Below are 72,089 nucleotides of genomic sequence, written 5' to 3' on the forward strand. Positions count from 1 at the left end.
TTCTCACCGGACACTTTAAAAAGATCTGAAAATTCTCCTATTTTTCATTCACAATCCTGTCTGCTCTCTTATCTACCCTTGCTTGTCCAGTAAACAGTTTCATTTGGATTAATTCTTGCTTTAGCAGTTTTCTGTCTTGCTACAGGTTTGCTTTTTACTCTACCCTTTTCTCTGCAGTCTCTCTCTCGCTCTCTCTCTCTCTCTCTCTCTCCCTCTCTCTCTTTCATTCTTTCTCTCTCTCTCTCTCTCTCTCTCTCTCTCTCTCTTTAGCTCCCTCTCCTACACTCTCTTTGTCCACATCTGGTTTAGATAAGATTGGGCTTTACAATACATGTCTGGCGCATCATGCTTCTTTGATCTGGCACCGACAGACCCGTCTTTTACATTTCTGGACATAAGACAGATAATAGACAGAAAACGTTTGCTTTAGCTGTCTTTCTTTTCTTTGGAATGCATCGGCTTGCTTTTTTTCATAAATCTCTTCCTTTCTCAGTGTTATTGCATATGTTATTTCTAAATCTGTGGTGAAATGGTGTTCATTTTAGTTTAGAGTCCAATTTATAGGTTTCTAATATTAACACTAAACAAGAACATATGGGACAGATAAGTGGTGCTTCTGATTTGGATTAAATTGATGCCCAAACATCGATTAATGAGAGAGTCTTTGTTGCACATCTGTAACAATGGCCTGTTCAGAGAGTCCGAGAGACAGCCCTCGAGAAGGCAAGAAGAACAAAAGACGACAGAGTGAGAAAATCCAGTAAAGCATGGGCATTCTTGAGAGTACTTTGTCTAAGAATTCACCAGTATTATTTTTCACTTTAAACAGCAGACTATATAAAAATTATCCACTCACACGAGCCATAGTGTCAGTCTGCGTGTTTGTGTTCATGAAGGGTGTAGCCGTACATTCCAAGGGGTCTGCACTCCTTCTTGCCCTTTCTTTCTCTGTCTGTCACTCTCTCCCTCCCTCTTCCCCACTGATGTGTTTAAACGTGTGTGTGTGTATGTGTGTGTCAGAGAGAGAGAGAGAGAGAGAGAGAGAGAGGACACTTTGAGTGAGAATAGAAGCAGAACAGAGGAAATGAAAAAAATTCTGACAAAAAGATCTCTAAAGACCCACTAGTGGTCTTTTTGTCTGTGCATGAACCGTGTGTGTATTATGCTTAAATGTGTGTGTTGGTTCCATAGCTGGTATGGGGGAATAGATATGAAGTCCAGAACTGCCACTGAGGAAAAGTATGAAAAGCCTTAAGGGGGATTTCCTCTGTTAGAGAAAGCTTTTCTCCTCCCCCTTTCTCTTTTTTTCTCTCCCTCCCTCTCTCCCTCCCTCCTTCCATCTCTGAAAAAATAGTCAGGAAACAAGAGTACCAAACTAAGCAACAGGCTCTCTGGCACAGAGCAACTTTTTGTGCTGCTGTGCTATGTAATGGCAGTGAGTGTCCGTCCAAACCGGACAGCAATGCAGACATGTCCTCTCGGGATGTAAGTCTATCTGCAAAACAAAATCAGCTTCTGCATGGATAAACAAAGATGACATCTGGATAACGTGGATTATTTCTTTCAAAATGGTATGACTGTTGGTCCTGCTGTTATGTATTGTCTACACTACAGTTCTGATATATAGTGTATTGATTATGTACTCAGCAGTAAGTAGACTGGCACAAGATGTTTCTGTTTTTAATTAGGAATTAGACATACAATTCTAAAACAGACAGCATTTAGAGGCTTAGCTGGACATAAACTTGTGCATGGACAACCTGTCACTTTCAGCCTAAAGTGCAGTGAGTTTGATTTAATGCAAGTGGTATTTTTTATTCGGTCACCCCACCTTGTGTGATTCTGACAAAAATGTCAACCATGATACAAAAAAACACTGAGTTCCACACAACGTTTTGATTAAAAGCTTTTATTTAAAGTTTTTAATGCATTGCATAGATCATACTTATTTTTACACATACTTTTGTGTGTGTGTGTGTGTGTGTACATGTGTGTGCATGCGCCTTTTGTTGTCTGACTCCTGTACAATACGTAGGGGAGATTTTATTAACACCTATTAGTTATGCCACAGTTATTAGTCATGCTTCAGGTTAACAGAACAGGTTTCATACAAAGTCACATTAGAGTTCAAAATTTATAAAGGACAGAACAGGAATATTTCCTATTATATATAATGCTACATTAATGATTAAATTGCAGAAAGTCTGGATTCATGACCATGTTCAAGTTTTAATTAGGGCCGTCAAAATTAAGGCGTTAATAAAGCGTTAACGCAAATGTAATACAAATTCGTTTTGGCACTAATTGTATTAGCACGTTATTAATCCAACGCTCATTTCTGTTTAACAATTTTTATTCAAAATATAAATAAATAAATATAAAAGAGGTGCAATTAAAACCTTCAATGCAACAAACATTTATTCACAATGCCCTTTCTTTTCTCAAATATAAAAATTAATAAACTCCACTAAAAAATCATTTTTAATCACTAAATGTTTGTTTCCCCAATGCGCCAAGTCTCAAATGAAGCACCAAAATCTGCTATGATGCACATATATGGCAATTAAAACCGTCTGTTTGGAAACATAGCAAACGTTTGTTTGGTGTTCTGATGATTTACGTAATTTAAAACACCATAATTATTTTAAAACATTTACAAGCATATTTTGTCTTCATGCTCTAGGATGAGTATGGTTTCACTAATATTAAACATATATTTGCATAAAGCATCCATATTTGTCCAAGTCCATGTTGATTAGAGTATTAAAAACTTAAAAAGTATTAATTTGAGGACAGATAAAAATGTGCTATTAAGTTGTGATTAAATATTTTAATTGATTGGCAGCCCTAGTTTAAATCACATACATTGTGAGATATTAGGATTATAATGCAGTGTTGGTTTCTTGGTCTGTATCTATTTACTGCTTCAGACATCTGTATCAGGATTTGTGACCTAAAAAGGTGAAATGAGGTGTTAAATTAGGCTTGCAGCACTACAATCATGACCAGACAGTAACTAAGGACTGAACGATGTATATTCATATTATTTGTGGTCTTTGTTTGTCCCATAAGTTTTATATCTGACTTCTGGTTGTGTCTCGTGGCATATCAGTCTGGATGTAAACCTTTAACCTAAACCAGCTTGGGAACTATTTTGAAAAATCCTACAAGTAAATAATACACCAATTATTTATAAATATTATCTGTTTAGAACACATTGCCATCTAATTTTGAATAATGCATTTGTATTTGGTTACATCCTTACTAAGCTCTAAGATCTATGCTAGGAAGTAGTTAGGTCAGGTGTCTATGGTAATAGGTTATTGTTATGATGAGCAGCATGGTCATAAATTCTAACTGAAGGAGGGTGCATTTTTTCCCTAATAAATGGTTAAATGCCTTTCCTGTATTAAGGTGTTTTGGGGATGGTTGGAATCACCATTGCTTATTAGAATTTCATTTACAACTGTCTGAATTTCTGATTACTACTATAGACAGACTAAGATAGCCACCCTCTAACACTTAATCTTTCAAACTTATGTAGCACTACAAAAAGTGTACAAACAATATAAAGTACATGCTGAACAATGAACCTATTCTGAAGCACGATTCTGCTTTGCTTTATCATCTGTTTTCAGCATTTCCTATTTCTTTCTACAGTAATGCAATTGAAGCATACATGTTCTTTTGCCAATGTAATTACTAAGTGGGGCTGGCTTCTCTCAGAAAGCAATGAGCTTCCATTTAAGTTTGGTAATGAAGGTCTTATAAAAATGTGGCTGAGAATGTGAGTGAAATATAGAAGGAAAACACTTCCCAAACAGTGCTATTTTTGATAATGGAAACTGGTCCAAAATTGGAAGGAGCTGGGTTACCTCTATTTAATGACCAGCTTTTGATTTGCTACATCCAAAAACATTTAGTTGCCGGGCCAATCTAGTTTTCAACATTGTTTTACATATTGGATTTATTTGATCAGTATGATGTTAACAACAGTAGAACAATGGAATCTCCATTGTTTGAAACATTCCGCAAAATCGTCTATTATTGGCATTTCCCCTGTTGGCCGTCAACTGTGAGCGACATCACTTCACAATGCAAACACGCCCAATAATATAGGCCCACCCCGGACACTTGATTGACAGCTTTCAGTGCAAGGCATTGGAAATGCCAATACAAACTGTGCAAGGCTTCGAAAATTCAAATGCCTTAGGAATTTTGATTCCTTTTGAATTTTGGCAGGCTACATATGTGATGCAAAGAAAGTGAAAATGCAAATGGGCTAATTAATATTGCTATTTAAATATGACATGGTCATAACTCGTAAGACACAGGAAATACTGTTGCAAATGGTTTTTGCTCTTCCATTTTAAATGTGGCAGTCACTGTGCGTTTGCATAAGTGAAAACGCTAATGCAAGATTTGTCCGGAATATCCTTGGATCATCTAGCTTGATTATTTACCTTGGAATTTTCAGTGTTGCAGTCGGGGAGAGCTGGTTTTATTCCACCTCCAACTGTCATTTCATGTCCTCTGTTTATAAAAGCAACAATAGCTTACCTCGTACAGTGTCATGTGATATTAGATGCTGGTATCGGAGGATTTTTTTTCAAGTATGAGTACAGGAGCCTGGAATTATTGTTATACTTGATATGATATTTGATGTACAGCCAACAGTGGTTTCATTAATCATCAGTGAAATGTTTCTAGCGGCAAATTTACCGAATTGGGTGTAACTTGTAAAGTCAAATTTCTGTCTCCATAAAGTAACACCATGTACGGATCCAAGTATAGAGACATAATTGAGAAGTCAAAACATGAACTTGATATTTCTGGAGAGAAATATTTGATCTGGAAGATTACACAGAATGCTGCTAAAGCCAACAAAAAAAATCCTGATGTTTTATGTAAATATTGACTTTTGACTTATATATAAATGTAGATGTACATACATTGTTCTTCTGCCACATGATTAGTTAATTGGATAATTGAATGAATAAGCAGGTGTGTAGTTGTTTATTTTTGAAATGTTAAAATAAATGAATAGATTTCTATAATATTATTCCTTGTTTTGGCTTCTGTGTTTACCTCTAAACACAAACCTAACTACCAAATATTTCAGATATTTCCAGTTTTATGGTTTCTGATTTCCAGAGACTGAAGTGCTGTGTGTCATCTTCTGCTTAGGGGCAGGCCTCTGCACACTTGTTTTTGCTTGCAGAAGCCAGCATGTCTGTTTGGCAGCAGTGGTCGATGGAAAATAACAGCTTCTAGCCAATCTCTCCTGACACAAACAAACAGCTCACACTGTTTTGGTGTGGCCTCTATGGATTTATGCAACCAACTAAAAATAGTCAATAAGCATACACAAAACTATATTTTACACACATTGATAAATATCCAGCCATAAAGACAAAAAAGCTGATTCAAAGCATCAAACAGTTAGTATCACTAAATCCACTGTAGTAAAAGATTCAAAGGCAAACACTTACTGGAATGATATAAGAATGATGAATTGGTATTTAAATGAGCAGGCCTGGATACAAGCAGCCACTCTGCTAGAATATCTGCTATGCATGGCAAAAAACTTAAAAAATGCAATCAAACACAACAAGTAAATTTTTATTCATTCTCTGACAAATGGAAAACTGGGCCAGATTCACCTGATAACGCTAATGTGTTTTGCCCGAGGGCCTGAGCTGGAAGGAGAAGGCATTGGTCCAAGCATAGGTTTTTTTTGTCATGGTAATGGAGTTGGTGCAATACCAACTAAGAAGAAAAGTAAAGGGGTATGATGTTGACAAAAGGAAATAAAAAGAAAGCCTCTTTTCTGTCATGACAGCTGCTAAGTTAGGACTGGAAAGTGCTGTGCGCTAGAAAAACTATAGTAATGGCAGAAAGTGTGCGGAGTGTCAAAAAATTGCCTGCACGTAACCTAATACCTAATCTATGTTTTAATTAATAAAATGAATTTGTATTGATCACATTTTGATTATTATTTTGGTACAGTAAATACCTATTTGTAAACATTTAGAGTAAATTTTACATGGTCCGAAAAAGAGATTTGTATAAGGATTATGTTATGTTTAGGATGTTATTGTAATTTGCAATTTCTTGATATTAAGGCAAGGCAAAATATGGCAATAATGGAAAGGTGACAAATTAACCTTTAGACAAATGCGGTGCAAGATTTAAACATTAGGCTGTTGTTATTATTATTATTATTATTATTATTATTATTATTATTATTATTATTATTATTATTTTATAATTTGCTCTATTTTTGTTATCAACTGATTTGTGCCAGACACTTTTTTATTTTTTTTCTAAGGAAATATTTAAGAAATTCACATTGTCTCAGGCATTTCAGTAAGAGATGAAATAAACATGATGTAAATATAGATGTTCAGACTGATCAGATGGATGCTGATAGTGATGGATAGTGAGACAACATTATCAAACTGATCATGGATCGCTTTCTTCCAAGATACAAATGACACATCAATGGTTTAAACATTATAAAAGGCAATGTCTTAAAATATACCTAATGTCAAGGCAGTTGAACACTGATAGGAAATTTTCTGCTGATGTGTTAGCACTCTCCATCACCAACATCAAAACATCAATTGCCAAATGTCTTGTGGAAAAAAAGTTCACCCGGAGAATAATTCCAGAGAATCTACTCCAGTGCACATCAAAGTTGTTTTCATAGTTTATGGTTATTCTTTCTGCTCTAAAGCATTCATCTTATTAGTGGAAAAATGTCTCTAAACTAACATGGTGGTAATGTAAATGTGTAATTTGGTGGTATTGTGACTGTCCCTGATATAACCAATTCATGTCTTAGACCACTTTTAACTGGTTGAATGTTGTTTTCTAAACCATTGTGTTGCCTTTGCAGGATTTATTATTTTTCTCAGTCAGAAGTGACAATATGCAACATGTGCTACAAATTAATTCATGTGTGTTTTGACCCTGTGAATAACCAGCAGAGTCACACAGCATGCAAACTATAGAGTTATAGCCCTAGCCAGGTGTTAAACCACTGACACCTAACAGAAAACAACACCCGGTGTTTCTATATCAGTTTTTTTTTTTTTTTTTTTTAACAAAAATATAGTTTTAATTGATTTTCTTATTGTTTGATAAAGCAGGTAGACAGCAGACAGGTGGAGCAATGATTGAGGCTTGGAGTTTGCATGTTAAAGCAGCGGTAAAGTCTTGCAAATTCTCATTCTGTTTCTGCATCTCAGTCCTCACCAGAGCTGGTACTGAGTTTTGCATTTTTATTCCAAATTGGCTTTTGGGCAAACAGCACAGCTGAATATGATTGTTGATCGTCATACATTTTCTGTTTCTCATGTCCAACTTTTGATGGAAAGTCAAACATGGCATTTTAATCTTACTTTTAACTTTATGAATCCTAGATTCATAGATAAAGTATATTTAAATTTCTCTGTACTAAAAGTCTAATTCAAAAGTCCCTCAGATCTTTTAAACATAGCTTTCAGAAACATTAGGAGAGAAATGCTGTATATCAAACAGCGGAAGAAGGATTTAAGTAGCAAAAGGGTTGAAAGCTAATTAGAAATATCTGTGTTGGTCAGATAGTAAGACGGTTAAACAGATTTTTTGGATGTGCAAGCTTTTTATTGTTTGATTGCAATATAAAGATCTAAAGAAAAAAAATAAAGGTGCTACAGGTCCCTCTGTTTGGAATGAAATAAGAATGGCAAAAAAACAAAGACAACACTGTCCCGTTAAAAGATCGAGGGGAGGGACAGGAAGAAAGAAGGGAGATACCTGCTGAGAAAAGTGAAATTTGACAGCTGAAAGTTCAAGACATTTTCTGGTAAAGAATGAAGGCATGGTAGATTAGCGTCTGTTGGAATTTGGACCTTGTATATATTTAGGCTTGCAGTAGCTCAGTTATGTCTCATTTCCTTGGAGCAGTTTGATGCTTATTAAGTTTACAAATAGGCTTTAGGGCTTTAGGTGTTGCATTATCTTTCCCTGCCAAGTAAATGAATTTGCTGTTTTTTTATTTATTGATTGCTACGATCAAAAGCGACCAGTCCAGAAATGTCAGTGTTGCACAAAGCCTGATTTATTGTGGTTGCCATGTAACACAAGTAAAGGCAGATACAAACGTGTAGCAAAATTTTAATTACTGCGCTGATCTTCAATATAAAGAAACAAAACCAAGAAAAAAAAAGCATAAAGAACAAAATCTTACTCTGACTATGAGCACAATAACCAACTACCAAAAGAAAGTCATGTGACCTCTGACATTGCAGCGGGTTGGAAGAATGTAATCCCTGCCCAAGCCTTATAGTGCTGAAGGAAACAACCTATTAAATCTTTAGAAATAAAATATTTAATGAAAATGTTTCTTCACATACGTGTGAGAGTGAGAGAGTGCTTAGAAAAGTGCAGCACTTCTATTTGAATACATGATTTGACAAGTATATTGTGGAGGAACTCGACTGGCCTGAGTTGACCTAAACCCCATTGAGGGATAAAATGGAAAGCCAACTGTACACCAGGCCTCCTCACCTACATCATCAGTGTCTGACTTCACTAATGCTCTTGTATGTGAATGGGAAATTCCACACAGCCACACTTAAAATATAACATAAAGCTTTCCCAGAGGAGGGTTCTGGAATATGATTTTAATGGTTAGGTGTCCACATATGTTAAAATCCTTCAAGGAAAAAATGTTTGAGAGTTCTTTCTTCTTTTTGTGTCATTCTGTCAGTGTTCCCCCATTAAAGAGTCAGCACATGGTTAATACCTCTGTGATTAAAGTATGTTTGAAGCATGTGTTACTTTGTGTTACAACACATTGAGTGTTCAACTATTATTGGTAATCATAGTGTGCAGACTCTCAATGGTGGGCTATTGCAAGTTTCAGTTTCCTATAAACCCTTGATGGAAATACATAAATGTGCTTCATACCAGAAGTGTGTAAACAGGCCTTGACATGTATAACTACAAAATGTAATATTGTGTTATACTGTATGTATAGTGCTGTGCATCAGCTACCCTTAATGGAACTGTTGATTGATTGGGTTAGCTGTGCACATAACCCTGTATTGTTAAAATAGTCTTTCTTCTGTGGGTTTTATCAGGTGTTTCAGAGTAGTAGCGTAACAAAAATAGAATCATTTCATCGGAGAGCAAGCGTAATATTATTCCATTATAATGATTGCAAAGCATCTGAAAGTTGCTGATGTGCAACAAGGTAGCAAGACAAGCATGTAAAGCATGTTTGCACTAGCTATAAAAACATATCTGATAGATTCAGAAGTTGTGTGGATAATTTTCTAAAGTTGTTCTTTGATGGAGAAAAAATATTATATGAAAAAGGGAATATAATGAACATGTCCAGTTTGAATTTAAAATTGATTAAACATGGATTCTATTTTAAATAATTTTTACAGTCTAAGTTGTAAATGTACTTTGGATTATTTTTCTTGTATTTTACATAGCGATGCCTGGAATAATCAGGATTACAATTAGAAATCATTATGTGCAATTATTAAGTAGTGTTTTAGTTGATGTTATTTAGCTAGCTAAAGTGTTATAGTAGTTATATTTTATCTACTAAATGTTTTAATTTAGCTGCCTTTTAGTAATACATTTTAGCTTATTTTTTTGTTAAGTAGTAGGGTCTTATTCTCATTATGTGCAAGTATATTTGTGTATTCCTCCATGACAATACGCAAAGGATGCCCTCACTTGTATTCAAATAAAAAAATGCAGAAGTAAACACAAGACCTGAAGAGAGGCAAGATGGCAAGGCAGAAAATGTTTACTTAGAGAGAGAGAGAGAGAGAGAGAGAGAAAGAGAGAAAGAGAAAGAGAAAGAGAAAGAGGTCAGCCAAAGGCTCCTGGAGCCTGCAGAGAACAAAAAAAGACCACCCTGAACTAGATGTGCGAGCCAGAGAAATCAACTGGAAACTGTATTTATTCATGCAAAAAAAAGGTTCACTAGCGAACATTTTATATCGCATCAAACAATATGGTATTTCAAATTACTTTCAGTCATACAGAGGTTTCAGTTGTTATGAAACACTTTGTTGTTTATGCTTATCATTAGATTAAAAGTTGTTGAGTTGAGCATAATAATAATAACTTGCTTCCCTCTCCAGACTTAGACATACCTTTAATATTTAATTATAAGAACATGCTTTTTTATAATAACAAGATTAAAACCATGCTGCTTCATTAAAGTTCTGGAAGAAGAAACCCAGATCTTGATGAAAAGGCAAACAGAAGATCCCATCTCCTAGGCTACAGCTGCAGTATATTACAGTCTTAAACACAGTCAGTGAATTCCACATCATCACAGCTCAATGATTCTCTAGCAGATAAATTCATTATGGGTAGAAACAAGCTTAGGAGAAATTCCCATGCAAGCATTCCTCTGAGGTGAGGGCACAACCTCACATGTACCACTGTCTGTTTTACTGTATGACTAATAGAATACACTGGACACTCATTTCTTTGGCTGAGGATGGAGGCTTTTTTTTGAGGACAAACTTAGACTGTTCATCATCTCCCTGCTTTCTATTGTAGCAACCCACAAAATGCAAGCTAGAATTATTTCACACTAATTATTAGTAGTATATAAGACTAATGTCTTATATACTACTAATAATTAATTACTAATTACTAATTAATACTGCTCAAATGTTTTAAGCTTTAGGAACATGAGAAATGCTGTTATTTGTACCAGACACATATATTTTTTAGACCGAAATGCAACTTTCTTTCTTTATAAATACATATAATGCAATACTTAGAAATGTGTTATAACATTGCTTGTGCATTTTTTGTGTTTTAGTGTTTGCTAGTGCAATTTGATGGTGTGTGGTTCAAATATGCCCATACCAATAAGATGTAAGATGACATCACAGGCCCTGACTCACAAAACATAGCTAATGGACACTGTTATTTCTGGAAAAAAACATTCTTGAAATAGAATATCACTTTGGTTTAAACTGAGACATAACTAAAAAAAATCAGTTCTCTAGAGATTTGTACACACTAGTGTCCTTCTGCTTCCATAGGGAGGCATCATGAAAAAACAATTAATGGAGGTGTTACGTGATGTGGTATGTTTTCTGCTTCTGAGCTGTGCTTTATTTTAAAACCAACTCCGGGGACAAAGTGGGGCACCCCCTTGCTAAAATGACATAAAGCAGTAAATAAAATTGAGGACCCAAAGCATGACACACATACTGTACTTATTCACACAGATAAACTTACACAAATGTGTAATCATGCAAAATAAATGACATGCATGTGATTCATGAATCATGAGCATGCTTTATCATTACTTTCTCTATTCTAATCTGGTCTGCCTTCGTAGCTGAAAAAGAAGACTGGAAAAAAAAAATATTCAAAATAGACTCCATGCTTGGTTGTATGTATGTCACTTTTAAAATGGTATGTTACATAGTGCTCTTCAGTGCTTTTGTGCAATATTTTTAATTATCTCTCTCCCGAACTCTCAGAATTCCTCCTCTCTGGACTGGTCCATTCAGGGTGCACTGTCATCTCTTTACCCCCCATTTGAGGCCACCGCTCCAACGGTCCTGAGCCAGCTCTTCCGTACCATCGAGGCACGTTACCAGGGAGACGCGCTGCAGTGCTTTTTGGATTACCTCATTCCAGCCAAACACATCCTAGAGAGTGTGCAGCAGGCTGCCTGTGTGAGTACAACACATTAATCAAACAACTAATGAAGTGATTTAAATTACTTGACTTCTACATCCTCATTGGACATTTTCAAATTAAAAGCAAACATTGGAGGGATTATTTAGCACAACACAGGCTTCAAGATGACTGTATTTGTAAGGCAAATGTATACTTTCCGGTTTAATCATTTCAGTAAACATAGGGTTACTGACTGTATTCCTTGTGGAGTTTTCTGGACAAGATCCAAGAAGTTTCCACTAATTTTGTTTTATTTTTCAAAAGAAGCAAAAGCCCTCTAAGGCAAAAGCTTAGAATTAAGATTTTTTGTGCACACAAAAAAAAAGTGTTTTTTTTAAATAAGAATAAATGTAAATATTTACAAAATCATTTGTCCTTAAAGTTAATAGAACACTAATATATGTTTTCAATAATTAACTTTTTCTCTTTTCTTTTCTCCCTAGGCTGAGTATTCTGATGTTTTGTTCCAGTGTGAAGGTTGGCCTCTCTGTTTAAGAGACCGTGTGGTGGTTCAACTAGCTCCCATTAACCCCTTATTATTACGTCCTGGAGACTTCTATTTACAAGTGGAACCATTTGGGGAACAGTCAGCTCGTATAGTCCTCAAGAGCCTCCTTGTGCAGGATGATCTTTTGGCACAGGAAGATCTGTTGTTACTAGCAGGTTTTAGGGCACAAGAAGGCCCTGCTGTGGAGGAGACTCCCATCCCAGAGACTTCCTATTCTTGCATTTTTACTGAAGCTTGGTTAAAGGAAATCAATGAGGGTCGTCTTGGTAATCAGCTGCATCAATGTGTGCTTTCTTCTGATCAGGGAATTGTGAAGGTGCCCTGGGCAGAAGTGATCAACCCTGAATTTCTGGACAGGCCAAAAGCTAAAACAACATGCATAAGTGCAGGTTTAATACAGGATAATTCTCAGGAAGAGGCCAACTCACAGTTTCATGTAAACATGTCATTTTCCAAAACACCTGTTGAACCAAAAACTATGGCCCTTCCAACTAAGAATGGTGTTGCAGTTTCACATCATTTAGTGAAGCGGGGCAACAAATTTGTTCTAATGGAACAACGGAAACCTGTGAGCAATCCTGTAGGCAAACCTGTTGGCTGGGTTTCCCCAAATACGTGGGACAGCAGGCCCAATAAAGAACTGGAGGGGGAGTATGTCGATCTACTGGATTTAGCCAAAGAAAAGGATCCTTTAAACTTTAAAATAACCGTTATACCTTCAGTTCCAATATCTTTTAGACCTCATTCCCCTCTTTCAAAGGAAGACAGCCCCCCATGTGTTCAAACATCAAGGCTGGTTGATGAGCTACATGTTCCAAAAAGTTTAAAAAATAATCAGGTTTCTAAAGATCAACAGAAAGCTACAGAATCCAAGGGTAGGCATCGACAGTCTTACCTAGCAGCTATAAAAAACCCAGTGAGCTTTGAGAAGGCAGGCACAACATTACCCCTGGATGAAACATGGCCAGGCTTAGGAGAAACAGAACCAGCATATGAGGCACAAAGTGTTGACCTTGGGATTGAGTCTTTAAGCAGTTCACCAATGCAGGGTTTAAACCAAAACCTATTACAATCCTGTCCAGAGTCAGTTGAACATGATCAAAACTTAGTTCAAAGTAGTATGAACACAATGCACCTTTCCACAGCACTACCAAGTCTTAACGAAGCTGAACAGCCATTGCACTTGCTTAATAAAAAATCTCCAGAGAGTCTTCAGAAAACTTTACTGGAACATACTGGAGCAATTAATGTCAACAGGCAAGAACCGCATCAGATTTGGACCAATTTGCATAAGCATCACAAAACCCAACATTTGCCTAAAATGGGACTAAGGGCTTTGCCAGATCTTAGAAATCAGAGACAAGAGACTGGTGTCTACAAATGTCAAGGTGCAGGCATGGGAAGGAAAATGGATCAGTTTGTGTATGGCCTAGCACCTCCTCATAAATCACTTCAACAATCTACCGGACAGAAACCTTATATATTTTCTCAACCACAGAACAATCTGAACATGCTTCAAGAAGAAAAAGGTCAAATTGAACAAAACAAGCAATGTGGTGAAATTGCTGTGAAGGCAATGAAAGTTTTAGGGAAAAGCAGGCCTAAAGCACGTTCAACTTCCTTAGTATCCGAGTCATCCAGGGAGTGTTCACAGGAGGATAGGCCAGCCAACAGGAGTCGCAGTGATGTCTATCCAGAGATCATTCCAATGGTTCCTGGAGTTCAAGTCCAACGAAGCAAGAAATGCACATCCTTTGGGCTTGTGTCCCCAAAACTAGACAGATGGAAAGCAGCAAAAAATGGTATGAAGCAACAAAAAATTCATTACATACTACAAAGTTACATCTTAACATACTGTTGTTATTGGATCTGATGGTTTTTTTCATCCAATGATGATTATGTTTAGAACAATGTGGATTTAATTTGAAACAAATGAATCATATTATATACAAACCTTTCTCTTTTTTTCAAATGTATATACCTCGCTCACTTATATGTATGTTTTGGGACCTCGAATATACATAAACATATGCATGCGTGATCGATATGAGTGATTGTTGAAGAGAAAACACATCTGCTTTGAAGACTATGCTCTAGCGGTGTATATGTCTGGTCAACATCCTGCAAGAGGGTCAGAATAATGTCATGTTACATGCTTATAACAAAACTGGTCCCTCAGAAGTGCTCTAATCAACAGATGACATTGACTAATTTTCTTCACAAAGAGTGGAATGTGCTGTCCTGACAGTCTGTCTCGACAAAAGGTCATCCAAAAGAGTACATAATGACATGGGGCCAAGTGTCAGAGGTTATAGTTTGTACAGAATTCAGTATGGAATTTTCCTCGCCTCCGTCTCATCCCCCACTCCAGCAGAAAGAGGCCATTTATGTTGGACAAAATTCCTGTATGAAGAGCCAGAAATAACCACTTCCCAACTCTACTCTGCAGGAAGAGTCTGTTTGATGTCTTTTTTTAAATAGAAGACAAGAAGGACTTCGTTGTAGTTAACAGTGTTTGTTAATCAGTGGGGAAGAAAGAGATCAAGAGACAGAGAGGTTGAGCGTCAGAGAAAAAGAGTGAGAGACAGCCCAACTGCACCACATAGTGTAGGTGAATGGTCATAACAGCATTGTTTAAATTAATCATTAAAGTTCTGTCTGTTAAATCCAATGATTTTGGAAGACATTTTTAATATTTATAATTGGTTTATGCAGCATAAACAGTCTCTCTGTGAAGATTATCTTCTTCATGTGCATAGATTTTGGAGTATGATTTTGGAGATTTGTGCTTATTGTGCTCAGTCACAAGGGCATTAGTAAAGTCAGATACTGATGTAAATTGAGGAGGCCTGAGGCAGTCAGGTTAGCATTCCAATTCAGCCCAAGGGTGTTCAATAGCATTGAAATCAGAGCCTAATATCAGGCCACTCAAGCCCTTTCACTCCAATCCATGTAAACCATAGCCTGCTTTGTGCACAGGGTCACTGTCATACTGAAACATGTATAAGTCTCCTAGTTGAGGTTAAGGGAAGATTTAATGCTACCGCATCCAAAGACGTCCTATACAATTGTGTGCATCCAACTTTGTAGTAACAGTTTGATGAAGAACCATGTATGGCTGGAAAAGTCAGTTGTCCCAATCCTTTTTTTACTATACAGTATAAATTCAAACTACATATGTGCTAGAATATCAATTATTCCTTTTTAATGAAACATTTACAAACATGTCTATATAGATGTGATATTATAGTTTACATACCTCTGTTAATATTGCATGTTTTTTGTTTATCAAAATTTCACCTTTAATGTGAGAGAGCAAGCAAATGTGCACATTTTTTTTATAATGGGGCCTGTGATAGGGTTTAGAATTAGCATTTAAACGAATGTTTAAATTTGATTATCATACACCTATTAATCAATGATTCTGCTTATCTCAAAATAAAGATAAGGATTTTCTATAAAGAACACAGGATGTTTAAGAGTGTTTTATAGGGTTAGGACAATACACAAAGAAATCAATCCCTTATTTATGTAATAAAGCATACATCTGATTATAGGCTGAACTCATGCTTTCAAAATGATCATTTTAATGCTAATTTCCTGTTGCATTTTTAGGCATGTCTGCTACTGGGTCAGCTGAACAGATTACCACAGTCCAAAATGGGGCAGTGCTCCAGAACTCCTCAGACCAGTTACAAAGCCTCTCTCCTGAACATGGAAGCCAGCTTACTGCCCTTTCACATGACCCCAGCATCAAGAATGTTCTCCAACTGGGCATCATCTGTCTGCCAGGTGCAATATGTTTATTTACAATACTTATGAATATTTAGTTAGATACAGTGGTGGACAAAGTACACAAATCATGTACTTAAGTAAAAGTAGAGATAGGTAGGTAAAATATTGCTCTAGTAAAAGTGAAAGTGCTCTGTTTAAACGTTACCTTTTTTTGTTAAGAATTTGCCTTTAAATGTACTTAAGTATTCAAGTACTATGATTTACTCAGTTAATGCAAAAAGACTCTAATGTTCACCCCACCTCTCCTTTCTGAGTGTATGAGTGAGGGGATTTCTCCAGGCCGTGGGTGCGACCAGTTTTATTAACCATGACATGATATAATAATTGAAGCGACCGTGCAAATGAGCGGAAAACCAGTGAAACAAAATAGTGTTTGTGGCAAATATTGTCTTTCTTCTGTCCCCATAGGCAGTCGTGACAGAGCTGGAAGAGCTGTGCTTGAAATCCATGGAGGAAAGAAAGGCTGGGCATCCCCTCTGCTCTCTCCTTTGGTACTTAGCAAAGCGATCCTTTTCCTTCACTCCATTCCAAGGTACCACAATTGCACAAAAAAGTACACTGCTACAATCATAGAGCTGCTGGGTTTTAGCAGTAAATATACACACATGTTTGTTTTATTTATTATTATTCTTAAAATTAAATAATAACCTGTATTTTACAAGAGAAGACATGAAAACATATGAGTATAGGCATTAGGGTGGTTGATTATTTTAGTTGTTTGAATGCAGAGACTTACTGTATATGGAATAGATTTTATGCTAAACATACATTTTGCATGCATGTGTAACATCATATCTTGACCACTGGATGGCAGAATGAGACAGGTCATTAAGGCAAGATCCACCAAGAAGTTTTTTTAATGGGCATTTGACATGTCTGATCTGTTCTGTCTTATTTTTTTTTAGATTGAAGACAGATGTTAAGCTATGTTGGACCATGTCCAGTTTAAATGCCACGCATAATATATTTTTCTTTTTACAGCCTGCTGTATGTGTGTATGAAAATACTCATGCAGAATGAAAAAGTTGTCAGCATTAGAAATGTGTTTAATTCATCAAATGCTTTAATTAATTGCTTCTAAATTAGAATAATGTAAATGTAAAATAAAGTAAAATGCAATGGCTGTATTTTTCCTACATATTTTTCCTACATAAAAAAGTCACTGAAAGCATTATCTTTTTACTTGTTTCACTGAGTATGTGTTTTGTCAACTAATATATCTTAAGAATTTTAGATTTTGTTTTATACAATTTTTTTTATTAGTACTTAATAGGTATTTCCACGTTTACACAAAATGTGACCCTTTTCTACTTACTGTGGTGATCTAAAAATCTTTTAATTGGGTCATATTTTTCTGTTGTGAAGAGCAGATTTTTGTAAACGAACACCTTAACATGTCATTTTTCATTTGGTGTCCTTAAAGTTTGCACAGTTTTTGCTATTATTTGTGTCGTGTCAAGAAATGCATTCAGGAGCGTTTAAGCTCATTTTTGGTTCACAATTGTAGATTCATATAGGAGTAGGACCAATTTTAACACTTATTACATTTAACCAAACTTCTGTTTAACCTATTGTAGGAAACAAGTGAGAGATCTGGGATTGACAGTCATAATCAACAGCCAGATTGTTCAAATTCCCTCAGTGCTCTATAAAGCATTGCTAATGGTACAGGTAAGTTTTGCAGTTGCATACTACTCATATTGATCAAGTTAATGATAGAAAAAAGAGACAACCATGTAAATCCTACAGGAAAACATAAAGCACAAAACATTTTATATGACTGTTCTGTCTTGGCAGTGTTAAATAAACCACTGACAGATAGCTAACAAAACATAAAACTCGATCACACGTTCTTCTTTGTATTGATGTGATGTACACTACAAAAGTTACAAAGCGATTCACCATGTATTTGACATTTTTTACATTCATGAACATTTAATTACACATCAAACATTTACAAATAAGCACCCAATATATATTAAGAATGTGTGCTTGCATAAAATAAATTAGACATCTAGAATCTATTACAGTGTTAACCGTGGGCTTGTGCCAGTTTTCACATTGATTGATAAACACTTTGATTAAACTAACACAAGAAAATATTACAATTGGTTTTTCATATGAAATGTATATCTTACGGTCATATCTATTCTAAGGATAAGACAGCAAACAATGATGTGTATCCAAAACACAGAAAACTAATTCACTAAAAATTATTTAATCTACTACTTTACAGGCTTCCAGTTGCATTCTATCAAGCAGCGTCATAATACTTTTTTTTCAGGACTAGACATTACACACAAACTTCTTAAATCTATTAAAAAACAGCTTACAAAAATAAACCAAACACTGTATGCAACACTCCCTGGCCAGTATAACTTGTGTTATATGACTATACATAATGTTTACTTGACAAAAGTAAAATTATATTAAATACTAGTCTTGAAATTGCTCTAGCAATACCCTACTTGGCAGTCTTCACCATAACCTTGCAAAATTTTTTCTTTAGATAAAGGTATAGGTTCTGTTAATAACCCCACTGGCCACTTGCTGCACTTTGATTCCCCATCTTCCAGCAGAAAAATGCAGCTGTCCTAACTCAATGTTTCCTTTGCATAGCTTGCACTTTATTGCTTGGGAGTTCACTTTTTCCAGAGTGGAATAAAAGTGGTCCCACCCAGTGGTACACCTCTATGTCCACAGATAAGACAGTTTTATCATCCTCAGGGGTTCTGAGTATTACGATCTATCTTAAGCCTTTTGTATAACTCTGATTAGATTTTGGGAATTAGGCAGAACATGGAGGGTAAGAGCACTAAAAATGCCAAGGAAGAGCACTACAGATGCAATACTTGCTTTGAGAATGTTGAAGAAGTATAGTGAAGGTCAGAAGGAGTTGCATTGTGTGTTTGTGGATTTAGAGAAAGTAAGTGCTGCAGGGAGTGTGGCACAGAGACGCAGCGTCTCGTTCCCTTCGGGAACTAGGATTACAGTCGTAACCTAGAGACGTTCCCCTTCGGGAACTCGAGCTGTGTCGAAACGCTTTGGGAACGAGTGTCCAATCACGCCACACTAACCAGACCCTGCCTAGACCCTGCCTAGACCCTGACAACAGAGAAGGGCATAATGCCTGCAACACGACAGGTCGTGTGGGAGCCGAAGGCACCTTAGGTACATACCCAGGATTCAGATAGAGAAACACTCTGGCCATGCCAGGGGTAAACTCCAGGCAAGACGGGGCCATGGACAGAGCCTGCAGATCCCTATCCTCTTCAGGGAGGAAATCACCAAGAGGAAGGTGGTCTTAATAGACAGAAGGGAGAAGGGTCTCTACTACCTCTGTAGAGAGACCAGCCGCTATGAACTGTGCCCCCTCAGGGGCCACAGCCACAACCTCCACAACTCCGGGTGGGAGTGAACTAGGGTTCCGCCCGCCTGTGAGAGAAGATCCCTCCTGGGAGGAATCTCCCAAGGAGGGCCCTCGAGTAGGGACACCAGAGTCGCAAACCATGATTTGCCCGGCCACCGAGGTGCCACCAGGAGGAGACGGACTCCATCCCGGCGAACTCTCTCCAGAACTCCAGGGAGCAGCACGATCGGGCACGACTGTACCATGGCATCCAGACCTAACGGGGCTGCGTGATAGAGAGAGAACCAGAGGTATCAGTGCAAAGTCTCCCGGGTCACAAAAAGATCCACCTGGGCTCTGTAGAACCTCCGCCATATAAGCTCCACCACCTCGGGGTGGAGTCGCCATTCCCCAGGCCTCGGCCCCTGTCTCGACAGGGCGTCTGCTCTGACATTCAACTGCCCCGGGATGTAAGCGGCTCTTCTCGGGGCAGGGGCTGCCGCCCAGCAGCCCCACGAGATCGGCAAGGGAGGTACTAATGAAACGCAGCCGACTGCTTTTTAGACTCCTGGAACTCACTACCGCTATCACTGTTTTCTCTAAAGGCAGGATTTGGTGTTGGAATCTCAGATCTATTGTTTAGTTTTGTATTACACTCTATTAAGGGGGAGAGCAACATTGCAGTCATATACTGTAACCTGGGTGAATAGCTGAATTGTGTCACGGTCACATTCTTTGTATTTAATAGTCTATTTGTGGTCACCTGTAACATTGTTGATAGAATTGTAACACCTAAAACAGATTTGTTTTCCTTTAAGTTAGCTTTTTGTTTGTCCATGTGTTTGCCCTAAAAATGTGCAACATTTAATAAGTGGACGAGGTTTATTATGTATGGTGCAAACTTTGTGGTTTTTGGGTGTATGTGCTTGTCTGAATTTCTGTTTTAGTTTGGTCATGCAGCTACTACTTCAGGTTTCTCAACAAAGACAGAAGTTCTGTTGTTTGACCTCACAGCTTCTTCGAGTTTTGATGAATGAACTGTCAGTTGAAATTCCTGCTTGTCTACAAACACACTCCACAAAGAATCTAAATGGATAGAAGTATACCATATGGTTTTTCTTTATACCTGAATAATTGAATTTGTTCTGGAGACTGAACGGTAGTTTTTCTACAACAGGGTCACTCCCCTCACTGTGTCAAGGTAAATGAATCCAGGTAACAGGCCACTCTCTTTTGCAGACTGCAGTTCAAGCAACAAGTCTCAAACATCTCTTAGTTGCCAGGTATCTTTGTTTGTGATACAAGGAAAAGCTTCAAGTCTTTGTACCATTTTCTGTGCAAAGATTTCTGGACTTTCATAGAACTCTTCAAGATGACACCATATTTTTTTGTGAACCTAATGCAACATTATCCACGACATGACTGTTTAAACACTTCGTGTTGCATAAAATCAGGGGCAAGCCATAAAACTAGAAGGTCGATTTCCTCTCTACCGGTTAGACTAAGTTCTCCCGTTATAGTTAGAAAAGATGATTTCTATGCCCAGTAATTTTCTGGACGGGAGTCAAAAAGGAACTGTCTTGTGTGTTTGACTCCTTGCTAACTGTTGGAGGGAGTGAGCCTACAGCATTGCTCCACGTCACATAACTTAGATTCCTTCTTGCTTGTTTTGATTTGAAAGTCTGCTCTAGAGCGCTGTATAGCTGTGCATGTTTCTGCACATACTCAGTTCGACTCTGCTTGAGCTGCATGGTTCCTTTTTGAGGCTGACACTTAATTCATATTCTTTAAAAACTACGGCTTCAATAGTGGCTTCTTTCTGCAGTAGAAAAAAATATATAACATAAAAATCAGCCTCAACGTGCTGCTTTTGATTGTGCTGTTTCATCCAGCATTTCTGTTGCTGTTTCCTAACTTCTGCTTTTCCTTGTATTGTTTCAGCTAGCATTTTTTTGCTGCTGTTCCTCAATTCGACCTTTCTCTCTCATCATGATTGCTTCCTTCTCCACATCACTTGAGCAATATGATCTGCTTCACCATAATTTCGTTTTTAGCAATTGTCCATATTCTTTGCAAGGCTGACTCATCCATCTTGAGGATGTAGTTATAACTGTCTGTTGGATGATGCTAAATTGTCACACAGTCGTCCTTTTCCTGTTTATTCCCAGCAGTGTTCTGAATAAAGCACTGATAGATAGCTAACAGAAATAAAGCTCCATCGAACTTTCTTATATAACTTGCTTGTATTATGTATGTGATGAACACTTTACATGACTGAATTTGTAAAACCTACAAATAAAATAAAAAATACACAGAAAAGTTTGCACAAAGTGATTTATGCTACTATTGCTGCCACTGTAATAGTAAAGACTGTGATGGTCATACTGAACATACTTTTCAGATTAATCCCAGTGACAGATGCCACCCAAAAGAGGAAAGGCTCTGTCAATGGTTTCTTTCCTGATTTCTTTATGTGACCTCAGTGAGAATTTCATTGTCACTGTATTCTTAAAGTTGAATAAATTGCAAAGAACCTCTGTAAAGCTGCTTTGTGTCAATATATTTTGCTAAAAGTGCTATAAAAAAAAATGGAATTAAAATAGAATATGGAAACACACACATAAAATGGCCTGTTGACTTTTTAGGAGCAGGTCCTCCGTGCTGTGCACAGTGTTTTGTTGTTAGTGGAAAAAGACCAAAGTCCTCGTGCAGACAGACCACCAGGATTACAGGTACCAGTTGTTGTAGTGGTACACTTTTTTATGTATATCAGCATAAACAAGTTTGCAGAATTGTCTTAACTCATGGTTTATTTTAAACAAACCTTTGTCTCTTTCAAATTCAGATGGAAATTATTACCTCACTAAAAGCTCTTCTTAAGAGTGTTGATGGACAGCAGCTGACAAGTGAACTTGGAGGATCTTTCCCTTACAATCACACTGAATGGATTCAGTTTTACCAAGTAAGAAAATACATGGTTATTTTAAGCAGCTGACTAAAATCTTTAAGGTTTTAATCCAGGGAAAAGCAGCTGAATTATTTTAAATTTCTGTGTGAGCTGAATAATCAAGTTTTTGTCTTTTTTGCTTTTCCACAGGTTACAGCATATTACTGTATAAATGGATCATATTTCCAGTAATAGTGCATGTACTACGTATTTCAGCTCCCATTTATTCCACAGAATAGTGTTGAGATGTTGTAAATGTAAACTAAACTAGATGACTTAGATTCAGGAGTAGCTCAGTGGTTGAGCTCTTGGACTTTCTTACCACATTATCATGAATATTAGTTCAAATATTAGCTCTTCCAAGCTGCCCCTGTTGAGCCTTTGAATAAATCCCCTAACACTCAATAGCTCAGTTGTAGAAATTAAATAGTTTGAAGTTGTCCTAGATTATCATGCTGTGCCAAACACCATAAATGTAAAATGCACTGAAAGGACTTTACACACTGTTGCACTGAGTGTGCTTAATGTGTGTGTTTTTTTTTCTGCTTTAAATTGGCCTTAATGCTTCCTCATAAACAGCTCTCAGGTCTATCCTTTTCAACAACTAATGCACAAACCAAGCCTACAGCTACGAATCTATTAATTAACAGTCATGCCAACAGAAACACCTCCTGTCAGTCACATTCACATATATTGATTTTAAAAAGATTCTTTAATTGCATAGACAAAAGAACAAACTGCCCCATTTCAAATACTATTATCTTTTATTCGTCTTTCTTTTTCTAAGGCTGGAGCAAAACCAATGAATATTTGAAATGCTTGATGATTGAACGGCTGCAGTCAAGCATTTGTTGCTTGGGCCCCAGAAGTCCAAAAGTGTAGATGATTTTTTTTTTTTACTGAATGAATGTTTCTCCAATTCGTTCTGCCATAACAAAACCTGAAAGAGCGTAAAATAATGCACGGTCGAAGTGTTTTGCCACTGGAACGGAGAAATCTTTCATTCCAATGGCATTAAGGTGCTTAGCAAAACAATCCACAAACCACAAGTATTCCTGTGGTTTCTCCAATGTATATTGTATTACATCTCTTAAAGTAATAGCAATTTCTGCAGTGAAACACAAGGTGTGATAGTAGTAAAATTATCTTTTGGGTTGGATTATAGTGGCTACAGTATGTTAATAAATTTGCTTACAAGAGTGGCACAAATTCAATTAACCAGATTATTTAATTAATTTCTGTATTGTCATTAAGTCTCATTAGCTATGATTATGGGATGGAATATTTTGCAGTGCTTTGGATGTAAGTATGCCAGAGAATGAGAGTTGGTCAGTTTGAAATGGATGGTTTTTGAAGTGAATATATTGACTTCAATGTCTATAAACAGTATGCTCAAGCCAGAGAGCGCAGTACTCCATGTATATTCCAGAAGAAAATAGAATGCTGGAAATTCTCATCTGTGCAGCTTGTACAACAAATGAATCTTTAAATTACTTAAACAATAGTGTGGATAAATGCCCTGAATATTGTTCAAAGAACTTTTGAGGGTAGCATAGGAGGATCCCATTTTAGTGCCAATAATGAACATCTCTTACTTGGAAGTGATAACTTGAAGCTGACACAGATAAGTGTCAAGACACGTTCTGATAATCTGAAAAGTATTTCAGTGGGTGGGTCTTTTATCAGTCACACATGCAACTGTAAAATGTTTTAGGGCTCTTAATCCATCTCCATTGGGAAATATGATAGATAATTTGCTTATTCCTCTCTTTTTCTTTCTTTCTTTATTTTTATTGAATTTGTCCAAGAATTATATGTTATACTTCTTCAGCCTGATTTCTCTATTCTTTCTTTTTTATTTTGACTTAGCGGCTTAAGGGTCTAGAAAAACTCAAAGACAGTTCTACCATCGTCATAGGCATGAACTGCACACACATTTTAGTAATGAGACATCCAGAAAGACAATTAAAGCACATATGTAATGCAAATATTAGAATTGTCCCTGCATAATTATTGTTAATAATTATAAATCTTGAGCTTTTAATTTTTTAACAATTCTGTTTTTTACTTCACAACTGTGTCCTAACCAGGACTTTAGCTTGAATGGGAAAGTATGACAGGCATGCACTTAGTAGTAGACTTTTGACATCCGAATACTGCATTCTTATTCTTTGTCTTGGGGTACTAGTATCAGATCAGATGTCATTTTGTGTGTGTGTGTGTGTGTGTGTGTGTGTGCCACAGAAACTCTTCATCTTTGAGAGGGACCTTCATGGAGCAGCCCTGTTGTTACAGAATGCTATACAAAAATTGGACAGTAACAAGAAGACTGACACTGCAGAGGTACCAATGGAATCTTAAGATATATATAGCATATATCCTAGGCTAGGAAAAAAAACTCTACAATAAGAATTATTTAAATATTAATATAACACAGGATGTGAGGAGATGTAGCCAAGAACAGAAGAGTGCCATGAAGCAGGTACTTGAGGATACACACATGGTCACTCTTCAAAGGGATGGTGGTGCTATACTAGCCAGAATGAGGAAAGAAGAATGTAGATTTTCTCAGTCTGAAGACTACAGGTAATTGTTTGTCATGTAGTTATAGCAATGTTGTTGTTGTTGTTGTTGTTTTCAAAAGATGGCTTCCACATATATTTTACAAAAATGAAATACAAATGTTTTAATTTGTAATGCATTTGTTCTTACATTTTACAGTGACTCAATGGAGGCTGTGATGTGTTTATATAATCAGGTGGAAGAAGGAGTTCACACATTAGTTATGAGGTCCAATCAATCACTGCAGCATCTAGATCATGTGCTGCTGCTGAGGGAAACAGAGGAACAACTTAACACAGTGAGACAACAACACTGTAGAGCTAATTTATAATTATTTTGCAGATGATATAGTCTGTGTTTGTTTTTGAGCATGAAAATGATTTAGCACCTACATAATGTGGACAAAAGAAAAATATATTTTCAATTCTAGAATTAATATAATTCACAGACCAGAGAGTGGTGTGAAGAGGAGGCTAGGAAATGGCAGAGGGACCTTGACCCAGCAGAAGAACCAAGGGAGATACTGGAGCAAAGACTTGCAGATGTTAATGATGTCCTTACTCAGGCAAAGGTAGCATAAATGTATTTAAATAGTTCTTTATACATGAATACAAACATAAACACTGAATGTAAAATTCACCATGTAGTGGCTTGTCATATACTGGATTATCAATTTGTATTATGAATTAGCGCTCTAGATCAGGGTGTCCAATCTTTTCCACAAAGAGCCAGTGGGGGTGCAGGTTTTCATTCAAATCAAGTAAATCTACACCAACTTCTACCTATTTAATTCAAATGATTTTTATTTCAATAACTATCAGGTGTGGCCCTTGGTTGTTTGGAATAAAAACCTGCACACACACCGGCCCTTTGTGGAAACAATTGGACACACATGCTCTAGATGAAAAATAGTCTGTCTCTAGTGGTGGGCTGTACATTTGGTACCTGGGCCTTCAGTGAGGACTTACCCAACTTAATCCACCTCTTAATACCACCACTATCACGTCGCGATTATAGAAACCATCAATACTGTACAAAAACACAATATAACAATGCGTGGCATTACAGATGCCACGCATTGTATTTCACATATGCAGGGGAAATACCATTTTACTAAAAAGAAAGAAACCCAGTTTCCAACTCCAAACCTCTACACTACCACCGCAACTGTGCACCTACATCATCTGGAGCAGTTCAGAATCAATATTTGTATGATAAAATCCAACCTACTCACCAGAGATGCATCCTCATAATTTGCACTGCTCCTCAGAGGCTGTAATCCAGTGGTACCGCTCGTATTCACTGGTCTGGAAGTGGTAAACAAACCCTTTTTCTGGGCTGAGACAAGCTAACTAGCTTCGGGATTAGCCGACCTCCTCTCGATGTTTAGCTTTTCTTTAAAATGAGACCAAATAAATTTCTTTTCCACCACAGGCATAAAAAAGTCTAACTCAAATGCATTCATGTGTGCAACACGCTACACAGGTGTTTTGCCAGTCGAACTTGGCTGTAACAGTTTCTCTCTGACCAACCAATCAGAGGAGGGCAAAATGCTGAAGCTATTCTGGGCCAGCTAGCGAGGCGAATTTAAAAATCTGATTGGTTAAAGGAACAGACCCATTCATAATATTCTCTATGGTAAAAGAGCCAGCAGTACAGACTTTGCAGGCCCTGGGCAGATTAGATTGACATGGCAGCACATAAAGATAAAAAATCTAACTACATACAAGTACTGGAAGCAGTGCAGGCAAGAGAAACGCTAAATAAATTAATACAATTTCATGGAACAAATATTAGAATTTAGGTTGTAAATGTATGTCAGTGCTTCTGATAGTGTTTAGGCCAGCAGAGAAGGCCTTGCTGGCCCTGATCCCCTGCCACTGTCTGTCTCAAATAGTAAAATATGACTTTAGATTAGATTATGTGGAATTTTTTGTTTAATTTGACTTTACCCCTTTCTAATGGAAAATGTTTTGCTTTTTTCTCTTTAAAGGATAGCAAAAACAAAGCAATTGCATTGATGAACGATGTGGAGAGAAAAATCCAGGGAACATGTTATCCTGAGACTAACATTTTCCATATTCACATGACAAAGTTCAAATCCGACTTGGCAGCTTTCATGGTGCAAGCTGAGCAGCGTAAATTTAACCTGGAGGCATTCATTCGTCTGCTTCACTTCTGTGAACAGGTTAGCACAACCCAATTAAGCTGTAATTGCTTAATGCTCTAAAATAGGAGACATTCTCTGATATAGTTAGTTACTTTATGTTGAATTTTATGCCAAGCAGAAAGTCAGATTAATCAAATTAATTCAATTTGTCTTTTTTTATCAGGCTTTCGCTCTTACTAAAGAATGCAGTCATTTCTTGGAACACATGGAGATGGGCTGCTACACAGAGACTTCCAACATCAGCAAGCTGAAATCTTTTCAGGAGAGATTTAAAGCCTTTTTGCCTGAGCACTTTGAGGAGGAGAAGAGTAACGCCATGACCGAGAAGCATCATGGAGTGGTTCGTGTGTGGAGTGAAGCTTGTTCAGTGTGCCAAGAGGTTAGGCAGATACTGGATGAGAAGCTGCTAGAGTTGGATAGAAAGCTAAAGCTTCAAAGTTTTCCACAGAGGGATGAAACCATGGTGAAGAATGATAAAGCCTCTCCGCACACTCCTACTTCCCGCAAAACAAGTTACTCCCTGGCTCATGTTGAGGTCCAATCTCAGCAGTGTGAAGCTTATAGACAGATTCAGAATGCTCAGTGTGAATCTGTACATATACACAAACAATCAACATTGGAAAACACCTTAACGGATAAATTAGTAAAGTTTCCTCGTGAGCACTATAGTGAGGCTGATCTCAGAAATGATGACTTTGTTGGTAGGAGTGAGAGAAATCGAGCATTAGGCAGATCCCATAGCGAGGGCTCTTGTGTAAGAAGCTTTAGTCCTATGTTAACTGGGTCTTCATTGTCTGTGCACCAGAAAACATCTATGAGCAAACCCAGTATATTTCTACCTGACCGAGAATGTGTTGCAAATCATAAAGACAGCTTCTGCTCAGACTTTTCTGATATGAAACTAGAATGGATCCAAAAGGATAGCAGAGGTAAACCCAGCGTCACTGTGGATGACCAAGATTCTCAAATATCTCGGCAAGAGAGCTTTTGCTCTAGTGTTTCCAGCCCGGGATTATGCTGGATGAAAAAGGAGAACTGCAGCAGGGTCTACCTGCATGATAAAAATGCAGGCTACCCCTCTAGAGACTCTATAACAGCAGACAGGCTAGAGGATACCTCAGACTGCAACTCCACCATAGAAATGGAGAACAGCAATAATTTACTGTGAGTAAACAAGAGAAGAAATTCTGCACAAGTTACAAGAGCAACATCTGCACACACTTGAAGCAAGCTCCCATTTGTTTTCAATATGTGATCGGTGACTGTGCTCTGTTCTCATTTATTTTAAGTATGACGTCAAGTACCGGTATGCATCTTTATGTTGTTTATTATCAAACATATGCTGGTGATTAAATGTGGAGCATAATTAATAAGAATAGGAGCTTGTTTTTTGTTATACTGCTATATTGTACTATTCATTTGGGAATCAGTTTTTTTTTTTTGAATAACTGTTACCCCAAAAAAGATTATGCAGTGAATAATGCAAACGAATCTTTTGAAAGTCTGAATGTCTTGACTCTTCATGTCACTGTGTTGTCTGGGCAGTAAACTGCAGCATATCATGGAAGAGTTGTTGCAGACAGAAAAGGAATATGTGAAAGCACTGGGATATGTTATGGAACACTACTTCCCAGAACTTGAGCGACAAGATGTGCCACAAGATCTGAGAGGACAAAGAGGAAGCATCTTTGGAAACCTGGAAAAACTTAGAGAGTTCCATCAACATAATTTCCTGAACGAGCTAGAACTTTGCCTAAGACACCCTTTCCGTGTAGGACGATGTTTTCTACGACATGTAAGTACGTTTTTAGGATATGATCTGCTTTAGACACAGAGTCCTAAGAATTGCTTTACAGTAAACATTCATTCCAAGCCACCATTATACTGTATTAATGTCTATCTCTGCACTTTGAGACTAACCCACATCTTTCCCAAATCCAGAAAGAGAGTTTTGGTCTCTATGCTCTCTATAGCAAAAATAAACCACGCTCAGACCACCTGCTAATCAATCATGGAAAAGAGTTCTTTAAGGTAAGAGGTAAAAACTATGTTCTAACAAGGTAATGATACAATACACGTGAATGACACAAAGGAACAAATTAGATAGAAGTGGTTTGATCCAGAACTATAATACTGAATCCATGTGATACATTGAGGCAATTAAAGGTTTAAAGAATATAAAAACAAAGAATTTTATGGCCATTTTTATCAGTAGATCTCAACTCAATCAAACATTTATGGTATTTGGCAGATGTCCCTATCCAGAGCTACATTAGATTTATCGCATTCATACAGCTGAGCAGCTGTGGAGTTAAGGGCCTTGTTAAGGTGCCTAGGAGTGGCAGCTTGGTATGACCGCGGTTTGAACTCATGACCTTTGGAGCCAAAGTCCAATGCCTTAACCGCAATGCTATCACCTGCCCCAAACAATTTGGAAAATATTTGTGGGACGTCTTTCCCCCAACTTCATGAACATTCCATGTGGGAGACATGTCTTTTGTAAGAATGGTGTTCATTCCTTCAGTACACTTCAAAACAAATCAAACCTGCCAAATCCAACTTACTACAGTCTCATAACTTAATAAATCATATTCTTTTTCTTTTGTTGTCATCTGGTTTCAAATAAAAGTCCTTGCTAAACTTGAAATTGCATAAAACTTAACCTTCTTTGCATGATAACTTATTTCTAAGTAGAAGGAAAGCCTTAATTTGTTGCTTTCCCTAACTAATCATTAGTAAAGCCACACAAATTTTTTCTTCTGCAGCAAAAACAGCAGCTGCTGGGAGACAAAATGGACCTGTCATCATACCTGCTGAAGCCAGTGCAGCGCATAAGTAAATATGGTCTGCTTCTGCAGGACATGCTACAGGAGTGTGATGCAACGTCACACAAAGCTCCTGAGCGAGCAGAGTTACAGGCTGCATTAGAGGTCATCCAGTTCCAGCTTCGTCATGGCAACAACCTCCTTGCTATGGATGACATCCAGGAATGCGATGTAAGTGGGGTGGAGGGGAACGAATAGTGTGTTGAGTGTTAAACAATATCATTATTACTACAAAAAACAGGTGAAAGGTTACTACCCTGAATATTTTTGGACTTGTGCAGGTCAATTTGAAGGAACAAGGACAACTGATTCGCCAAGATGAGTTCCTGATGACCTTTAGGAAAAAGAAGTATTACAGGCACATTTTTCTTTTCCAGGAACTTATACTTTTTAGCAAGACCAAGAAAACAGAGGTTGGGAATGACATATATATCTACAAACAGTCATTTAAGGTAACCACCCAGTACATTCATATATAAATATTTCTTATATTGGAACAAAATACAAAACTCTGTCCAAATTTAAATAATTTATTTTCTTTATTAATTTCCTTTTCCTGTATCTACAGACCTCTGACATTGGGATGACACATAACTGTGGTGATAGTGGACTGTGCTTTGAAATCTGGTTTCGGAGGAGGAAGTCACAGGACACATACACACTACAGGCACGCAGTTATGAAGTGAAGAAAGACTGGACCAAAGACCTGGAGAGGATTTTGTGGGAGCAGGCTATACACAACAGGGGTCAGCAGACATGCCTTATTTAATGTGTCTCATTAATTACATAGTGCATTAGCATAGAGTAGCATTTTGTTTCCATGATGACATTCCCAGTTGAAGCCATGTATAAATATGTTGTTATTTTAAATTAAAATGGGCACAGCGGGTGGCATTGCCACTTCACAGCTTAAGGGTCCCTGGGTTTTCTTCTGGAGCTCTGCTCTCTTTACTGCATGTGTGGGGTTTCTCATAACTTCCCTGTGTCCAAATGGGTATCCTCTGGAGTTTCTGGTTTCTTCCAATCTCCTAAAAACATGTCAGTAGGTGAATTGGGTACTCAAATATCATATTAGGTTTAGATGAGTGTGTGAATGTGTGTGATCATTCTTTCCTGCAAAGGACTGGTGTCCCATTAAATGTATTTTCACACCTTCACACAGAGATTCGTATGCAAGAGAGAGTCTTCATGGGAATTGGATGCAAGCCTTTTATGGACATTAAGCCTAGTGAAGCTGCCATTTGCGACCGTGCCATTAAGTGTGCTCTAACAGGACGAGGTGAAGAGCTGCATATGCCTTATGTATTAACAATAATAATGGATGATAAATTGGAGGATTATTTACAGTACGGTAAAACATCTAAATAAATAATATGGTGTAATTATTGATATAATTATTTTTTCTCAGACTGTAAGGCACCTGTTTTTTCTGGGCTGTCTGATATCGAACAAGGGTATCCTGCCCAGAGGCCAAATTCTACTGGTTCGGCCAGCTATGTGTCAACTTGCAGCCACTCATCCTCCTCCTCGTCCTCAGGGAGAGGATCTGTCTCACCTGTCGGTTACCACATTGACCTTAGTAGAAGAGCTGTTTCTGTGTCTGACCCTGGAGGTTTCTCTAATCTTGGAGAGCATGACTTAGACCAGGAAAACATCAGGCAAAATCAGCTTGGTGAGATATAACAGAGCATGGTCTTTGACTGCATTCTGTCATATACATTTTACACTTTTGTCAGAATATCTGTACACTGGATAATTTTAGGATATTGGTTCAGTGCCTTATTTATTGATCTTATTTCAGCAGACAGTTCTGTATCTTCAGGTGAGAGTGTCAGTGGCTTTAGCGGTTCTGGCTACAGTTTGCAGTCAGTGATTGGTGGAGAACATGAGGTACCTCAGGTGTCTGACATTGGTCTAGGAAAACCATTCCCCCACAAAATTGATGACCAAAAGCAACACAAAGACAAACCATCTAAACTACAAAACCAAAAGCAAGACAAACCGCTTAAGGTGGGTTTTTTTCAATGCATACAGAATAAATATTTATTGTATGTGGAAATTATTTATTCATTTATTTATTTATTTATTTATTTATTTATTTATTTATTTATTTATTTATTTTTTACAATGCAGGTTCAAGGTAATAATCAAATGGGAAAATCAACTGAAGTTTGAAGATATTGAACCATAGATTTTAACCATGGAGAATTTGCAACTCTTGGATCAACTTGTAAACTTTGTAAAATGCATGCTGGTCCTCTTAATATGACCAGAGGAAGCTCTCCTTCACCAGGATAGTCATATCCTGTGAAGAAGAGTGAGAGTATACAACATACTATTTATTATTGTTTTTTAGAATCTGCTTACTTATTAGCAATACATAATTTTTTTTACTCTGTTTGATATCCAAAATGTTTATTATCCAAAGTTATAGTTGCTTTTGGTTTGTTTATGCATTTTGTCTTTCCTTTTCTGTATGAACTGATTGGTTATTTTCTTATAAATATGTATATGCAGTATTGCATAAAAGAGTGAAAAATACTGATTTTCTGCATATTCGCACCGGTATATGTCTGACCACAAACCAAAATTTGAAATCTCTTTCTACCTGCCTAAAAAATTGGTAAGTGCAATAAACAAAGGGACACTAAAGCTAAAATGTAGGAAAGACTGTAAGAAAGGGAGACTTGGACTAGATTTTTTTTGCAGATAAGATCAGTCATCCTTGTCTCAGACATTCAGAATATGGTACTATCACATTGGGTTTTTATATACATTTTTATTTAATTATTTTAATAAAAACTTCTGCACTTTTGTATATGGACAGTTTCAGTAATTATCATAAGACAATATTAAACAGTGTAAGATTAGCATTGGGTCTCATTTATTAATGATGCATTGTTTTGTTCCTAAACATTTTTTGTGCATAGAATGGGATTTATCTTATTGTTCTACTGTATGAGTATTTTTTACACATACTCCTGGTTTGTCAATAATATCAGCAAAAGTGTCTTTGAAGTGAAAAGTGACTGAAAGCATAATTGGCATGTTTGTGGTGGTATTAAAATGATGCAGACAAGTTAAATACTGTATGAAACATAAAGTAAACCTGAATAATAATGTCACATACAAACAGGGATAATGTCTTCCTTGAAGATTTGGCAATTGCATCCTTGCACTGTGGAGAAATTTCTAGAAATTTATGGACAGAAATTAAAGTCTGTTAAAGCAGTCTGATTCAACAATACATAAAAACAAAGTGTCTTAGAATGCATTGTGATTCTGAGACCCTACAGCACAATGCAACATCACAAAAAAATAAATTCTACTTCTGAACTTAAGCATCAGTATAGACTCCCATTTTCTTTCTGCAAGACATGCTGTGGTAGGTGATGTGTTTTATTCCTGTATTGAGTTAAAGTACATTAACCTGCTTTAATAATCCTCCCATTGAACACTTTTTTTATATTTCATTTATAAGAGTAAAAATACAGATCTATAAATTGTTATTATATGTTATTATAATTGATGCAAATCACTGTTATATTCTTTGGCACATCATTCCTTTTTAAGGAGAGTTTTCAATTGCTACCAACACACTCTGAGGATCGTAATGCCACAAATACTCCTGCGAGAAGCAAAGGTTCACAACAGGTTCTCATTTAACAATAAACTAGATAGATAGATAGATAGATAGATAGATAGATAGATAGATAGATAGATAGATAGATAGATAGATAGATAGATAGATAGATAGATAGATAGATAGATAGATAGATAGATAGATAGATAGATAGATAGATACTTATAGCGAGGACTGTCATATTTTTTATGTGTAATATTACATAGTAAAATGCAGTGAAGGTAAAAACAAATCCCCAATTTATTAAACTTTAATAAAGTAAGAAAAATGTGTGTTGGTACAGTAAAGAACTAAAAACACAGGGTATTGATAGTGCATTGTAGTATTATATACAGCTGCACCACATCTGCTTCTAAAGAACCTTAATTTTAAACATCTGTGCATGAGTAATGTCTACTCAGGGCAAAAAGAGAGAAAGACAGAATTTCAAACTACATTATGTCTAGTGAAGTTTTTGGAAGACTCTCGCAATACATACAGAGAAATAATCACCCGACGTCACACAGGATACGTTCAGTAAACCTACCAAGTACAAGAGCGAGATACAGTAGCTTTCTACTGAAATTAAAGTGAACTTTCATTAGATGGATTCGATGGATTTGATTAGACCACTAAATATAATTGTGACAAATAACAACATATGCATGTGAACATAACTGATGATATAGAATATAAGATATAAGTTGTATTTTCTGATATCTAGTTTTGGGAATGCTTACAATAGATTAGATTTTTTTTTAGATTTGTTTAATTTTGGCAATTGAATGTTCACAACCTCTTCTGGGAACAACCCACCCTGGAGTTGTGTAGGCATGTGAGGAAGATCTACCACCAGATAATCACAGGTGTCAAATCCAGACAATATAATCATTGTTTTTTACTTATTGGCATAAGTTTTGATTTTGTTTTATTTTTTGCAGAAAACAATCTTGTCATATGTATCACCATGACTTCCAACCTACATGTGCTATTGTTTTGCAGCCTGGTATGTACAATTGATATATGAAATCTGAAATAGATCATTTATTGTTTGATTTATTGTTTGGCCAGAAGTTACTGACCAAGCACAAAATAGTACAGACTGTATTTGTATGGTGTAGAATTGCAGTTTTCCCTAAACGTAATTAACAAGCCTCAAACTTGTTCCATCATGGCAGTGCCCCATGCAAAAACAAGAAGTTAGAGAAATTGAACACTTAAAGTTCTACACTACATTTTCTTAACTAATCATTCAAAAATTACGTTTTTACAATGAAGAAAATGGGGACGAATACCTTAATGTCAATGCAAACTTAAATGATTAGACTTCTGCAGAACACAAAAGAAAATATATTGTACAATGCATTTTCAAATAAAAGTCGCATGACAAACAATCAAGGATCAAGAAAGTGAAGTCTCTGACCTTGGAGAACTCATTAATTCATTATAATTGACTCCTATGAGTCCTGAAAAGTACAAAATGTTTTTCTAGGCTTTGTAGTCTGCTGATGGGAGCAGTTACATTTGAATATGGGCCTCTATTTTTACATTTTTTATTTAATTTTTTAAAGATCACTGTACTTACAAAGCTAGTTAATTGCAGTTTCACAGTTTTGTAAGCGTTCATTTACAAAGTTCGAAAAAGTAAAAAAAAAATTTGTGGAAATAAACACAGTTACCTTGGACAGTTTGTTTAGATTTTCTACATCTTTGCCCAGGAATGTAATGAGGCTACTCTCAACACTCTCAGTGTTCAATGTGCCTCCTTATGTCGGTCAATTATACCATTGCTCTTACAATAGAAAAACTATATCAAATATTCAACATACAAAAAAGTTTCGAGTTCTAGAGATCTATATAGGTGTAATATTTGCATGAATTTAGATTACAGCCTGATTGTTCTAATCCTTAGGAATTCTTCCTCAATCTTCCTCAATCTTTAATAATAAAAACAAAACAAATTGAGCACAGTTTATGGGGCAAAGATTTACACCATCAAACTTTAAAACAGTAAACTTACCTGTGAGGGGTGAAACAAAGCTGGTCATCTGGTATTAAGATTAATCACAAGAAAGCTTTGTAATATATCTTAAGTAAGAGATAATAAATGATCATACCTTTTCAGTATATTCATGAAGCATGTAAGTCAACAAATACCGCAGGTTCCAGTCAAATCTTTTTAGAAAATAATTACATTTATCAGTACAGTACAGTTATGTGATGATTATTAGATAACACAAAATCATAAACTGTACAGAGAATTCATTGAGCACATATTTTTTACCCAACTAAACAGCAACTAAAGCTAATTCTATACCTATATAACTTTTTAGAATCACGAGTTCTGTAAAGTGTAGTGGTTAAATAATTCAGCAACACCAACATTTTGCCTTACATGCCACTTTTAAGTGACATTTAATTGCATTGTAATGTCAGTTTGTTCATAGCAAAGTTAATTCCTAGCTTTCATTGTCAGTGGTTTCTCAATATGAAGGAGGTAAGGTGTCCTAACAAGCCTAAGGCATGTCTGAGAATGGTCTTGTCCAGGCTTTTACAGTTTTACAAAGAAGTTAACCTTGACAGCAAATAACTGCATTGAAATTGGGCCTTGATTACATGCTTCACAAACTTCAGTTCAGAAGTCTTTTTTCCCCAGAAACTACATCAGCCAAATGGCATTTAGCTGCAGACTCCTGCATGGTCCTTTTGTTTATATGCAACAAACTAGGTAAAAGGCAAAAGCACACAAGCACTGGACAGTGAATAGCTGGAAAAAGGCCTGTGGACAGATGAGTCCAAATTTGACATTATCAAACATAACTTGTACAAGATAAATTATGGGAGAGAAGATTTTACCAGACCACTTTACAGTCACTGTTAAACTGTTAAAGCTTAATGTTTGGGGTTGTTTTGGAGGTTAAAGGTTTATTCTGGGTGAAAGTAATACTGAACCAACGTGGCTACCATTCCATACTTCAACAGCATGACTTGAAGTAATTGTTACTTAGAGAGCAAACAGGCGGATTGCGTGTTATATATGATGAAATTACCAGCTTATTCACCACACCTAAATCATACTGAACTGCAGTGCAAACTGCAAGTGTTTGTCATACATATATTGTAAATACATCATACACACCTTAAACCTACACTACCAGACAAAAGTTTGGTGATTCTGGAGGCCAGGTCATCTGATGCATAATTTAATTTATTCTTCATTTTAGATTAGATGCAACTTTATTGCCATTGTGCAGAGTACTAGTACAGGGCCAATGAAATGCAGTTAACATCCAACCATAAATGCAAATAGCAATGTATATAAATAAATAATTCTAAGGCCACCATGGTGTTGCCTGCAAACCTGATTTGAGCCAAACTCAGGTGTAAAGTCATTGGTGAAGAGAGAGTAGAGGATTTGGCTCAGAACACAGGCCTGTGGTACATTAGTGTTCAAAGTGAGGATGGAGGAGCTGTGGTTGTTGATACTAACTATGGTCTGTTAGTAAGAAAGTCCAAGGCAAGTACAGTTGCAGAGCGAAGGGCTGATGCCAAGATCAGGATCTTCTTGGATGAATAGTTCTTAAATAACCTTTTGGTCTGTTGGGAGCAAATCAGATTGGATGGCATGTCACTGCAAAATGTTTTGGTAGCCATGATGGTTTAGTGTGCCCTCAATTTTGACAAGTCACCAACAATGTTTACATTTACATTTACATTTGCGGCATTTAACAGACGCCCTTGTCCAGAGCGACACACAAAAGTGCTTTGAGTCTCTAGCAATGAATAAATCTACACTGGTACACTAGATTACAAACGTAATAGAAATATAACTCTTGAATTCTACAAAGAAAACTTGGAAAGTGCTAATTTCAGTGTTTCAGGAAGAGGTAGGTCAACTGTCCCTTAAAGATAACCAGGGGATTTGCTCTACGAAAATCTAGGAGAAGTTCATTCCACCTTGGTGCGAGAACAGAGAAGAGCCTTGAAGTATACTTACCTCTCATTCTGAGAGAAGGTGGAACCAGTCAAGCAGTCTTGCAGGATCTCAGACAACGTGGTGCAGTGCGAGGTGTGATGAGGTCTCTGAGGTAAGATGGTGCTGGTCCATTTTTGGCCTTGTAGGCAAGCATCAGTGTTTTGAATCTTATACGTGCAGCTACTGGAAGCCAGTGAAGGGAGCGCAGCAGTGGGGTGGTGTGAGAGAACTTGGGCAGATTGAACACAAGTCGTGCAGCTGCGTTTTGGATAATTTGCAGTGGATGAATAGCGTTCAGAGAAAGACCTGACAGCAAAGAGTTGCAGTAGTCCAGTCTTGAAATGACAAGAGACTGAACAAGCATGTGTGGACAGAAATAATGTTGTAGAGAAGAAACCAACAGGAACGAGCCACAGTAGCGATATGTGAGAAGAAGGACAGTTGATTGTCCATAGTTACCCCAAGGTTACGAGCAGTAGCTGAAGGGGAGAGCAGAGAGTCATGAAGAGTTATTAGGAGATCTTGACCTGGAGATAAATCACCTGGGATGACCAGCAGTTCTGTTTTGCTTGGGTTGAGTTTAAGTTGATGAGCAATCATCCATGACAATATGTCTGTTAAGCTTCCCGAGATCCAAGCGGAAGCTGTGGTATCTGAAGGAGGGAAAGGAAAGATGAGTGTCATCTGCATAGCAATGGTAAGAAAACCCATGTGAGGATATGACTTCACCAATGGAGTGGGTATAGAGGGAGAAAAGGAGGGGACCAAGTACCGAGCATTGTGTGACACCAGTGGTGAGTCTGCATGGGGCAGATGTGGATCCCCTCCATGTTACCTGGTATGAGCGACCTTCCAGGTAGGAAGCAAACCATTCCCATGCTGTTCCGCAAAAACCAAGGCTCTTGAAGGTAGACAAGAGAGTCTTGTGGTTGACTGTGTCAAATGTTGCTGAAAGATCCAGGAATATAAGTACAGTACAATGTCACCACTAAAATGTCAAAGGCAAAGCACCCGACACTTTCACACCTCCTCCTCTATGCTTCACAGTGGGAAAAACAAAGGAAAGGAACCAGCTGTTCACCATCACTAAGTCTAACAAAGACACAACAAATAGAACCAAACATTTTTTAATTGGAATCTTGTCAGACCAATGAACAGTTTTCCAGTGATCTAATGATCTAACCCTAACCTTAACCCTAACCCTAACCCATTCCTTGTTTTTCTTGGCCCAAGCAAGTCTCTTCTGCTTGTTATTCTTTCTAATTCATGGTTTCTTCAACCACGAAGCCCTGTCTCCTCTGTGGATGTTGAAATATGTCTGAAACTTGATTTAAAGGCAAGAAATATCAGAAATTATCTCTTGATAAGGCACACATGTGAACTAAAAAAACCCATTGCCGTTGACTTTCTTGTATATTTGACGAGTTTTCCAAGCTCCATTTTTGACAGTGGAGATGGTGTTCTTAGGGTCATATTTAGCATTTTTCGACCTACAAACACTGTAAGTCGAGTTGATATAAAAGAGCTCAATGTTGTTCTCATATGACCACATCACATTCTCCCAAGCTTACTCTAAATCATTCAGGTGTTCACTGGCAAACTTCAAATGGGCCTGGTAATGTGCATTCTTGACCAAAGTGACCTTGGTGTGTTACCAATGGTTTTCTTGGTGACTGTGGTCCCAGCGCCATTGAGATCATTAACAAGATCCTCCTGTGTAATTCTAAGCTTATCCCTCACCTTTCTCAGAATCATTCTTACCCCATTAGGTGAGATTTTGCATTGAGCTCAAGAACAAGGGCGATTGAATTATCTTGTATTTCTTCCATTCTTGAATTATCGCACAAACAGTAGTCTCTTTCTCACCAAGCTTCTTGCTGATTGTCTTTTAGCCAATTCCAGCCTTGTGCATGTCTTCTTTCTTGTCCCTGACATTCCTTCGACAGCTCTTTGGTCTTGCCCATGGTGGTGAAGAGGTTTGTATTGAAGAGGTTGATTTTGTGATAACTGTCTTTTATACACGTCACAAGTTGATATTAGGAGTTCTTTCTGAAAGGCACAGGACTAATGTAAGTATGTGGGAATCAGAATTCTTGCTGGTTGGTAGGGGACCAAATACTTATTTTACTCAATCAAATACAAATTAATGTACAGTGGAACCCGGTTATGTCGCCGGCCTAGGGGACGCCAAAAACCGCCAAGATAACCGATGATCGAGACAAATGAAAACCAACATGGCGGAAATATATTAATGTGCTTAAAATTTCTTTAAGTACATTATGTGCGTTAATAAATGAGAATGTGCATGCATGCGTTTTTGGAGGGTTTTTTACACAACAGCGTTGCCACGATTTGTTTGATGAAGGCATGCTATAAAAATGTTCATACGTTTGTTAACAACAAAAGGCATATGTGCACCAACTAACAGCAGAGATTTACCAGTAAACAATACAAACCACCGTCGATTCTCGATACAAACCTTTATTATATTCTCCAACATTGCAAACACAAAGATCGCTGGAGATGGTGACGTGGCAAAAGCCAGCGATTGGTCATGCGGCTCGAAATAACCGACGTTAAATGGCAAATTTGCCCCCCCTTGTGGTCGAGATATTAGGGTTCGATGACATATAAGAATCAACATAACTGATGAGAAAATGTTAAGACAAAGTGAGAATTTGGTGGTTCCACTTCAAAAACGTCGACCTAATAGGGTTGTCGAGTTAACCGAGGTTGAGATAAGTGGGTTCGACTGTATAACCTTTCTTTAAAGTTTTTTTTAAATTGATTTTTTATATTCTGTCTCTCTGTTAAAAAACCTACAAAAGAATTTCTAGACTGTTCATTTCTTTGTAAGGAGTGAACTCACAAAATCAGCATTGTATCAAATAATTATTCTACCCACTGCATAATAATATAAAATATAATTTTTTTTTACTATCATATATGTTCTTTCATATTTTGGATGTATTCGGGATAATGTACAGGGTTGAAAATAATCAAAAATTAAGAAGAAACACTGAAGGAGTGTCCAAAATGTTGACTGGTACTGTATGTATATTATCATATATGTCATATTCTTTCATCAAGTTTTTGATATGTGTAAAGTCAGGAAAACAGCAGATTGCGTTTAAAAATTTGCAAAGGAAGCACAATAAATATCCTTTTCCTATTTCTGATAACCCCAAAAACAGTGAAACCCAAATTAGCATGGAAGCATTTGTCACCCATGGAAGAGCTAGAATTACTTTGAGCATATACTTTATAATATACTTTAGGCATCACTTGAGGGAATTAGTTGGTTGAAGATTTATGACTAATAGATCATTCACAAGGCCATGCTTTTAAATATCACTTGTATGTGGTCATTAAAACAATTTCAACCATTTTCTATATTCAGTTTAATATAAACTGTAGAAACACAAATAATTGCTTCAGATCAAAAAGTTTTATGTACTTATAATAATGTAAAAATGTTTGCGTTTGGTCTTTTTTTCCCAATATGTTAAAGACTATGCTTACACACAGCTAAACAAATGTATTTGTTAGTTTATAAATAAAATATCAAGGAAACACTTTTTAAATTATTATTCCTGTTGTGTTCTGTTAATAGAATAGAATAGAATAGAATAGAATAGAATAGAATAGAATAGAATAGAATAGAATTTGTAAGTTAAATGCATCTTTCCTAAATATATGGCCTGCGGTAATGAATAACTCAGAGCTTTTTTATCACTTCCCACAATATACATTCATTCACAAAGACGAGCACGCGCACACACACACACACAAACACAAACACTTCGCCGGAATTTAATGACGCACACTAGAAAAAGTGCCGCCCCGTAGCTCGCGCATAAAACGGCGCAGAGTGAAGCAGTGAGATCGAAGCGCATCGTCCAGCCGCAAAGTAACGCCGCAAAGACGCAGAGATGGGTGAGTTCACACATATAATCTAAATAAAAAAAGAATTATTACTAACTATTGCACAGCATGCATAATTAGAATTTGGTCGTTTGTAATAAAGTTGTATTTATGATAAGCTTAAATTAATTTTATTGTTAACCTAACCTTAACCCTAACCTTATTTTATTTACTTACTTATTATTCCTAAATCTTACATATTTCATGAACTGCATTTTAGAGCATGTGGTAGGGGCTGCTACAAAGGCATTTCAGACTCTCAGAGCTCCCAGGAGAATGTGTTGCTTATAATAGGGACATCCAAATAATGCTCTGAGCTATGCTCCATGCCTAATTCGCACAGCATGTGCAAGTACTGCAAGTATATATATATATATATACTTCCAAGAGCTATGCATCTTTGGGAGTTGCTTTGTGATGTGATGTTTAAGTGCTGTGATGTTAAAGTCAGTAAGTGATTGCACAAGAATCATTTATTAATGGGATGGCAGAGTCTAAATAAAAGCACCAATTAAGGATAGTATAGACTTTATGGTTTAATGTTTTCCACTTTTTGACCATAGCTTAATGGCATTTTTTTTTCATACAAAACACAAATTGAAAGTTGTCTGATATCAGGAGAAATTTGATCCCTGCAGAAAAGCAGCTGCGGACAATAAAATAGCAATTTGGTAAGGTGGACTAGTACCCCTTCACCCAAAATTAAAAGCATATCATAAAAGTTCAAAATTATTTTTGTCAGGGGTGTTGTGTTACAATGCAGATGGGTCACAGAACAACATAATTAAGCATTTTTACCTCTCTTAGCCAGGCTGTTTTTAGCCTTTTTACACCCTATGTGAAATTCCTATTGTCACTCCCCAATGGTTCTGCCCTCCCACCAAAATGCTCCACCACACCATACAAATCATTTGCAACTTTACATAAAAAGCTTAAGCACATTTAATGATCATTGCAAAATTGCCTGAATTCAAGTATGTAAACATATACATTTTCTATATTCAGTTTAATATAAACTAAAAATCTTCAGTAAACACTTTTTATTATTCCTGTTGTGTTCTGTTAATAGAATAGAATAGAATAGAATAGAATAGAATGTGTATGTTAATAGCATCTTTCCTAAATATATGGCCTGCAGTAATGAATGGCTCAGAGCTTTTTTATCACCTCCCACAATATACATTCATACACACAATAAAAAAGCAACAATTATGGATATTATAGACTTTATGGTTACATTTTTTCCACTTTTTGACCATTAAGCTCGCGCATAAAACGGCGCAAAGTGAAGCAGTGACATGTTTACATGGTCCGATATCGGGAGAAAATGTATCCCTGCAGAAAAGCAGCTGTGGACAATAAAAAAGCAATTATGTAAACATTTACACCAAACAGGGTTAAATGGGTGAGGGTGAGGGCGAGGGCGGTGGGACACGGGGCACTAACTGGTGCCCTCCCAGCTGGTTGCGCCCTAGGCATTCATTATTCATGGGCTGAAATTGGTGTAAGGACCATAGATAACCCTTAGTTGCAAGCTGTTTTCAACATGTAGCTTACAGCATATAGCACAAGTATGATAATTAATATTAAAGAGTATTAACCAAATGGCTAAATTAAGTTTGGCAGCTGTCAACTTTTTAAATGTGTTATGATTACAGAGTATTTTGGTGCCAATGGGTATGAAAAAAAAGCTTGAGGTACCTGTGAACTGGGAAGTGGCAGTAAAGAGTATGACCGCACAGAGACCCATTCTGTATTGATACTTATTTTTAGCAAAGAGCACTTAGCTTGAGCCAAATGGAAAACTACAGCAATATCGTTTTGAATAATGTTTCCGAAAGCAGTAAATGACTTTAAATGTCTTTAAAGGTAACTCTTGTTTTTCTCTAGGAATTAAATTATTATCCTAATATCCCCTTGATCATCTGTCATTCACTGAATCACTGGTCAATCTACCAGTGGTCATTTTACCTTATTTTTGATAAACACTCTCAATGTTATTCCTATGAGGTAATCAGGATAATACCTATTTCCTTATAATTATAGAAAGACAAAGTATCGCTTCAGATCACAAAGTTTTAGATACTCATGGTAATGTAAACACAGGTCCATCAGGATGGACATCTTTCAATCAATGAAATACTATGCACACACACACTGCACAACAAGTTAATAATTACACTGAGTCAATAGATACATCCAATAAATAGTGAAACCCAAATGGAAAACTACAACAATCCTGTTTTAAACCATATCCAAAAGCAGAAAATGACAGTATTTAACATTAGCTTTTTAATCGATGAATTAAACAAACCATTATTCAAATATCCAATATGACCCCCCCCCCTCTCTCTGTATGTCGCGGTGTGTTTGCTTGAATGTGGGCCTGTACAAATGTGTGCTTTATAAAATTCTTGTGCAGTTAAAATAATAATGACAAGTACACACACCCACCCACACACCCACCCACATACACACAAGCTCCTACAAACATCCTCACATTTTTATAATACCTCCCCTCAAAAATCTGTATTAATTAATATGATTTTTAACATAGGCAGAGAGCATTGAGCAAAACAATGTTTTTATACCTTCATCCAGTCCTGATTTAAAGACGTCCAGATGTGAAACCTAATAGGCCAATTTTACTGCTTAGCCTAAAGCTAGAAGACTGTGTATACAAGATTAATTGGCTTAGATATCCTCTAAATGCCTTAAGAACATACATAATGCTCTCATTCAGGGCTGCTGCAGATATTTTCTAAAATAAGCAACAAATCCTTTATTATAAATTAATTTCCCAAACAAAGCAGCAATATTCAATGAATAAACAAAGACAAATTCCTTTTTTTTGCCTGAATATGAGTGAAATATTTTCTCTGTAGAGTCATAGGAACAAAAACTGGAACTCAGGAAACAGGAAAGGGAAAGCCTTTAGTGACTCAATTGTCTTTTCACTCCTGTAGTCCCTTGATAGAAGGAAATGTAGAAGTACTACCCAAGGTCACTTAGTACATCTTTTATCATTTCTCAAGTATTTTATCAAGTTTTAACTCTCAATGAATAAGCTATTAAACAATGTGTTTAATAGCTTCAAACACTCCTTAAGATATCGTATTCAAACACTCCTTAAGATATCGTATCTACATAGTTTTAAAAAAGAACAGCACACTATCACTACAACAAGCTGCAAACTGGTTTACATTTGCTTAAATATAATGTAAACCAATGTTATATATGTTCTACAGATACTGTGGCTTTAGTGCACATTCTAAAGGATTTTAAGATTTGATTTATTGCAGTGCATTAGTAAGTTGCAATCTATGACTCTAAAATATTTACCCTTCTCACCTTTACATTAATTTTGTCTTGTTCATCTACAACCCCTTCAGCTCTTGACATTGGCACTTGGAACCTTGAATGTGAGTTCAACAACACAAGCCATCGCACAGAGCTGAACGGCACTGATCGCCTGATTGTGAGGAGAGGACAGCCATTCAGCATCACTCTCAACCTCCGCTCTGACTCCTACGAGCCTGGAGTCCATCAGCTCCACTTCGTAGCAGAGACAGGTACTATTTACGAAATCTTGAGAGACCAATGAGAGAGATTTTTTTGTTTACGTTGGACATATTACCTTGTTTAAATCAAACAGGGAACAGAGTTGAAATAAGGCCTCAGTAAATAACTCATTTTCAAACATTACCGCTTCCCCCATGTGCAAACATTCTCCAAGCTCCACTTCAGATAAATGATTTGAGTGTTGGAATTTAGAAAGTAAATTCAGACCTAAAGATATGAGGAGATAAGGAGTAAGAACGGCAAAGAGGAAACTAAACTAATAATTAGAATAAGATGTAGCATATTTATTATATATATATATATATATATATATATATATATATATATATATATATATATATATATATATATATATTTATTAATTTTTTTATTTTTAATTTTTTTATTTTGAGTGTGTAACTATAAGATATAACATATAATAGATAAATCACTTTATAAAGAAATGCCCAGTTTTATCCACACCAGTTTGACTGCAAAGTTTTGTTCAAACCCAGTAGAAGTGTCACCTGGTCCCACTTTATTAATTTGATCTGTCTTCAAACAACTACAAAAGTGAAATCAGGTGTGCCTCCTGCTTGGTTGGAATAAAAACCTGCAGCCACTTTGGCTCTTAGTGGCTATGACAGTCATCACCCTTTTTAACCTTTATTTTACTACGTTAACCAGAGGTAACCAACCCCAGTCCTGGAATCTTTCACTGAATTCATCAATGAATCTCCAGTAGATATGAAATCATGGATGGAACTGCGACACCTAGTCAAAAATGCTTAATTATTAAAAATACATTCATGTTAAAATGTAAAAATTATATACATATTTTCTACTTTATACATTCAACATGTAGTTACTATGAAGGTGTTAAGCTGAGTGCTTGTTATAGATTTACTATATTTAAAAAAAAATTATACCATTTGTATTTCACCCATGTTTGCTTTACATAATCATGCAAACGTCATAATGCCTGGAAAGAGAATTATCTAATAAGAGGATCTAGAAGGGAAACGTTAAGACTTTCTCCTCATCTTGTTAGGGTAGTTTGTTTCCCTGTGCCACAGTTTTATAGATATGTGGTAATTAGAAAAGCAGTTTATTCATAGATATGACCAGAATAAAAAAGAGAATAAACATATCAAATCAATATTAGTTAGGATGACTAATATATTACTAGCAGGTTAAAACAGCCAGTCTGAAAAAAGTATTTTTTTGTTGTTTTCTGTCAATAAAGACATTTCACGGTTGCACCACAGGAAACAGCAGGAAAACATCTGGCCAATGATAACTACATTATCAAGGAAGGGTGAAGGCATATTTTGATACACACATGGTATCAACCTCTGCCACCAGTTTGTTGTATGCAGTGTGATTAAGTGCTATGCATAAATTCCTCTGGATTCTTCACACCTGATTTGGTTTCTTGGGTGTCCCCCAAGAAGCAGCCATGAAAGATATCTTTAACTAAACCTTTGTTCAATTCCTCCTTTTTTTCACACATTATGTGTAAATATTTATTAATTATAAACTGTTTAACTCAATGCACAACAGCCTCACATGCTATAACAGCACTGTAGGACTGCATCAAATGAATATCCCATATGCAACACTTAAAAGGAACAATCCTGGACCATTTCCCAGTTACAGAAATTCCAGTGTGTGTTTATTAGACCTTCTTCTAAGGCTTGGGTAACACATCCTGTGTTCCCACCTACTCCCAGGGTCTTGTTTATATCCATTTATTTTAGTAATTATGCACACACTGCTTATGGTATTTGTTTAGAAATTATAGGGACATTTGGGATTTTTTGCCCTTATTTAGCAGTACTAGTTTCCTCCTACATAATCAGGACTGTTCTATACAGATACAGATTTAGCCAATTGTGAATATGCAAAATATATGTCTTACTGTTTATAAGTCCTTGATAGTGTTGATCTTCATATCAATGTTTATACATTTCTTTATATGAATATCTAAAGGACCAGATCCTGTGGACCAGTATGGGACCAAGGCTGTTTTTGGTCTAAGTGATGATATTGATGATACTCAATGGAGCGCTTCAGTAACCAGTCCTCCTGGGGACACGGTTTCCTTGTCTATCTGTTCTGCTCCTGATGCACCAATTGGCCGCTACACTGTGACTCTGGACGGCAGGATTAAGTTTGAATTGATACTACTGTTCAACCCCTGGTGCCCTCGTGAGTGAAAATGCTGCACATATATATGTGTTAAATTTATATATATATAATGGCAAGTTCGGTGTCTATTAAAGCTAGCTGATGTTTTTACCAGGCTTGTTGAAAATGGTGTGCTTGTTCTATTTACTGAACAGGAGATGCAGTGTACATGAACAGAGAGGAGAATCTGGAAGAATATGTTTTGGCTCAGGACGGGATCATCTACAGGGGAGATGCCAGATATCCCATACCTTCAGCATGGTACTTTGGCCAGGTACTTAAATACGCACACACACACACACACACACACACACACACACACACACACACACACACACACACACACACACACACACAACCAAGCCTGGACAAAATTTATGTTACTTATTACCTCCTTATACATGCACTCCAAATATTGGCTGTAGGCCAAAAATAACTCGAATTCTTTTTCCTTAAAATATTTGGCTTGCAACTTAAACAAGATGATGTAGAGGCTAAAAAACATGGAGAGAGAGAGGACATAATGGTACAGAAAAGTTTTAAGAGAGCCAACATTGATAAGAGAATTAATAAGTAATAATGCAGTATTTTTTCACTGCTCCAGGGTCCAAGCTTTGTTATTCAGTCCAAGTTGCACATGTTCTCTTTATGTCTGCTTGGGTTTCCTGTATAGGCTTTGGTTTCCTCTGACCAAAAACATGCTTATGTGTGTGATTGTGTGTGTAGGTGTTTGTGTGTATGAGTGAGTGACCACCAAAATAAAGCACTTACTGCTTTACATTTTAACGATTGCTCAATAGACACAGCAGATGAGTATATAATATGTATAAAGTATAAAATGTAGAGTATGTCGAGTATAAAATGTATGGCTTGTGTAATATAATGCACACATATGTATCATGTATGTATGTATGTATGTATGTATGTATGTATGTATGTATGTGGTTTAGATTTTGTCAGAGGTTTTATGTGTGGTACACAACAATACAAGTTAAAAACAATGTAGACAGACTTAGGAAGATTTTGGACCACCACAAGCCACCATATCCTTATTATATAATTTTATAATTGTTTTAAATATATGAAAATATAATTATATAAATATAAATTATCTGATCTGACTAGGAGCAAACCAAAGGCATCAGTTTCCTTTCATTTGCCATCATCCTGTGTATGTATTTTTTCAAAAATTATACAAGGCCTGAATTAGGGGCAGGTCTTACAGGATACATTTAGTCTTAATGTGAAACAAAACAAATAGTTGCATGATTAAAACCTCATAGGATTTCTAAAACGTTTGGTGGATAAACAGATCAAGTGATAAATGTTGAAACTGTTAGTGTTGAAAGAAAAATAATCTTAAGTAGGGTAATAATACTGGCTAGTTTATTCTTTTCTGTTATTTTTAGTTTGAAGAAGGCATTCTGGATGCGTGTCTAAGAATTCTGGATGTGAACCCGAAATGCCAGAGGAACCCTGGGAAAGATTGTTCTGGTCGCAGAAATCCTATTTATGTCACCCGAGTTCTTAGTGCTATGGTGAGAATTTTGCTGTTTATGCTATGCACTCATTGAAAAAACATATGAAGACATTCTGCAGTGCCTTTATTTAGGCACACTCACACACCAAATTCACACTCACAGGTGAACAGTAATGGTGATAATGGGGTACTGGAAGGCTGCTGGAATCAAACATTTGTAGGTGGAGAAAGTCCCATGTCATGGATAGGAAGTGTGGAGATTCTTAAGAGATGGCACTCCAATGCATGTCGGCCTGTCCGCTTTGGCCAGTGTTGGGTGTTTGCTGCTGTTGCCTGCACTGGTAAGAAAAATTACTACTTAGCCCATTTTTTGCATTTATATAATCTTGACAAAAAAGTACTGACATGATTTAGTTTGCCATTAGAGGAGAATACGTTGTCAATAATAGCACATTAAAAGCATTGTTAATGGATTTCACTTGTCTACATGAATAAATAACCTAGTGTCATGGGCATTTGTCCTTAGTGTCTCGAGCGCTGGGTATCCCCTGCAGAGTGGTGACTAACTACCTATCAGCCCATGACACCAACAGCAACCTGGTGATTGAGCGTTATGTGGATGAAAATAGCCAGCTGCTAAATAAAACCAAAGATTCGATCTGGTAACAAACGATCACTTCTGCTTTTGTGATAATCAGCCTTACAGCATTTATGTCAGCATCATAATACATACAAACACTTGGAGTGTTAGTTAAGGTTTTTCCATATGTATTGTCATTGCTGTTATTCTCATCAGTGTTGATGGCCCCTTAGCCACAAATGTATAATATATATAATATATTATATGGGAATGTGCTGAGGTGCAGGGCTGCTTCATATATAATCATTAGAGGTTTAGACTTGATTTGTTTTGAACATGCAGTTAGAGTAATTGTTGGCATTATAGGTGAAACTAGCTAAATTATTTGTGTGAGCTTCAGAACAATCCATATGCAGACATGAATAAATTCAAATGTGTATGCTTCTGAAGAGTCCTATTCATATGAATGAACCTGTGTTCTAACTTTCAATTACTCACACACTTCAAATTTAGGCACAAACCTACCTATTGAGAAAGCCTTGACTTTCAAGCAGCAATGACTAAGCAGTTATTTATAGACATGGGAGGTCAATTTATAGATGAGATCCTCCTATTTGTGCTGCGTTTAAATACTTGTTTTAGTATAAAACATTCAGTTGTCATTTGATACGAATTTCAGGGTACAAGTCTCGTAAATATTTACTGTAATCCCAAAACAGTCTGGAGTAATTTGTGAAAGAGTTAACAGTGTTTTCATACATGAGGTAATTCTTTTGGATTCCAAGTTGCTTTGGACTAATGTCTATGTTAAATGACTAAATAAACATTTGGTGGTTTTAAATACAGGTGAGTTTTTTGTTTGTAGGAACTACCATTGCTGGGTGGAGAGCTGGATGACACGTCCTGATCTGAAAGCAGGCTTTGATGGCTGGCAGGCCAGTGACCCCACACCCCAGGAAAAGAGCGAGGGTATGGACACTATTTCAATTTAGTAAATAACTTCATATTATTAGACATACGGTATTATTTACACTTTTGTGAATAAGATAAGTTGCAAATGGAAAATGGTAAATGGTAAAATCATATCCATTTATTTCCCATGTCTTTAGAGGTGTACTGCTGTGGGCCTGTCCCACTTAAAGCCATTAAAGAGGGAGAACTCCTGTTGAAGTATGATGCTCCCTTTGTGTTCTCGGAGGTAAATGCAGATGTGGAGACCTTTCTAAAGTGCAAAGATGGCAGCACCAGTAAGATTGTCAGTGCTACTGAGGTTGGGCAGAAAATCAGCACTAAGAGTGTTGGAAGTGACAAACGAGAGGACATTACACACCTTTACAAGTACCCAGAAGGTAATATATATCACTTATATGCTTATGCACTGGTCCTGGTCCTAAGTCACACTTCTATGGTTACAGACATTTATGTTACAGTTTTTGTATTTATTATAATGTGAATGGTACAAAAAAAAAGAGATACTACTTTTAATTGGAGGGTAATGACAACCCTGACTTTTGCCCTGCTTTAATTCTCTTTAATGGCACAGGGTCTTCTGAGGAGCGAGAGACATTTAAAAAAGCCAACCATCAAAACAAACTCCTGCAACAATCAGACAACCTTGGTCTGCATGTCATCATCAAGGTCTCCCCAGAGATGAGGAAGGGCTGTGATTTTGATGTCTTTGCCTTGGTTTCCAACCAGTCATCGGAGTTAAAGAAGTGCCGTCTGGTGTTTTCTTCCTTTGCCATGTCTTATTATGGAAAAATAGGGCAGGAATGTGGCTTTAAAGACCTACTCAATGTTGAGTTACCACCGGGAGGAGGTATGTGTGTTGCACATGTATACATGTGGTGGTGGTGTGTTACTGCATGTAATTGATATGTGTGTAAATGTGTTTGTGTGTGCCTTAGAGCGGAAGGTCCCACTGAGGCTGAACTACAATAAATACTGCAACGCAATAACCCATGACAACCTGATCCGCTTGGGTGCTCTGCTGATAGACTACAGCACCGGAAAAAGAATTCTGGAAATGCGTACTATTGTCCTTGAAAACCCAGAGATCAAGATTAAGGTAAAGGCATGCGGCCTTGAATCATTAAAAGAAAGCAAGAGGCTGGTGACAAATGTTTACAGCTGCTGTAAAATAAACTATAACATGGCATAAACACTAACTATAAAACTACATTGTATCAATCAGTTATAAGTAAAAAAAAATTGCTGTGAGAGAAATAAAACTTGACTTTAAAAAATAAAGCTTGATTTAAAAAGCTGCCATGGGGCTATATAACAATTACGCTGTGGAGATTTTTTAATCACCAAACCAAAAAGCACCTTTTCCTGAAAACTTTGGTCTCTGGTGGAAAACCTACAGACAGCTAAAAGATACTGATGCCAGAGACTCCTTCTACAATTGTTTAATAAACATCTCCTTACACAAGCACATCGATTTAAATCTGTGTTTTGAATGATGACGTTTAAGAATGACAGCACTGTGGCAACAAAGTTTTGTAAATTACAATAAACTGAACACATCATATTATGTTTATGATATTGTGCTTTAGATCCTAGGAGAACCCAAAGAGAACCGTAAACTGGCTGCGGAAATCACGGTGCAGAACACACTGCCAGAGCCTTTAGATGCATGCTGCTTCAGCATTGAGGGAGCCAACCTCACTGCAGGGAAGACCATCACTGAGAGGTGTGTTACATTAAGCAGACGTTGTCTGTGTTAATGACTTGTGCATGGATCATTTCACACTCAGCTATTATAACATGCAACACAATAACTCAATGGTTCATAAAATAGGAATCCTATGAGCATTTTTTCCCCCCATAAACAGACTCGAAATAATTACACAGATAATGTAGCATGTAAGCCTGTAAAATAACTTCAAACTGTCAGAATGGACACAAAACTAATGTATATACATTTATAAATATAATTATATATATATATATATATATATATATATATATATATATATATATATATATATATATATATATATATATATATATATTTTTATAATTAGTTGCCACAAAACACTTGGTTTTAATAAATCATGGTTGTCTTCAGCCAAGCAGACAGCACAGATCTTTCCCTTAGACGATGTTAGTAAAGGGCTTTTTAATACTACACTTTGGCCCAGAAGCATTTGTTAAGTAACCATTAAAATATTTGGTTTACTGCTACATTGCAAAATGACTTGCTAAATACTTATGATCCTGTAGAAATTACAGAAACATAAATAATTAGGAGTGGATCAGGAAAGATGTTGGATAATAGTCATGAGTTCATATTCCAGCACCACCTAGCTGCAATAGCTGGGCACTTGTTGAAGACCCTTAACCCTCAACTACTCATATTTATAAATGAAATAAATATAATTTGTATTCAGAATTTCAAAATTTGTTAATGTAAGCTAGGGTTATGGTTAAATAACTTTTACATGCTATCCGAGTTGGCCATATGCTGGTCTTCTGGTGTGTCAAACAATTCACTGCAGATGTTCATCTCTGTGCAGAGAATGAAAACTAGCTTGATGAAGGTTCTGTCTTGTAAACAGTGTCATATAACAGCTTAATCACACAAAAAACTGGTTTCCCTTGCTGAATCCTGAGAGACACTTTGCCAGAACAGCTGATCTTTTTTTAGGATATTTCTCAGTTTCTTTTCTCTAGTCTGTGTCTAGTATCTGGACAAATAATAGCATTTAATTGTAATAAAGCATGGGTGTGAGATATAATTATTTATTTATTCCTCCCCCCAGGATTTCATCCCGTATTGAACCTGGACAAGAAGCGAAGGTTAAAATCTACTTCACACCCACCCATTTTGGTTTGCGCAAACTCCTGGTGGATTTTAACAGCGACAAACTTGGTCACGTAAAAGGGTTCAGGAATGTTATCATCGGCAAATAAAGGCTCTTGATCACTCCAATACTTGCTTTAGTTAAAACCAAATGAAAATTGCAGATGTTGTAGATCAAGAATGTTATAAGCCTTTTCTGGGTCATTTCTGGGCACATGCATAACTGTATGGAAAAGAAAACTTTTGCACCAAAATCATTTCGTATTAAGCCAACATACTGTACGTTTTCATTTTAATCAGCAATTAAACCCTGACTAGTTTTGTTTTGAACTACATGAGACAGAATTTAAAATACTGGATGTTTTGGGCGTTTTTATCCATTTTGTTGCTATGGCTTATTCATTGTCCCTATCACAAACTGTCTCTAAATGGTACCTATGCTTTATATGTAAAAAAGGCATTTTGTTAGAATATTCTCTAAAACAAGTAAGCGCCCTTTCTACATACACTGGCATATAAACCAGGCAGGAGAGTGAAGACTGAAAACATTTTCAGTCAGACTATATGGCTTATATATCTTTCATAGATTTCCTGGAAGGCTACACTGCAATAATTTTATAAACATGTTGCTATCATATAATCAAGAGCCTTATACTAGAGCTTTACATCCAACATAATGCTTGAAGCTTTCTTTCTACTTGACATGAATGTCTACAGTATATACAAAAAAATATAAGATTTTTCCATAAAGATGCTTAAACTCAGTTAGTGTGCACTTATTATAGTACTGTTTAATCCATGTATTTTTTTTGTGAAGCAGTTACTCACCATTTAATTCTTATATCATTGGGAAGGGTGCTTTTAATCAGTTTACTGAAATTGAAACTTACTTTCATGTATTTGAAACAAAACTGTACGTACTGTACGTTATATTTCCATGTAATGGGCAAGACATGTAAACAGTTAAATGAATCAATCATTTTAATAAAGTTAATCAATGTATAAAAAACCTCTTATGAATCATGTCCATTGTCAAGGTCCATGGATTTTCATGCTCCATAATGTTAATTAAGGGTTAGTGTTACTGGTAAAATATTTCAGGATGCTTCAGTAAGCTTAGACTTAAATAAAACAAGATGTCTTCTTTGCCTCCCTAAAGCTATGAGCTTTAAAGTGGTTTAAGATAAAACTTTAAAACATTTTAAGTTGTTAGTTTAGCATATTTTCTAACATTAACTGGCCATATTTAACATACATTTGATTGTGTTTGCTAATGCCAGGTTAGAACAGCAGTGATTTTATTAGCATTATTGGCTAGGCAGCAAGTCTAATTCCTGACTTACTCAAAGTTTTAGATAAGAAAAATAGTTGTTTTTATATGGAAGCATGACATTCAATTTTAATTAGCAGCTTGGTTTACTTTCAAAGTAAATTTCTTTGGTTGTGTACTTCCATCTTTTTTTTATTAAGTATGATTTTGAACCATTATCTATTATTTTATTTTGTTTAAGTATATATTTCAATTTTTCCAGTCATTAGAAATAAGTAGTCATAATACAATTAAATTATAAAACAAAGTATAATCTTTTGATACATTTTTTGTGAATGATTAATGAAGAATTATGGCAACTTTGATTGGGGTTTGATTGTGTATAAGAAAACAGACTAATTTCACAATTTAACTGAAAGGGAAGTAAAAATATGTCTCTGTCTTGAAGAGATGGAAACTGACAAACAGCTATTTAAACTTCAGTAATACAAAACCAACAGTGCAAGTCTCATCAAGTCTTCATTCTTTTAGCGTTGAACCATTTTTGTCCATGAAATCATGAGGTGAACAAGCTGTAAGCTGATTGGAATTTTGTCTGCTGCTTCTGAGTCAAACTGTCAAAAGGTCAAATTCAAACTAAATCCAGCACAATGTTGGCTTTCATATATTTCTAGATAAAGTATGGGTGTTGTGTTATTAAAAAAATACGTAATTAGCTTAATCAAACACTAAGAAAATCTAGGTGTTACTTAAAATAAATTTTTTTTTAACAAAACCATTTGTGTCACAATTATATACCCACTATAAAGCAGTTATTTAAGCATTATATAGATAATAGGGATGAATATGTATACGGTACATCTGTATGTCATTTAACCTTTTTTTTTTTTTTTTTTTGCATGTGATTTATGCTTTGGATCATTATCCTGCGAGAAATTTAGGAGTAGCTTCATGTAGTCCTAGAAAAGAAAATTGGATGCAAGAAAAAGGCATGAGGTCACATGATGCCATGAATTCCAAAAATGTTTAAAGGGCCTTTTCAAAATAAGCAGACCATAACATCAAATCACTTGTACTTTACAGATAGGACTAGTTTGTTTCTTTACAACCAATATTCTTCTTATCTTGTGTGTTTGCTGCCATAAAAAGCTTTATTTTGCTGCAATACTCTTTGATCCTTGAAGTAATCATGGCTCTCTAATAAGATTCCTTACCCTGGGGAAAAAAGCCACTTTCTCCCTCTTCCAGGCAGGTTATTTACAGCTAATGTTGTTTTAAATGTTTGAAATTGACCGAAGATCAAATACTTTTTAAGGCATGTACAGTAGCTATTTTTGTATAGCCATAGCTGATGTATGAAGGTCGACATTGTCTCATTTAATTTGTTTCACTACTCAATCTCCCCACTGCTGATCCCAGGGTTGCTGTCTGTGTGGTATTCGTCTGCATGTTATCCCCATGTCTGCTCAAGTGTACTCTGTTCTACTCTCACCCCCAAACTTATTCGAGTAGATGAACTGATTATTTCAAACTACCCTTAGGTACTGATATGTATTCATGAGAAACAAAAACATTCTGAGTGCCATTTAAATTGTGTCCCAGTTAGGAATGCAAAAAAAAAAACAAGCTCATGGTGTGCAGGGAGATGTTCATGCTCAAGCAGGAAGACCTCCTGAGGCTGGATGACTATTCATTACTCTAGCTTTTGAAGAGGAAAGCCTCGCTACAACCATAATTATGTTTTTATATATTACCTAACACCATATTTTATACCAATATTGACTGAGCGATTAGGCTGCTGAAACATTGGCATATTTGAATAATTTCAAGCAATTGTGCTGTAATCCTCACAAATGTCAGTTCATTGAAAGATGAAATAAGACTCAAGACCTTCAATATTTATTTAAATTAAGTATGAATAGAATTTCAGCAGGAAGAACAGGGAACTAACGCTTCGTTTGTTTATATCGAATACACATTCAAAGCGTTATGAACTAAATAAAACAAGCTAACGTGTGACCTCTATAGGAAGACTAATGCAGGACAGTAACACAAGGACCCACTGAATATTATAAAGACGTAGTGAAATAACACAAAAATGGCATTAAATAACAAGACCACAACAAATATACCACAGACAATTATTTAATAGATTGTAGTATGTACCACAATTTGAATACTTGCAACTAATTGGTTTGTTTTGCACTGTGGGTTAGTGGGTTGTGAGTTCAACTCTCAAAAAATGCCAAGCTGTCACACTGAGGTCCTTGATTCAGACCCTTAACATTCAACTGCTCTATTCTATTGTGTCTCAATTTTTTTGTAAGCCAGAGGAGCATATGCAAATGAGTGATTTCCTCTAATCATTGTAATTAATGCACAGCAAATAACTGCTTGAAATATAGTAGGAAGGTCTACAGAGGTAATACCCACAAGGGAATCCCACAAGTCTTTTTATTTTTCAAGCTTAACTGAAGGAGGCACTGCAGCTCAAGCTTTAGCTTAAAATCACATACATACATACATACATACATACATACATACATACATACATGCATACATACATACATACATACATACATACAGTGAAACCCGGTTATGTCGACGGCGTAGGGGTGTGCCAAAAAGCATTGAGATAACCGATGATCGAGATAAACGGAAAGCAATATGGCGGCAATATATTAACGTGCTTGAAATTTCTTTATGTACATGATGTGCGTTATTAAATTAGAATGTGCATGCATGTGTTTATGGAGTTTTTTTGCACAACAGCGATGCCGCGATTATTTTGATGAAGGCATGCTATAAAAATGTACATACATGTTTGTTTACACCAAAAGGCATATGTACACCAACTAACAGCAGAGATTTACCAGTATCCAATACAAACTACGTTGATTCTCAAAACAAACCTTTATTATATTCTCCAACATTACAAACACAAAGATTGCTCACAAAATCACAAAAAATGTGCGGGGTGTAGTTCGTTTTTACAAAAAGCTAACCAGTGTCAAAATTACATTCTCGAGTCATTTCACTCTGAAACAGCTCTGAAAAGTATCCTACACTTCCAACATAGCATCTGTAAGGCTTGAGTTTTCCACCACTTCCGCAAGTTCTTCTGCGGCCGCACAGTGCCGTCTCACTACTGTATTTTCGCGTATATAAGACGCACCCTGGGTGAGGGGTATGTAAAATACGAAAATAGGGTAGTGAGATGGTGACATGGCAAAAGCTGGCTATTGGTCATAGGGATCGAGATAACCGACGTTAAGTGGCAAATTTGCCCCCCCTTGTGCTCGAGATATTAGGGTTCGTCGACATAAAAGAATCGACATAACTGATAAAAAATGCTAAGACAAAGCGAGAATTTGGCAGTTCCACTTCAAAAACTTAATAGGGTTGGCGAGTTAACTGAGGTCGAGATAAGTGGGTTCGACTGTACATACATGCATGCACACACACACACACACACACACACACACACACACACACACACACTTGTTTTTGCTACATGGTGGAGACTCCTGACTGGGTGGTTACTCGTGGGGACACCGGTTTCTAAATACATTAAGGCCACAATTTTAAGTCAGACATCTCTTTTAGATTTTTTGTTTCCCAAAAATTATCTTAATTTTCACACAAGAACACAAGTTTAGAGAGCTCAATGGCCTAAAATAAATAATGATCTGTGCATACTAGAATCTATTTAATTAAAAACAGAACATGCATTTGATCAACTGTGTTGCAAGATATATTGCTATATAATATATCTATATAAATATTAGGTAGAAGTAGAAGATATTTGATGTACAACCATGATTAACAACAACCTGAAAAGTTTGGACATTTGGGCAATTACACAAAAACAAGAATCTGTGACATCTTAATTCTTTTTAACATTTATTTGTCAGCAACTTTAACCTAAATGTTTCTGAACATGTTGCCTTTAACAAACATATGAAAAAAAAAACATCCATTAAAGGCTTTTGACCTTTACATTTTTCACTTCATGGAATCAATGCGATTTTTTACATAAATTTGACTGCCCCAACCTTTCCCTTAAAGTGCTGCTGGGGATTTTTCAATGCACTCCATGCAGTGAGCTTTACCAGGAACCTTGCCAGAACTGATGTAGTCCATTAGAGTCTTTTCCACAGCCTGGATCTTCTCTATTGACCACTTTCTCTGTGGGTTTTGTGAAGATCCTGAATAAAATAAAAGTAATTAGCAATTGTGATAAAAGTGACTCATAACATATCATATCATTTTGCCTCTAGCTTTCCCATAATTCCCTACATTAGCTGACTACATACCTGCAGAATTTGAGGGTGGAGGTGAAGCATTGTTTTCTTTCTCATTTTCAGAGTCTGATCCTTCACTGTACACTGTTTACTCTCTCTCGTAAACACAGCAACCACAGAGAAAATGATTATAGCTAAATAAGTGGAAAAATATTTTTAAACTGCTACATCCATCAAATAATCTATAACCAACGGTGGTGTTCCTGTTAATAATAACATGGAATTTGAGATTTTTAAAACATCTTTATTTACTCGGGCCTGTTTTACCTTTTGGATCAATCTGGATCTCATTTAAATTCCTTCCATTGAATTGAGATAGTTGTCCTCGCTCCATGGCTAGAAGAACTTTACTTATCTTTGCTAGCTGTAATGTACCTTCAGGTAGCCTGTAGTTCTGCTTTATTTTAAATTAAGGACCTTGGACATAGTGGCCATGTGCTTTCTCAGTCTAGTGGAGGATAACGCTTCAGGATGTTCTGCTCCACAGCTTTGAGCAATCTGACGAATAATGTCTGATCATCTGAAGTGAATCAGTGCTTGTGGTCATCCAAACATGAACATGTTCTCATCAGGCACATCACAGTTATGGCCAGTCTTTACAAGTAACTCCATTGAGGTCACCATATCAGGAGTGAGAACAACGGGGACGTTTCGTCCACGTTTGCCTTTTATCTCAATTCTCTGGAAGTGCTTACACGGTTCCTTTTCAAGGTTTGTCAGAGCGAGTGCTACATCTGGATGCGTGTAAAGGCAGTAAAGGACAGCTTGGATACCTCTCCTTTACTTCTACGATTGACCACAATAACCTGACAGAGTGTCACTTTTGCAACTTCTGGCCAGTGCTTGTTACTTGGATCTTTTTCAAGTTTAGTTTGGCTCTCGTTACTCTGTCTGTCAAGATACTGATGCATTTTTTTCACATATTCAGCAAAGGAAAGAAGTTGCAGAGAGTTCCACTTTGCCTCGCTCAAATTTCGGAGGGCCTGGTGCTTGTCTACTCATTTAAGCCAGCCACACTGTGAACTGATTCCACCATCCATTTTCTTAATCAGCATCATGACCTTCACACTTTCTCTGCTGTCATGTTTGTCAGATGTCGAAGACTGTCCAGTGTCTGTGTTCAATAATAAGGATTCTTTGGTCCCACTGCTCAAAAATTAACTAGAACCTTGAATCCCTAACCTTGTGGGGACCTGCTGATCGGTATATCAGTTCCTTAACCACAGAGCTACCGCTTCCCACTTGTGCGAGCAGTCACTGGTCCTAATGAACCAACATGGCTTCTTTTCCATCCTTCAACACCATGTAACTCATATTAAAAGTAGGCTAAACAAGTCTTCAAAAAAGACAAAAAAAGCAATCATTTAAACAGGTCTCTTTAATTAACAAATAGATTTACAGTTTAATGTAACATAATAAACAAACTATAAGATAAAAAAGCAAAATATAAACTTGGCTTGAACCCACAAACTTGTGGGGACCTGCTGATCGGTAAACCAACACCTTAACCAATGAGGTATACCTTTCTACTAGTGCAAACAGTCAATAAGCCTAATGAACCAACATGGCTTCGTTTTCATACTTCAACACCATGTAATTCATATTAAAAGTAGGCTAATCAAGTCTTCAAAAAAGACAAAGAAATAAAGCAATCTTTTAAACAGGTCTCTTTAGTTAACAAATAGATGTACAGTTTAATGTAACAAAGTAAACAAAATATTAGATAAAAAAAAAAAAAAGATTCACCTTGGCAATACCAGGGATTGAACCTACAACCTTCTGGGGATCTGGTGATAGGTAAACCAACACATTACCCACTGAGCTACTAGTACATGCAGTCAATAAGCCTAATGAACCAACATGGCTTCATTTCCATACTTCAACACCATGTAACTCATATTAAAAGTAGGCTATACAAGCCTTCAAAAAAGACAAATAAATAAAGCAATCTTTTAAACAGGACTCTTTAATTAACTTGACAATTTGGCAACATCTGGCAACATATTGACTATACTGGGGTATGAACCCACAACCTTCTGGGGATCTGCTGAATGGTAAACCAACACATTACCCACTGAGCAATCCCTATATACTATGTACAAGCAGTTAATAAACCTAATGAACCAACATGGCTTAATTTCCATACTTCAACACCATGTAACTCATTAAAAGTAGGCCAAAAAAGTCTTCAAAAGAGACAAATATTTTAAAAAGGACTCTTTAATTAACAAATAAATGTACAGTTTAATGTAACAAAGTAAACAAACTATTAAATAAAAAAAGTGAAATAAAACTAGACCTTGGCAACACTGGGGTTTGGACCGACAACCTTGTGGGGACCTGCTGATCGGCAAACCAACACCTTACCCACTGAGCTATCCCTTTCTACTATTGCAATGAGTCAATAAGCCTAATGAACCAATATGGCTTCTTTTTCATACTTTAAAACTATGTAACATTAAAAGTAGGTCAAAAAAGTCTTTTAAAAAAGACAAAGAAATAGAGCAATCTTTAAAACAGGTCTCTTGAATTCACAAATAAATGTACAGGTTTATTTAAAAAAGTGAACAAACTATTAAATAAAAAAAGCGAAATAAAAACTTGACCTTTGCAAAACTGGGGTTTGGACCCACAACCTTGTGGGGACCTGCTGATCAGTAAACCAACACCTTACCTACTGAGCTATCCCTTTCTTCCATTGCAAAGAGTCAATAAGCCTAATGAACCAAAATGGCTTCTTTTCCATCCTTAAACACCATGTAAATCATTAAAAGTAGGCCAAAGAAGTCTTTAAAAAAGACAAGAAAAAGAAATCTTTTAAACAAATCTGTTTAATTAACAAATAGATTTACAGTTTAATGCAACAAAGTAAACAAACTTTTAGATTAAAAAAAAAAGAGAAATAAAAATTTTACCTTGACTACACCGGGATTTGAACCCACAACCTTGTGGGGACCTGCTGATCGGTAAACCAACACCTTACGTACTGAGCTATCCCTTTCTTCTGTTGCATTGAGTCAATAAGCCTAATGAACCAATAGGGCTTCTTTTCCATCCTTCAACACCATGTAACTCATTAAAAGTAGGCCAAAGAAGTCTTCAAAAAAGACAAAAAAATGTTTATTTTAAACAGGTCTGTTTAATTAACAAATAGATTTACAATTTAATGCAGCAAAGTAAACAAAATTTTAGATTAAAAAAAAGCGAAATAATAATGTAATCTTTGCAACAACGGGATTTGAACCCACAACCTTGTAGGTACCTGCAGAACGGTAAACCAACACCTTACCCACTGAGCTATCCCTTTCATCTGTTCCAATGAGTCAATAAGCCTAATGAACCAATATGGCTTCTTTTCCATCCTTAAACACCATGTAACTCTATAAAAGTAGGCCAAAGAAGTCTTCAAAAAAGACAAAAAAAAAGATATCTTTTAAACAGGTTTGTTTATTTTACAAAAAGATTTACAGTTCAATGCAACAAAGTAAACAAACTTTTAGATAAAAAAAAGAGCAAAATAAAAATTTAATTTAGGCAACTCCAGGATTTGAACCGACCACCTTGTGGGGACCTGCTGATCAGCAAACCAACACCTTACCCACTGAGCTATCCCTTTCTTCCTCTGCAATGAGTCAATAAGCCTAATGAACCAATATGGCTTCTTTTCCATCCTTAAACACCATGTAAATCATTAAAAGTAGGCCAAAGAAGTCTTTAAAAAAGACAAAAAAACAAAAGAAATATTTTAAACAGGTCTGTTTAAATAACAAATAGATTTACAGTTTAATGCAACAAAGTAAACAAACTTTTAGATTAAAAAAGAGAAATAAAATTTTACCTTGGCAACACTGGGGTTTGGACCCACAACCTTGTGGGGACCTGCTAATTGGTAAACCAACACCTTACCCACTGAGCTATAACTTTCTTCCATTGCAAAGAGTCAATAAGCCTAATGAACCAAAATGGCTTCTTTTCCATCCTTAAACACCATGTAAATCATTAAAAGTAGGCCAAAGAAGTCTTTAAAAAAGACAAGAAAAAGAAATCTTTTAAACAAATCTGTTTAATTAACAAATAGATTTACAGTTTAATGCAACAAAGTAAACAAACTTTTAGATTAAAAAAAAAAGAGAAATAAAAATTTTACCTTGACTACACCGGGATTTGAACCCACAACCTTGTGGGGACCTGCTGATCGGTAAACCAACACCTTACCCACTGAGCTATCCTTTTCTTCTGTTGCATTGAGTCAATAAGCCTAATGAACCAACATGGCTTCTTTTCCATCCTTCAACACCATGTAACTCATTAAAAGTAGGCCAAAGAAGTCTTCAAAAAAGACAAAAAAATGTTTATTTTAAACAGGTCTGTTTAATTAACAAATAGATTTACAATTTAATGCAGCAAAGTAAACAAAATTTTAGATTAAAAAAAAGCGAAATAATAATGTAATCTTTGCAACAACGGGATTTGAACCCACAACCTTGTAGGTACCTGCAGAACGGTAAACCAACACCTTACCCACTGAGCTATCCCTTTCATCTGTTCCAATGAGTCAATAAGCCTAATGAACCAATATGGCTTCTTTTCCATCCTTAAACACCATGTAACTCTATAAAAGTAGGCCAAAGAAGTCTTCAAAAAGACAAAAAACAAAGAAATATTTTAAACAGGTCTGTTTAATTAACAAATAGATTTACAGTTCAATGCAACAAAGTAAACAAACTTTTAGATAAAAAAAAGAGCAAAATAAAAATTTAATTTAGGCAACTCCAGGATTTGAACCGACCACCTTGTGGGGACCTGCTGATCAGCAAACCAACACCTTACCCACTGAGCTATCCCTTTCTTCCTCTGCAATGAGTCAATAAGCCTAATGAACCAATATGGCTTCTTTTCCATCCTTAAACACCATGTAAATCATTAAAAGTAGGCCAAAGAAGTCTTTAAAAAAGACAAAAAAACAAAAGAAATATTTTAAACAGGTCTGTTTAAATAACAAATAGATTTACAGTTTAATGCAACAAAGTAAACAAACTTTTAGATTGAAAAAAAAAGAGAAATAAAAATTTTACCTTGGCAACACCGGGATTTGAACCCACAATTTTGTGGGGACCTGCTAATTGGTAAACCAACACCTTACCCACTGAGCTATAACTTTCTAGAACTGCAATGAGTCAATAAGCCTAATGAACCAACATGGCTTCTTTTTCATACTTTAAAACTATGTAACATTAAAAGTAGGTCAAACAAGTCTTTCAAAAAAGACGAAGAAATAGAGCAATATTTGAAACAGGTCTCTTGAATTCACAAATAAATGTACAAGTTTATTTTAAAAAGTGAACAAACTAGTAGATAAAAAAGCTAAATAAAAACTTTACCTTGGTAACACCGGGGTTTAACCTCACAACCTTGTGGGGATCTGCTGATTAGTAAACCAAGACCTTACCTACTGAGCTATCCTTTTCTTCTAGCGCAACGAGTCAATAAGCCTAATGAACCAATATGGCTTCTTTTCCATTCTTAAACACCATGTAAATCATTAAAAGTAGGCCAAAGAAGTCTTTAAAAAAGACAAGAAAAAGAAATCTTTTAAACAGATTTGTTTAATTAACAAATAGATTTACAGTTTAATGCAACAAAGTAAACAAACTTTTAGATAAAAAAAAAAGAGAAATAAAAATTTTACCTTGACTACACCGGGATTTGAACCAACAACCTTGTGGGGACCTGCTGATCGGTAAACCAAAATCTTACGCACTGAGCTATCCCTTTCTTCTGTTGCATTGAGTCAATAAGCCTAATGAACCAATATGGCTTCTTTTCCGTCCTTAAAAACCATGTAACTCATTAAAAGTAGGCCAAAGAAGTCTTCAAAAAAGACACATTTTTTTTTATTTTAAACAGGTCTGTTTAATTAACAAATAGATTTACAATTTAATGCAACAAAGTAAACAAACTTTTAGATTAAAAAAAAGCGAAATAAAAATGTAATCTTTGCAACACCAGGATTTGAACCCAGAACCATGCAGGGACCTGCAGATCGGTAAACCAACACCCTACCCACTGAGCTATCCCTTTCATCTGCTCTAATGAGTCAATAAGCCTAATGAACCAATATGGCTTCTTTTCCATCCTTAAACACCATGTAACTCTATAAAAGTAGGCCAAAGATGTCTTTAAAAAAGACAAAAAAAAGAAATCTTTTAAACAGGTCTGTTTAATTAACAAATAGATTTACAGTTTAATGCAACAAAGTAAACAAACGTTTAGATAAAAAAAAAAGAGAAATAAAAATTATGCCTTGGCAAACACCAGGATTTGAACCCATAAACTTGTGGGGACCTGCTGATTGGTAAACTAAAACCTTACCCACTAAGCTATCCCTTCCTATGACTACAATTAGTCAATAAGCCTAATGAACCAACATGGCTTCTTTTCCATACTTCAACACCATGTAACTCATATTAAAAGTAGGCCAAAATAGACTTCAAAAAAGACAAAAAAAAAAAAAATCTTTTAAACACATCTCTTTAATTATCAAATAGATGTACAGTTTTATGTAACAATGTAAACAAACTATTAAATAAAAAAAGCGAAATAAAAACTGTAGCTTGGCGACACCGGGGTTTGAACCAACAACCTTGTGGGGACCTGCTGATCAGTAAACCAACACCTTACCCACTGAGCTATCTCTAGGTACCAGTGCAAGCAGTCAATAAGCCTAATGAACCAATATGGCTTCTTTTCCATACTTCAACACCATCTAACTCGTATTAAAAGTAGGCCAAACAAGTCTTTCAAGCAAGACAAAGAAAAAAGCAATCTTTTAAACACATCTCTTTAATTATCAAATAGATGTACAGTTTTATGTAATAAAGTAAACAAACTATTAGATAAAAAAAAGCGTAATAAATGTAGTGTCTGGCACAGGTCATTTAGACTTCATGTCCCAGGCATTCCTTTTAACCTATGACATCTACATCTCAATCAAAAGGTGAAACTTTTATTGGGGTGGTGTATAAGTAAAGTGTCACACTCCCCCCGGAAGACTGATAACACAAGCCAGTCTCTATACCACACACACACACACACACACACACACACACACACACACACACACACACACACACACACACACACACCACCCCGAAAACCAGATAACCCCCCTGGCCTCTCTGGTTGAATTCACAGCGACCCTCAGACCATAAAACAATTCACTCTCGGAACTCGGCCCCAGTACGTCTGTTTGTGACACACACACATATGCAGACACACACACACGAAAGGAGCATTCTTTTATTAATTAAATAATAAATAGAATGTCCCATTTCACATGATACAAACATACATCTTGTTTGTATCTTCTACTATAAATAAAGCAAGTGTTTAACTCTACATCAATAATATTCAAACCTTAAAATGTTTAGTAATATAACTCTGTGTTAAATGTTGTTTCTTTTCTTCTTAAGGCTTGATTGACTTAGAATTATCTGTTCTTTACTTTCCTGACAACGGTGCATTTTATTTATCAGAATACAACATTGTATTAACATCAGTTAATTACTGATCTCTGTAAGTTAATGTACCTCTGCCTTATACTGTCATTCCCTTTCATGTTTAGTATCCAAATGACCGCAAAATTATCTGTTTCTTTATTTTTCAAATAATGGTGCATTTTATCATGAAATGTACCATACCGTCTTAATTCACTTTGAATAAAACTTTAAAGTCCTCCAAAAGCAAGTATAGCCCAGAAACCATGCCCACAGATGCATGAACAAAGGAAGTTTTTCCCTCCAAAATTTCAGGCCATAGCATTGGCCATTCCCCCAAGGACGGGTGGGCTTCAGGACCTTTAAAACATCTTGAACCCAACTAATCATAGCCCAGTCAGAGTGCAGTCGGGTCCAGTCAGAGATCAGTCAAGAGAGCAACTCGCTCACTCGGCTCGACCGGAAAGGCTCGGACCCCCGGGGCCCGAAGGCCCGGGGGCCCGATGGCCTGGAGAGTCGGGCGCTTCGAACAGCTCAGCAGCGATTCTTTGGGACGAGATCTCAAATCTCTTTTGAGATCTTCCAGCAAGCTTTATCTTCAAAACACCAACTGCTCTGATCTTCAGGAGAAGCTGGAAGAACATCTGACTCCATCCTAACCGACTCGTCCAAGATTCTTTTGTCTACCGCATCCGGACTCTTGTGCAACAAGTCAATGCAAGTAACCGGTTTACCAACTAATTTAGGTGCGTGTTAAGTTTGAGCCCCTTAATATTAAGGCGAATTTAAATTTCCGTGACGATTTCTCAGTTAGGATGTGATTAATTTGAAGTAAGCTGCCCTTTCCTCCTTTTACCTCCTTATTCCTTTCCCTTCCTCCTTTCATAATTTCAACTTTTGTTTATTTTATTTTATTTTAATTTAATTTTCTTTATTTCTTTTTGTTTGTTTGTTTGTGTAGTTAGTTTTATGTTGTGTTTGTCTCATTCATTAAATGCCGTATTTTTCATAAGTGATCGTCTCTGAGTATGTTCCATAAATGCGAAGTTCCTGCAAACATCAGGTCTGAACTACATGCTCTATTTAATTAATTTAATTTACGGTATAAAGTAAAAGGGGGTTACGTCTTTCTTGGCCAGGGAGATACCTCTTTTATAGAATTAATATAAATTATACTGTCTGTTTGCCGGACGAACAGACAAATAAGTGTAATGTTAATTCCATTACCGTCAATTCAACTTAATTTAAATATTTAGGAGTAACTATAACACGTTATAATTACTGATAAATATTCCCTTTTCTTTGCGAGCTAAAGTCGCTACATAAATATTAACCTTGGCAACACCAGGGTTTGAACCCACAACATTGTGGGGACCTGCTGATCAGTAAACTAACACCTTACCCACTGAGCTATCTCTAGGTACTAGTGCAACCAGTCAATAAGCCTAATGAACCAACATGGCTTCTTTTCCATACTTCAACACCATGTAACACATTAAAAGTAGGCCAAACAAAACATCAAAAAAAGACAAAAAAAAATCTTTTAAACACATCTCTTTAATTATCAAATAGATGTACAGTTTCATGTAACAATGTAAACAAACTATTAGATAAAAAAAGCGAAATAAAAACTTTACCTTGGCGACACGGATGTTTGAACCAACAACCTTGTGGGGAACCTGTTGATCGGTAAACCAACGCCCTACCCACTGAGCTATCTCTAGGAACCAGTGCAAGCAGTCAATAAACATAATGAACCAACATGGCTTCTTTTCCATACTTCAACACCATGTAACTCATATTAAAAGTAGGCCAAACAAGTCTTTTAAGCAAGACAAAGAAAAGTCTTTTATACACATCTCTTTAATTATCAAATAGATGTACAGTTTTATGAAACATAGTAAACGAACTATTAGATAAAAAACAAGCGTAACAAAAATGAACCTTGGCAAGAGCGGGGTTGGTACCCAAAACCTTGTGGGGACCTGTTGATCAGTAAACCAACACCTTACCCACTGAGCTATCTCTAGGTACTAGCGTGACTAGTCAATAAGCCTAATGAACCAACATGGCTTCTTTTCCATACTTCAACACCATGTAACTCATTAAAAGTAGGCCAAACAAGACTTTAAAAAAGACAGAGAAAAAAGCAATCTTTTAAACACATCTCTTTAATTATCAAATCGATGTACAGTTTTATGTAACAAAGTAAACAAACTATTAGATAAAAAACAAGCGTAATAAAAATGAACCTTGGCAACACCGGGATTTGTACCCACAACCTTGTGGGGATCTGTTGATCAGTAAACCAACACCTTACCGACTGAGCTATCTCTAGGCACCAACGCAAGCAGTCAATAAGCCTAATGAACCAATATGACTTCTTTTCCATACTTCAACACCATGTAACTCATATTAAAAGTAGGCCAAACAAGTCTTTCAAGCAAGACAAAGAAAAAAGCAATCTTTTAAACACATCTCTTTAATTATCAAAGTAAACAAACTATTAGATAAATAAAGCGTAATAAAAATTAACCTTGGCAACACCGGGGTTTGATCCCACAACTTGTGGGGACCTGCTGATCAGTAAACCAACACCTTACCCACTGAGCTATCTCTAGGTACTAGTGCATCCAGTCAATAAGCCTAATGAACCAACATGGCTTCTTTTCCATACTTCAACACCATGTAACTCATTAAAAGTAGGCCAAACAAGACTTTAAAAAAGACAAAGAAAAAAGCAATCTTTAAAACACATCTCTTTAATTATCAAATAGATCTACAGTTTTATGTAACAAAGTAAACAAACTATTAGATAAAAAAAAGCGTAATAAAAATTAACCTTGGCAACACCTGGGTTTAAACCCACAACATTGTGGGGCCCTGTTGATCAGTAAACCAACACCTCATCCACTGAGCTATCTCTAGGTACTAGTGCAACCAGTCAATAAGCCTAATGAACCAACATGGCTTCTTTTCCATACTTCAACACCATGTAACTCATATTAAAAGTAGGCCAAACAAGACTTTAAAAAAGACAAAAAAAAATATTTTAAACACATCTCTTTAATTATCAAATAGATGTACAGTTTTATGTAACAATGTAAACAAACTATTAGATCAAAAAAGCGAAATAAAAACTTTACCTTGGCGAAAGCGGGGTGTGAACCAACAACCTTGTGGGGACCTGCTGATCGGTAAACCAACACCTTACCCACTGAGCTATCTACAGGTACTAGTGCGACCAGTCAATAAGCCCAATGAACCAATATGGCTTCTTTTCCATACTTCAACACCATGTAACTCATTAAAAGTAGGCCAAACAAGACTTTAAAAAAGACAAAAAAAAATATTTTATATCAGAGCAACCAGTCAATAAGCCTAATTGTTAGTGTTAAGATGGTTTTCACACTGTTTCACACACATTCCTTTGTCTGCTCAGTGTCTATAGAATATTTACGATGTTAGTCTGTAAGGTAAACAGGGAGTCCTTATCTGGACTCACACATCGCCAGCTAGTATATCCTCTTGTCTAAACAGGAAACAACTAGGTCAGGTTTCTTTTCTCTGTATGTGTATAAATACGTTCTGCTACCTGCAATAAAGAGAAGAAGAGGAAGAACATGCATGTTGTGTGCTGTGTATTTCTTCTTCCCTGATATCAGAAAGGCACCACGGGCATAGCAGGTCGTATGGAAAACCTCTCCAAGAATTAAGTTTCGTTTGGGCATGATAAAAATCTAACAGTTTTGGTGTCAGAAGTGGGATACTTTCAGCAATATCCAAAAAGGGAAATCACGCATCAAGGTAAGTTTTAAGATACTTCCTTGTTGGCGGGGATTGTCCCGTATGCCAGCCAATAGGGGCTGCATATGTGTTCGTGTCTTGGTTATGCATTAATTGTTGAATTAATGATAATTTCCTTTGGTGGGATGATTTCGTCGTGACATTGGTTTCCTCACCTTAGATGTAAGATGCATGATTAGAAGACGTTTTTTACGGTCTGTCTAATATAGGCGATATTGTCTGAAGTATCCAAAAGAATCCACGATAATTTATATGCCTGAAAAAAATAGATAAATGAAAAATTAATTGTTTTTTTTTTAAAAAAGGAAGAGAAAAGAGAAAAGGAACTGAAGAAAAACGGACATTTTGAAAAGACTAAAATTTTTCAAAAGACTTCAATCTTGTTTTGGCTTTATAGTCTATTTTTTTCTCCTAACTTACAAAATTTGTGATCCAATTGGAGAGACTGGATTACCTTTTTTGTTTGAAGACTGCGATCCCCCTGGTGCCTAGCGCAGCTGTATTGTCTAAGTGTTATGTGTTGTGTGTATCGTCTGTATGTTGAGTGTTGTGTGTCTGTTCTTTGTTCTATGTAAAGAAGATGGGTCATGACATTTCTCGCTTATTGCCGGAAGAAAGTCCCAAAGATTGGATGTATAGGAATTGTGCCGGTTATGGAACTAATCCTTATTTAGATAATTTGGCATTATGGAGTGAAATTGTATTACATCTAGATACTTTTTTCTAGAGATTTAGATGCTGCTAGAGGTTTCTACTATGCTCCAGGTTAAGTTAACCCGTTATGAGCCTCAGCACAAAACTCAAGGAGGAGGTCCTAGGAAAAAGGGGAAGTTCATCTTTTAGGGACTAGATAGATTTCCAATTTCATGTCCTGTAACTCACCTTTTGCCTGTAGTGACACAGACTGGTACAAATTTTTATCATAGCTTCATAATAATTCCAAACTCTCCTTTAAACCTTTAAGGAAGAGATATGATGCACTGGGAATGGAGATTTTGTTTTTTGAAACCAATGTTTCACTGTCTTTTTCTTCTGTCCTCATGCTCTCAACCGAGCCACAGAGGTCCTGCCTGATGAACCAAATTTAGGTGAAGTTAACTCTAAATTATGGGCCTCTCACAAAGATGAGGCAGGTTTAATCCAGGTAAAACCGTATCATGCACTCATGAAAACACACCATCCGATTTTTGTTAAACAATATCCATTGTCGAAAGAGAAGAATGTTGGCATTGCTCCAGTTATTGACAATTTATTGTCACAAGGTGTTTTGATCGAGACACATTCACCTTATAACACACCGATTAATCCCGTCTTGAAGGCAGATAAAAAATGCTGGAGGCTAACACAAGATTTACGTGAGATTAATAAAATAGTTATTCCGTTAGCTCCTTTGGTGCCCGATGTAGCTACCATTGTTAACTCTATACCAGCGACTCACAGATTTTTTTACTGTGATTGATCTTTGTTCTGCTTTTTTCAGTGTCCCTTTGGCCTCAGAGAGGCAGACGCTTTTCGCGTTTACCTATAGGGAACGTCAATTCACCTGTACCCGTCTTCCTCAGGGTTTTGTTGACTCGCCAGCCGTATTCTCCGCTGTAGTGCACAGAACTTTGGCTGATATACACCTTCCAGAAACAACCTGCATTCTTCAATACGCAGATGACATCCTTGTCACAGGACTGACTGAGCAGGACTGCCACAAAGCATCAGTGATTGTCTGCAATGTCCTGGCTCAGGCTGGATTTACAGCTTCACACCAGAAACTACAGTGGGTGAAGAGAAAGGTCTCATATCTGGGCCATGTGATTTCAGAAGGCCAACGTAAGATATCGCAGGACAGAGTGCAGCTTGTGACTAGGTTTTCAAGACCTCAGACTGTGAAACAGATGCAGAGCTTCTTGGGACTGGTGAACTACTGCCGAGCATGGATCCCTGACTGCGCACAGCATGATAAAGTTTTGCGTAGTGCTATTGATCACAAAGCTCCTCCATCACATCTTATTCTGTGGACTCATGAGATGACTGACAGTTTTGCTGCCCTCAAGAATGCTATACAGTCTGCCCCAGTTCTAGGTCTTTCGAATTATACTAAACCTTTTCACCTATATGTGCACGAACATGGTGGTAAGGCTGCGGGGATCCTAGCCCAGGAACACGGTGACAGATATCGCCCTGTTGCATATCTTTCCAA

At 36.5% G+C, this 72,089-nt stretch overlaps 2 protein-coding genes across 6 annotated transcripts; both read left to right on the plus strand.

Annotated features, from left to right (window-relative positions):
- The first annotated feature begins 1,363 nt into the window (after positions 1–1,363).
- On the plus strand, positions 1,364–33,221 carry quo (quattro). 4 transcript variants are annotated; one of them, XM_046848930.1, is made up of 23 exons: positions 1,364–1,571; positions 11,523–11,720; positions 12,168–14,034; positions 15,848–16,024; positions 16,436–16,559; positions 17,605–17,698; positions 22,022–22,108; positions 22,222–22,338; positions 24,568–24,666; positions 24,761–24,909; positions 25,045–25,183; positions 25,334–25,456; positions 26,879–27,073; positions 27,219–28,219; positions 28,601–28,850; positions 28,997–29,086; positions 29,821–30,051; positions 30,162–30,332; positions 30,449–30,626; positions 31,043–31,159; positions 31,289–31,552; positions 31,682–31,890; positions 32,014–33,221. In XM_046848930.1, the coding sequence occupies exons 1-23, from the start codon at positions 1,569–1,571 to the stop codon at positions 32,053–32,055; spliced, it is 5,925 nt and encodes a 1,974-aa protein (XP_046704886.1). In that variant the 5' UTR covers positions 1,364–1,568; the 3' UTR covers positions 32,056–33,221. The 4 variants fall into 4 exon arrangements, with proteins under 4 accessions (XP_046704886.1, XP_046704891.1, XP_046704900.1 ...); XM_046848935.1 differs by having other exon boundaries at positions 31,685–31,890; XM_046848944.1 differs by having other exon boundaries at positions 31,703–31,890.
- Positions 33,222–41,290: 8,069 nt separating this feature from the next.
- On the plus strand, positions 41,291–54,030 carry tgm2b (transglutaminase 2b). Of its 2 annotated transcripts, XR_006926982.1 has the most exons (14): positions 41,291–41,414; positions 44,795–44,974; positions 46,956–47,174; positions 47,309–47,427; positions 48,563–48,691; positions 48,797–48,974; positions 49,160–49,295; positions 50,079–50,182; positions 50,323–50,562; positions 50,757–51,032; positions 51,121–51,281; positions 51,772–51,908; positions 52,981–53,239; positions 53,310–54,030. XR_006926982.1 is itself a non-coding variant. In XM_046858053.1 (13 exons), exons 1-13 carry the CDS (start codon positions 41,411–41,413, stop codon positions 53,129–53,131), a joined length of 2,034 nt encoding a protein of 677 aa, XP_046714009.1. In that variant the 5' UTR covers positions 41,291–41,410; the 3' UTR covers positions 53,132–54,030. The 2 variants fall into 2 exon arrangements, 1 of the variants encoding a protein (XP_046714009.1); XM_046858053.1 differs by having other exon boundaries at positions 52,981–54,030.
- Positions 54,031–72,089: the final 18,059 nt, after the last annotated feature.

Source organism: Silurus meridionalis, chromosome 1, assembly GCF_014805685.1.
Source record: "Silurus meridionalis isolate SWU-2019-XX chromosome 1, ASM1480568v1, whole genome shotgun sequence".
Lineage (NCBI taxonomy): Eukaryota > Metazoa > Chordata > Actinopteri > Siluriformes > Siluridae > Silurus > Silurus meridionalis.

Coding starts and splice junctions, on each gene's coding strand:
- quo (XM_046848930.1), top strand. Junction 22,109..22,221: donor ACAGACCACCAGGATTACAG/GTACCAGTTGTT, acceptor TTTCAAATTCAG/ATGGAAATTATTACCTCACT. Junction 24,910..25,044: donor TCTCAGTCTGAAGACTACAG/GTAATTGTTTGT, acceptor TACATTTTACAG/TGACTCAATGGAGGCTGTGA.
- tgm2b (XM_046858053.1), top strand. Junction 51,033..51,120: donor TGAGTTACCACCGGGAGGAG/GTATGTGTGTTG, acceptor TGTGTGCCTTAG/AGCGGAAGGTCCCACTGAGG. Junction 51,909..52,980: donor GGGAAGACCATCACTGAGAG/GTGTGTTACATT, acceptor TCCTCCCCCCAG/GATTTCATCCCGTATTGAAC.